At 48.4% G+C, this 70,248-nt stretch overlaps 3 protein-coding genes across 17 annotated transcripts in view; all 3 read left to right on the top strand.

Annotated features, from left to right (window-relative positions):
• Positions 1-7,896, top strand: part of STIL (STIL centriolar assembly protein) — a 59,781-nt gene extending 51,885 nt beyond the window's left edge. For 2 of the 3 annotated variants that reach the window (XM_032247510.1, XM_032247512.1), the window contains one exon: positions 6,083-7,896. In XM_032247510.1, the coding sequence (XP_032103401.1) occupies positions 6,083-6,869 (787 nt within the window). In that variant the 3' untranslated portion in view covers positions 6,870-7,896. The remainder of the gene's footprint in view (positions 1-6,082) is intronic. The other variant, XM_032247511.1, reaches the window with a different exon arrangement.
• Positions 7,897-25,487: 17,591 nt separating this feature from the next.
• TAL1 (TAL bHLH transcription factor 1, erythroid differentiation factor) lies at positions 25,488-41,744 on the top strand. Of its 12 annotated transcripts, none has more exons than XM_032247503.1 (5): positions 25,488-25,663; positions 28,468-28,623; positions 32,044-32,490; positions 33,869-33,963; positions 37,901-41,744. In XM_032247503.1, the coding sequence occupies exons 3-5, from the start codon at positions 32,045-32,047 to the stop codon at positions 38,353-38,355; spliced, it is 996 nt and encodes a 331-aa protein (XP_032103394.1). In that variant the 5' UTR covers positions 25,488-25,663; positions 28,468-28,623; position 32,044; the 3' UTR covers positions 38,356-41,744. The 12 variants fall into 12 exon arrangements, with proteins under 12 accessions (XP_032103394.1, XP_032103399.1, XP_032103396.1 ...); XM_032247504.1 differs by lacking the exon at positions 25,488-25,663 and adding an exon at positions 25,684-26,064; XM_032247502.1 differs by lacking the exon at positions 25,488-25,663 and adding an exon at positions 25,684-26,426.
• A 25,477-nt stretch (positions 41,745-67,221) lies between these two features.
• PDZK1IP1 (PDZK1 interacting protein 1) overlaps positions 67,222-70,248 on the top strand; it is a 7,885-nt gene continuing 4,858 nt past the window's right edge. Inside the window, exons 1-2 of one of the 2 annotated variants that reach the window (XM_032247497.1) lie at positions 67,222-67,359; positions 68,004-68,192. In XM_032247497.1, the coding sequence (XP_032103388.1) occupies positions 68,126-68,192 (67 nt within the window). In that variant the 5' untranslated portion in view covers positions 67,222-67,359; positions 68,004-68,125. Of the gene's footprint in view, positions 67,360-67,917; positions 68,193-70,248 lie in introns of those variants that run through there. The other variant, XM_032247496.1, reaches the window with a different exon arrangement.

The following is a 70,248-nucleotide window of genomic DNA, read 5'->3' as shown; positions in this document are numbered from 1 at the left end:
GGTGGGCAGATCACCTGAAGTTGGGAGTTCGAGACCAGCCTGACCAACATGGAGAAACCCTGTCTCTACTAAAAATAAAAAAATTAGCTGGGCATGGTGGTGCATGCCTGTAATCCCAGCAACTCTGGAGGCTGAGGCAGGAGAATCACTTGAACCCGGAAGGTGGAGGTTGCAGTAAGCCGGGATTGCACCATTGCACTCCAGCCTGGACAACAAGAGTGAAACTCCATCTCAGGAAAAAAAAAAAAAAAAAAGCACATAACTTACTAAAAAGAAAAGTCTCAAGATTATATTATTAAGGCCAGCATATTTTCTGTTAATTATTTTTTGTTTTCTAATTTAAAAAATAATTTTAAAAAGTTCATGATTTTAAAAAACAATCAATACACAAGACAGTGTAAGATTAAAACGCAAAAGCTACTACTCCCCACATTTCTGTCTGACTCTTCCAAAGTTACTTCTCTTAACCATTTCTTTTGTATTCTAGAAATGTTCCATGAATGTTTAAGTATATATGTATATGATAAGCTTTATGATTTGATTTTTTGTTACTATTTTGAGACAGTTTTGCTCTGTCACCCAGGCTGGAGTGCAGTGGCATGATCACGGCTGACTGCAGCCTCAACCTTTTGGACTCAGTTGATCCTCCCATCTCAGCCTCTTGAGTAGCTGGGACTACAGTCATGCACCACTACTTGGCTAATTTTTTATTTTTTGTAGAGATTGGGTCTTGCTATGTTGCCTAGCCTGGTCTCAAACTCTTAGACTCAAGCAATCTTTTCACCTTGGCCTCCCAAAGTACTAGGTAGGATTATAGCCGTGCTAGGTAGGAATATAGCCATGAGCCATTGCGCCTGGCCTGTTTGTGTGTGTGTGTGTGTGTTTTAATTAAGACGAAGTCTTGCTCTATCGCCAGGCTGGAGTGCAGTGTCACGATTTTGGCTTACCACAACCTCCGCCTCCCCAGTTCAAGCTATTCTTCTGCCTCAGCCTCCCAAGTAGCTGGGACTACAGGCGTGTGCCACCATGCTCAGCCAAATTTTGTATTTTTAGTAGAGACAGGGCTTCACCATGTTGGCCTGTATGGTCTTGATCTCTTGACCTCGTGATCTGCCCATCTCAGCCTCCCAAAGTGCTGGGAGTACAGGTGTGAGCCACAGTGCCTGGCCTTTTTTTTTTTTTTTTAACTTAATATTATAATATCTTGGATACTTTCACTTATAGTTATATACAGTTTTCTCATGTATTTAAACAGCTGCATAACATTTTTTTGTACCCTTGTACTAGAATATATTGAACTCCAGTGCTCTATTATGGCCCTTTAGGCCAAATCTCTTGTTATTTCAAACAATGCTAAGTGAACATCATTCTACAGGTACAAGTATCTTTGTAGGATAAGTTCCTAGGTAGGCAGGATCAAAGAGTATGTGCATTCAAAGTCTTAGTAGATACTACCATTGCTCACCAAATAGTTGTATCAGTTTATATTCCTACCAATAGTGCAGAAGAGTGAGCTAGCATTTTTGAGGTTTTTATCCACGTTGTAAGATAGAGGCTATGTGTCCTAACCCTTTCCCTCTTGTTAGAGCTGCCACATGTATACATGTATGCCAGCTATCATTTCACAAATACATTCACTTCAACAAATACATATTGAGTTTCTACTATGAGCAAGCTTATATGAGATAGCATGATACACAAGATAGCCTGGTAAAGAAAGACATCTTTGTTCTCATAGTTTACAGTTCAGTGGGGAAGACACAGATAGTCAATATCTTTTATGCCTGCTATGAAATGGAAGGATATAGAATGTGATGGAATCACATAGGAAAGGTAGCTAACTTTAGGAGTATTTTCATACTGTGTCATACTCTACATTAAAATGGCCCCGTTTAAAGATTTGTGCCAATTCAGACCAAATATATCTTAAAGTTATAAAAGTTATATTATTGATGCATTTTCTGTATATTTTTAAATTTTTTAGTTTTTAAAGATAGGATCTTGCTCTGTTGCCCAGGCCTGTCACCCAGGCTGGAGTACAATGGTACAATCATAATTTACTATAATCTCAAAGTCCTAGGCTCAAACTGTCCTCCTGCCTCAGCTTCTTGAGTAGCTAGGACCACAGACAGGTGCCGTCATCTCTGTGTCATTTGATTAAATATGAAACTGTACTGCAATAGTTGCTCTTATAAGAGTCAAATTTTGTTTGCCAGTTATCTTACACTTACGTCTGGAATGTCCTATTCCAGATTAATTTGCGTTGTTTCAGTTTGACTTAAACTTAGTTTTTTAATATGATGTCCTACCACTCCCTACCAATTTCCAGCCTATTTACCATTGGCATTTGCAGGATTCCTTGATGCTACTTTTATCTAAGATGCTCTTTTTTTTTTTTTTGAGATGGAGTTTCACTCATGTTGCCCAGGCTGGAGTACAATAGCGTGATCTCGGCTCACTGCAACCTCCGCCTCCCAGGTTAAAGTGATTCTCCTGCCTTAGCCTCCTGAGTAGCTGGGATTACAGGCATGCGCCACTATGCCCGGCTAATTTTGTATTTTTACTAGAGATGGGGTTTCTCCATGTTGGTCAGGCTGACCTCAAACTCCCAATCTCAGGTGATCCACCTGCCTTTCCAAAGTGCTAGGATTACAGTCATGAGCCACTGTGCCTGGTTTCGTGCCTGGTTTCGTGCCTGGTTTCGTGCCTGGTTTGAGACATTCTTTTTTACCTTTCTGCTTGCCAGAATCCTTCTTATCCTTCAAAGCTGAACTCAAATGTCACTTCTTTGGTCAAAGTTTCCTGGACCTCTCAGAGAGTGTTGATGTTTTATCCTTTTAAAATACCTTGTTCTCAGTAAATTGAAGCATGTATTGTGACAGCATTTTCAGCAAGATTTTAAATAGTTCTAAATCCTCATTGCCTCTACCACTAACTTAGTGGGCCTTCAGTGAGTCATTTGGCTGAATGAATGGCATTCCTTCTACTCAGGTGATCGCTGAAGCTTACAATGAAGGTTCATTTTTAGTGTTTCTGTAGTATTTACTATTAGTATGACCTTATATTGTTATCTTTTTAACATGTGTAGGTATAACATAGCTGATACACTAAAAGTTTATGAGGCAGTTGTTTAGAATTTAAGACAAATTTTTCTGTAGACCCAGTGTTACAAATTACAGGTCAAATATTCTAGGAAACTAATTCTTATAATCCATATTGCTCCTCTAGCTCTGTAAACTAGCCATCTTTCATCATTGTATCTGTGTGAAAACTCATTTCATGTTGCAATTCTGGATTCCAGGAGCACATCCTCCCACCAGAAGAGTGGCTAAGGCAGGGGAAGGAATACTTGCTTTCTACTTTCCTGTTAATAGAATGCCACAGAGATTAAGAGAATCTAGAGGCAGGAAGGCAGGGAAAGAGGGTGCCAGACATATTTAGAAATGGTGCAGGAAATGTAGATAGTGGGTTCGAGGTCTGGAAGCAGCTTCTACACGTAGGTTCCCAATTGGAGTGACCTTTTAAATTCAAAACCTGTCTCAAGCAGTCTCTCTAGTTGCTTCTTTACCCTGCTTCCTGGCTATCTGCTTAGTATTTGAAAAACTCTGTGTAGGATAAGTAGTAGATAACTAATCTGGATTCAAACAGCGTAATGAATCAAAGTTGATTTTTTTTTTTTTTTTTTTTTTTTTGAGAGACGGGGTCTTGTTCTGTTGCCCAGGCTGGAATACAGTGACAGTCATTGGAGCCTCAATCTCCTGGGCTCAAGTGATCCTCCCACCTCAGCTTCCTAGGTGGGTAGCTGGGACTACAGATGTGCAGCACCACACCCAGCTTATTTTTATTTGTAGAGATGGGGGTCTTGATTTTCATCTGAGTTGGAATAATTTTAGAGCTTTGCTTAAATTGTTGGCATGTGGCTGGTTCTCTTAGTCGAATTTATTCATGGACTTTCATCATTCCTTTGTGACTGCTCATCTAATGAGATTTTAACATAGGTATAATTTGTGCTCAGGCTTTTAGGATTTGATTAGTGGCCGGGCACAGTGGCTCACGCCTGTAATCCCAGCACTTTGGGAGGCTGAGGTGGGCGGATCACCTGAGGTCAGAAGTTCAAGACCAGCCTGACCAATATGGTGAAACCCCATCTTTAAAAAAAAAAAAAAAAAAAAAAAAAAAAGAATTTGCTTAGTGGAGTGGCTTCCTTTTTGCTTTTTATCTTAATTACCCTAAGTGTTTATATGCTTTGGTTCTGAGTACAATCCTTTTTTTTTTTTTTTTTTTTTTTTAAAGGGATGTGGTCTCTATTTTGCCTAGGCTGGCCCCTTGAACTCCTGGGCTCAAGCAATCCTCCTGCCTCAGGCTCCTGAGAAGCTAGGACTACAGGTGTGCATACCATTGTGCCTGTCTTGATTTATTTTGCTATTAAAGTAACTGTCTCATTGCCCCTGCCCTGCCCTCCAAGTTGAAATTGGCTAGCTTGTGTTAGGCACTGAAACTTGAATAGCCGTCTAAACGGATATTGACCAACTTATGGATCTTTTAACCATTCTGCAAAAGAAGATCTAGTTAAAATTAGAGGCTGGGCATGGTGGCTCACACCTATAATCTCCGCACTTTGGGAGTTTGAGATGAGAGAATCACTGGAGCCCAGGAGTTCAAGACTAGCCTGAACAACATAGTGAGACCCCATCTTTGCAAAAAGAAAAAATTTTGGTTAGCTGGGCATGGTGGCATACACCTGTAGTCCCAGCTACTTTGGAGGCTGAGGTAGGAGAGTCACTTGAGTCTGGGAGGTCGATGCCATAGTGAGCCATGATTGTGCCACTGCACTCCAGCCTTAGTGGCAGGGTGAAACCTTGTCTTAAAAAACATAAATTAGACCTGTTTTCTTTAAATATTTAACATTTTTAATTAGAAGTTTTTATTCTTATCAAATTATTTACGTTAATATTATCTATAGACTGAGGAAGTAGGCAAAGTAGAAAAATACTTCAAAAAATATTGTCACTATTAATAAAAGAATAATGTCTGGATAAATTAATAGTATCTCTTTCATCTTATTAAAATAGTCTTCAAAGTATTAAGTACCAAGAAGGTTAAGGGAGAATTTCAAGGTTACAAAGACCAGCATTATTGAGCACACTGATCCATTGTTTGGTGATGACATCACTGGTTTCAGGGAATATTAATGATTGGAAATAGTTTCTTCCAAATTTCACGTGCTTGTAAGAATGAAAATATATAATGGTAATTTGATTTTTGTGGGTCTGTGAATGCAAGCAGTGGCTAGCACGTATAAGACAGCTAAAGTTCTTTATGGCATGATGTAGAAAGCCATAGCATATTCTTTGACTAGAATATAATGTTCACCACAACAAAAATAGTGCACAAAGGACTCTGATAGAAAAACTCCAAGCTACTGAATATAGTACAGTAAACCGGTGGTTATGGAGCCCCAGAGAGTAAGACAGGCATAGATTTTCTCAGCTTGCTGTGTACTAGCTGATCCGCCTGCCTTAGCCTCCTAAAGTGCTGGGATTACAGGGGTGAGCCACTGTGCCTGGCCTAGGCTATTATTTTTATCCCCCCTACCCTTTTGTTTTCTTTTTTTTTTTTTTTTATTTTTAAAAAAGACAGGGTCTTCTTTGGTTGTCCAGGCTGGAGTGCAGTGGCACGATCATGGCTCACTATAACTTTGAACCCTTGAGCGCAAGTGATCCTTCTGCCTCAGCCTCTCAAGTAGCTGGGACTAAAAATGTGTACCACCCAAATTTTTTAATTTTTTGTGGAGACAAGATCTTGCTATGTTACCTAGGCTGATCAACTCCTGGCTTCAAGCAATCCTCCTACCTCAGTGACCCCATCTGCTGGGATTGCAGCACACTGCTGGGTACAGTGCTTGGACCACTGTATCCTTTGTGTATCTAGATCATCAAGACTTAATGTCTGAATACTTACATAAAAGGACCATGAACTTAAAGCTAAAGATCTTTTGTTGCTTTTATAGAATGGAACACATTGAGAACTATTTATTTCTCAGAGTATGATAAGTGATGACTTACTACTTTGTGTCTTTCAGTGTGTTGGCATGCATCAGCCCAGAAGCAGTGATCTCTGGATTAAACTACATGTCATTTGCTAATGTTGGCATGAGTGGCTTAAGCCCCAATGGTGTGGATTTGAGCATGGAGGCAAATGCTATAGCTCTGAAATATTTAAATGAAAATCAGCTCTCACAACTGTCTGTCACTCGATCAAACCAAAATAATTGTGACCCATTCAGCCTTCTCCATATTAATACAGACAGAAGCACAGTGGGGCTTAGTTTAATTTCACCAAACAACATGTCATTTGCAACCAAAAAGTATATGAGGAGATATGGACTACTACAAAGCAGTGACAATAGTGAAGATGAAGAGGAGCCTCCCGACAATGCAGATAGCAAGAGTGAACATTTATTGAATCAGAACCTTACTTCCACACCTGAACAGCTTGGTGGTCAGAAAGAGCCTTCTAAGAATGACTGTGAAATAATTAATTGTCCTAACTGTGAATCTGTGGACACCAACACAGATATGCCAGTATTGAGAAATATTACAAATGAAGTTTTACAGTCAAAAGCCAAACAGCAGCTGACTGAAAAGCCAGCTTTCTTATTAAAGAACCTTAAACCAAGTCCTGCAGTGAACCTTCGAACTGGGAAAGCAGAGTTCACTCAACATCCTGAAAAAGAAAATGAAGGGGACGTTGCAATTTTTCCTGAAAGTTTGCAACCTTCTGAAACTCTAAAGCAAATGAATAGCATGAATTCAGTAGGCACCTTCTTAGATATAAAACGTCTCAGACAGTTACCAAAATTATTTTAGTCTTTTAACTCCCTGCCCATTTAATACAGGATCAGTGTCTCCTGAAGATACTTAGGGAAGCCAGAGAGCCTTGTGGTAGTTTGGGATTTCCTAATCATTCTGGAGTCAGTCTGTTTCTTGGTAAAAGCAACCAATTGCAAAGAGTGACTTTTTCTATGAAATGGCTGGCTAGTGATAGGACTAAGTTCTCATTCCTCAAATAGAGCTGTTCAACATCAATGAAATAGTTAAAAACGAGCCCTGAGATCAGTTATTCTAAAAAATTTAAGTAGACAGATACTATCCAGCTCTGAATCTCAATTGCTCTTTTATACTGGACTTTTTTTTTTTTTTTTTTTTTTTTTTTGAGATGGAGTTTTACTCTTGTTGCCCAGGCTGGAATGCAATGGTGCAATCTCGGCTCACAGCAACATCTGCCTCCTGGGTTCAAGTGATTCTCCTGCCTCAGCCTCCTGAGTAGCTGGGATTGCAGGCATTTGCCACCGCAGCTGGCTAATTTTGCATTTTTAGTAGAAATGAGGTTTCTTCATGTCGATCAGGCTGGTGTTGGACTCCCGACCTCGGGTGGTCTGCCCACCTTGGTCTCCCAAAGTGCTGGGATTACAGAAGTGAGCCACCATGCCCAACTATACTGTACATTTTAAGAAGTTCTATCATGTTGTGTCTTTGCATTTATCCCATATCACTAAAAGAACATAAGTTATCATGCTGTTGGGTAAATTAGCAAAATCAGCCCTTCCTGAGTTTAAGGGAAAAGTTATTTTTAAAAATAACTTAATAAAAATAACGTACATTCTTTTATACAAGAGTATATTTCCTCTTAATTAGGATGCATGTTTATTAAACTCTGAAGATACAACTTCTTGCAGTGTGGTGGGTTGGCTTTAGTGTAACGTCTTCAACATGTAGTACTGGCTATCAAAGAATAAGAAAATTACTGAGTATGAGTGTGTTTTATAAACTTTCTGAGTTTTCAAATGTCTTAATATTTTTTAATATAACAATAAAAATGCCTAGATTGACTGTTTTCCTTTGTTCTCTGTTACAGTTTATTCCCTGCTTTTTAAAAAAAGCTCTTAGACTGCCCCCAATTTACAAAAATAATAGAGTGAGTTCACGTATAACCCTCTTCCAGCGTCCTCGAGTGATAATAGCTTACGTAAGCATAGTAAATGAGCAAAACCAAGCAATTGACATTGGATATAATGCTAATAACTGAACCACAGACCTCAGGTTTCACAAGTGTTTACGTGCACTCATTTATTTACTTTTTGGTGTATAGTTGTATGAAATTTTATCTCTTTTTTTTTCTTGGAGATAGGATCCACTCCTGACCTCAAGTAATCCACCTGCCTCAGCCTCCCAAAGTGCTGGGATTGCAGGCGTAAACCGCTGCTCCTGGCCATGAAATTTCATACAACTATATACCAAAAATTTTTTTTTTTTCGAGATGGAATCTCCCTCTGTCACCCAGGCTGGAGTGAAGTGGCGGGATCTCGGCTCACTGCAACCTCCGCCTCCTGGATTCCAGTGATTCTGCCTCAGCCTCCCAAGTAGCTGGGATTACAGCCACGTGCCACCACGCCTGGCTGATTTTTGTATTTTTAGTAGAGATGAGGTTTCACCATGTTGGCCAGGCTGCTCTCAAACTCCTGACCTCATGATTTGCCCACCGTGGCCTCCCAAAGTGCTGAGATTACAGGCTTCAGCCACCTCACCTGCCTGAAATTTTATCTTTTATAGAATCACGTAACTACTACCATAGTCAGCATACAGAACTATGCCAACAGGACAAACTCCCTAGTGCTACCCTTTTAAAACACACTATCTCTCCAACCCTAACCCTAATAGCTAGTGATCTCTCCACTACGTACTAGAATTTTGGCATTTTGAGAATCTTATATATAAATGGAATCATATAGTTTGTACCTTTGAAATCAGCTGTTTTCACTTGGCATGATGTCCTAAGGTATATCCAAGTCGTTGAATGTATCAGTTCTTTCTTGGCATACCCCCCTAACCTTTTTAAAAGTTAGGTCTTACATTGTTACTTTTGAATATAAATGAAAAAGTCCTCATAGACTTGAAAGGTAAAGCTTTTCTGTTGAAGTTAAATTGAGATATCATTGTTTCATATCAAAGTTGATATGTAAACTGGAAATAAATGGACTTTGGATCCATTTCCAACCCAACTGTGGCTTTCCGAGACAACCTGAAAAAACTTCATAGTAGCAACCCCAAGTGTAGTAACATGGTGGCTCCCTACTGTTCCCCATTGGAACCATGGACCAGTTAGTGCATCTTTCCCTACATCATTGCTCTTTCAAGTTAAAATTAAGACATGTAAATGGCAATGGTGGTGTCTTGCCCTGTGTTTCCATGCACATTGTTTGGGGCTTTAGTTATTTTAATAAATAGCATAAAAATTCACTTACATGTTTTATTGGAATAAGTAATGGAATTGTCAATACCACATCAAGTGTGTTCTCTTTAGCCCTCAGTTTCACTCAACAAGTGAGTGTAAATACAATTTATATTGCACACTATTGAAAAAACAAAGTGAATTGACTGACAGCCTCATCATGTACCTTTATCACTGGGAGCCTTGTAATGTTTATACCAAATAAGAAGCTATCTTAATAGTAAAAACAGAACCTAAGCTTTTTGGGCAAAGTCTAATTTGATCACTTATTATCACATCCAATTTAAGGCCACATCTAATTTTTTTTTTTGAGACAGACTCATTCTGTTGCACAGGCTGAAGTGCAGTGGCGCAATCACAGCTCACTGCAACCACATTCCGGGTTCAAGCAATTTTCCTGCCTCAGCCTCCCGAGTAGCCGGTAATTTTTGTGTTTTTAGTAGAGATGGGGTTCCACCATGTTGGCCAGGCTGGTCTCAATCTCCTGACCTCAGGTGATCCACCCACCTCGGCCTCCCAAAGTGCTAGGATTACAGGCATGAGCCACCATACCTGGCCAAGTCCACATCTAATTAAAGATAAAATGTCTAAGCAGTTTTGGAGCTTGAATTTAGACTGCAGATTAATTCAACAACACAATGTCTTTTTACTAAATATGTGCCAAGAGAGGAGGAACCATTACCGAAGCCTACTCTAGAAGGTTCTTATAGTGTTTCACTACAAGAAGGTTGATACAGTTTGAATGTTTGTTCCCACCCAAATCTCATGTTGAATTGTAATCCCTAATGCTGGGTCATAGGGGCAGGTCCCTCATGGTTTGGTGTTATCTTCAAGATGTGAGTGATTTCAGGTGTGATCTAGTCGTTTAAAAGCTTACAAAGTATATGGCATCTACCCACCTCCCTGTCAGCCCAAACCTCTTTTCTTTATAAATTACCCAGTCTCAGATGTTTCTTTAGAGCAATGCAAAAATGGCCAGCACAAGTTATTTGGGAATTATTTGCTCTGATAGCTTTTAGGCATCTTTAGAGAAAGCATTAGTACTAGGAAAATTGGATTTTAAAATTTTAGGCCAAGTGCCATGGCGCATGCCTGTAATCCCAACAATTTGGGAGGCCGAGGCAGGTGGATTGCCTAAGGTAAGGAGTTCAAGACCAGTCTGGCCAACATGATGAAAACCTGTCTCTACTAAAAGTACAAAAAAAATTAGCTGGTGTAACTAAAAATACAAAAAATATTAGCCGGGCATGGTGGTGTGCGCCTGTAATCCTAGCTTCTTGGTAGGCTGAGGCAGGGGAATTGCTTGAACTAGGGAGGTGGAGGTTGCAGTGAGCTGACATCAAGCCACTGCACTCCCGCCTGGGTGACAGAGTGAGACTCTATCTCAAAAACAAAAACGAAAAAAGACAACTCTTAAGTGACATATCTCTGAATTTCTTTCCTCCAGTCCCAGAGCATGCTGTTTATAAGATAACATGGATGCTACTTCAAATGGAATAGGAAAATGATGGAGCTTATATTACCTAACTTCTGGGAAACAAACCTGTTGGTCCAAGTCCTGGCCAATCGGCAACCCACCCTTACCCCACTTCACCAAAAATCTCCTCACTCAACCTCTAAGCTTCTTGCTGGTGAATTTAAATCAATAATTACTCCATGCTCCACTTTTGTCCCCTGCCTTATACTAACATGTGCTAAGCCCACCCCACAGAAGTGGATGCAGACATGTTAAACAGTATCCTTGCCTTTGCCAGCTATAAAGATTCTATGGAAAACAGATATACACAGGAAATAGTCACAACAGTTAAGAGAGTATGATGAAAAGCCAACGTGAGTGATCTAGACTCTAAGGAGCCACAACAATGTAACGGTGATCACTTCCATCTTGGTAAGTCTTACTGTGTGCTCACAGGGCATTGTGCAGAGCTCTTCACATACATTAGTTCATTTAAGCCTCCTGGCTGACCCTGGTTGGTGATAGCTAAGGTTTGAGTGTTTGTCTCCTCCATGAAGATTCAGTTTCATGTTGAAACTTAATCTTCAGTGTGGGAGTATTGAGAGGTGGGGCTTTTAAGAGGTGATTGGATCATAAGGATCCTGCCCTCTTAAATGAGTTAATCCATTCACAGATTCATGGATTAATGGTTTATCTTAGGAATGAGACTGGTGGCTTTATAAGAAAAGGGAGAGAGACCTGAGGTAGCATGCTTAGCCCCCTCAACCTTGGATGCCTTGTGCCACCTTGGGATTCTGCAGAGTCTCCACCAGCAAGAAGGCCCTCATCAGATGCAGCCCCTCAACCTTGAACTTCTCAGCCTCCATAACTGTAAGAATACATTCCTTTTCATAAATTACTCAGTTTCAGATAATCTGTCGTAGGCAATGAAAACAGACTAAGACAGTGATTGTTATCCTCATAGTTGAGGGAAGGCCTCAGGGAAGTAACTTGCTACCAGAGATTCAAGCTTAAGTATAACCCTAGCACTCAAGTTCTTACTAAGCCGTTGAGAAATCACTCTCAGGCCTAAGGAATTCAGGGAGAGCTTTCTGCAAGAAATAGATCTTGAGCTGAATAAATTATTTCAAATACTCCAGCCAATGCTGTCTTTAAATACTGTGCTAGGGTCCTCCAAGCTCCTTCACTTTCCTTTTCTTCAGAGAGTCTCTTGCCCTTTAGCCAAGACCAGAAGCAATTATTTTTTACTCATGTGTTCTGAAATAGGCAACCCCAGCTCTGTTAATGTTAAAGGTTCACTTCCAATGATTTTACAATGTGATAAACTAGTAGTGAGTGAGTCTATAGTATAAGGGCTCTAGGAAATTCAAGGAATGAAAAGTTCCTTCTGTGCCCTTGTTTTCTAAGCATTGCTCATGAAGGCAGAACCTTTCCTAGCCTCCTAGATTAACTAAGAGGCCCTTATATACAGGCAATATAAATTTCCTTATAATGTCTGACGTTTGCAGATTCCTTCACACTTTTCAAAGTGCTTTTTCCACATATATTTCACATGGAATTCTCACAACAAAACCCCACCGAAATACGTATGGCAGGCAAAATTAATCCCTTTTTACCAATGACCAGACAGATACGAAGTATAACTGGGCTAAAATCACACACTTAGAGTTAACAACCAGGACACCAGCCTAGTGTCCTTCCACAGCATCTAGCCCAGTGCAGCCACTCCCTCCACCTTTCTTCACACCAGTATTTTTTTTGCACCTAGTCATTCAACAGATAAATAATGACCCTTCGGGACACCGAGCTAGAAGCTGAGCCTATGACGATGAACAAAACATGCCCTATAGGAACTCAGTCTAATGAGGGAGAGACACGCACACATCAGCAATCCCATTAGGCAAGTGCTTATAATGAAACTACACAACATATGAGAATGTAAGAGAAGCTGGAGGTTATTTTGAGAATATTCTAGAGGAGTGATGACATTTTTCCAGAATCAAAAGCAGCAGGAAAGAAAAGAGGAGCAGGGGATATTTTCTGATGGACGGAACCACTTGTGCAAAAGCAAGGAGCTATGAATAGGTATAGCATTTGGAAGAGGGGGTTTGAGGAAGGGAACCAAAGATAGGAAAGAAAAGACACACAAGTAGACAGAGCACCAAATTAGGAGTCAGCAACAATTGGCTTCCTGTTGTTGCTCTGCCCCAAACTCTGACATTGGACAAGTCATTGGGTTTTAGTTTCCCAATTTTTGAGGTGAAGGGGTTAGCCCTGAGTGTCTTTGATAGGCTGTGATTGTATGAAATGATGGTGCTGAAATCATATGTGAGCAGTTGTTTGAAAATCCAGAAGAGAGAAAGGCTTTTCCTGCAAGAAAGAGCACTGGAGTTGCACGTTGAAAGATTTTGAAGGATTTCCACAGGCAGAAGTGAGATTTCCTTATTTTTTATTTAATATAATGTTTAATATATTTCACAATTTAAAAGGAAAAAGGGAATTCTGTCTTCCTCACAACAATGTTGAGTAATATCTGTTCAAAGTACCGACATATCTTCCTTCAGTGCTGAATTACACATTCTATTTCTAAGGAACTCAAAACATAAAATCCATGAAAAGGTGCTTTAAGCTTTGAAAGCCTGGATGATGCTCCCTATCTCTTCCTCCCTACTCCCCAAAGCGGAACTGTCTGGGTCACAGAATATCCTCAGAGGAAATCCTGTTTTCCCACTTCCTGGTCAGAGGCTGAACTCCAGGAAAAGGATGGATTTGGGGAGAGCTCTGTGTCCTGCCTCTTCACAGGAGGTCTGGGGCCACAGAGGGGAGGGGAAGGGGGGTAATCACAAACACAATGGAAAAGATGATATCAGGTAATCCAAGAGTATAAGAGCTGCAGGGCCTTCCACAATCACTTAGTCCTACGCATGAGGACCCTCGGGTCCAAAGAAGAGATGGGACCTGCTCAAGTTCACACCGTGTCCTAAGCAAGAGCTGGGGCTAGAATTCAGGACTCTAGCCTTCCAGATTTTACTATATGCCATGACGTGTGACTCAGTAAGTTAGGTGCTAAGCAATCAAGCCCAGGCCTCTCTGTTCCCCTGGAGATACCATAAAGGACAGAAAAGAAAGGCAGGCCCCTACACACACACAGACGCTCTCCGGCCTTCTTACCTTTGCTTACATTGCTCCCTTTGCCTCCAGACTCTCTACAGGTTCAAAGTCCTGTGGACCCTTCAAAACCTCTGCCTCCCCTCCCAGCCTAAAAGGAATCTTCCTGGAATCCTCATGTGGAAGTGATACTATCCTTCTTTGAGATTTCATAGCAGGCCGGGCACGGTGGCTCATGCCTATAATCCCAACATTTTGAGAGGGAGGATCACTTGAGCCCAGGAATTTGAGACCATCCTGGGCAACACAGGGAGGCTCTGTCTCCACAAAACATAAACAAATAAGATAATTAGCTGAGTATGATGTCAGCTACTTGGGAGACTGAAGCACTTGAGTCCAGGAGATCAAGGTTGCAGGAAAAAAAAAAAAAAAGAAAATTCCGTAATATAAGAATTTATATTTATACTACAACCAGCTTGGGAGCCCCTCAAGCACAGGGACTGTGTGCGATCCCCTTGTCCAAGGAAGAGCTACATGGAAAAGATCTGCTGAATGCTCCTGCTATGTCAGGGGCCTCCTGCTAGACTCTGGGGAGCATAATGAAGAAAGAGAAGGCGCTGTTAGGTCCTACTGTAGGTGTGCATGTATGCATGCCCGGACACGTAGGTGCAGAATCATATTCATCTAACACTGATCAAAGCCCTACTCAGTATCTCATTTAGACGTCACAATAGCCCTTCCCGGTAAGTGGAAGCAAACATGCAGCTTCACATGCAGACACTCAGAAGTACTCAGAGTTACCAGGTGTGACAGATCAGAAGAAAAGACCTGCAACCAGTGACAAACTCCTGGTTGAGGATGGTAGAATAAGATTGAGGGAAGGAAAATGAAAGTTTTCTTAGAGATCTTTTTAAAGACCAGAAACTACCTGTCACGGAAACAATGCTATTTGCTTGGGGCACTGGGAATCATTAGGGTCTAAAAGGAAGCATTCATTATTACAGATATTCCTTCACCTAATAATCACAACAACTCGGTGCAGTGATAACAATACTTAACCTTTACTGAACACACCTGCTATGTTCCAAGTCTGTTACATTTGTTAACTCATTTATTTCTCACAATTGTATATTTATTTATTTTTTAGTAGAGACTGGGTTTCGCCATGTTGCCCGGGTTGGTCTTGAACTTCTGGGCTCAAGTGATCTGCCCACCTTGGACTCCCAAACTGCTAGAATTACAGGCATGTGTTCCATCACTCCTGATGAGTGACTTGCTCCAAACCCCTAAAACCACCATGGAGGGGGGCCTGTGCTGTGACTCTCCAAGACCTCTGCTCGTCCTACTTCCCCACCCAGCACAGAGACCTTCTGTGGAGATAGGGAGAGTCTACCCATCCCCAAATACCCATTAAGGCCTGTATTTCCTGGGCTGTCCCAGGAAGGGGCTGGGACTCAGCTCATGCAATCATGGAAATATTTATCTCTCCTCACAAGGACATACGGAATGTACTTTCACATTTCCCTGTGGCTGGTTTCTAGGACCAGGAGGGCTAGCCAGTTCCCTTCAAGTTCATGGCCCAGGCACCGGTGGGGTGATTTCCCTTTCCCTCAATTTCTTTCTCCAATTCTGTCTCTGTTCCTCTTATTATTATTATAATTATTATTTTGAGACGGAGTTTCACTCTTGTTGACCAGTCTGAAGTGCAGTGGCGCGATCTCAGCTCACCACAACCTCCGCCTCTCAGATTCAAGTGATTCTCCTGCCTCAGCCTCCCAAGTAGCTGGGATTACAGGCATGTGCCACCACGCCTGGCTAATTTTTGTATTTTTAGTAGAGATGGGGTTTCTCCATGTTAGTCAGGAACTTCTGACCTCAGGTGATCTGCCCACCTCGGCCTCCTTTGTAGCGCGTGAGCCACAGTGCCTGGCCTTGTTCCTCTCCCTATTTTTAAAACATACATATATTTGCTCCTACACTGCATCCATGATATGCTGGGTCATAGACAAACCATAGACATGGTCCCAGTTTTTGAGGGTCTTGGTGAGCTATACAGACACCTAAGTGTGGTTGGCACCATGTTGTGGGCATAGTTTTTTTTTTTTTGAGATGGAGTCTCTCTCTGTTGCCAGGTTGGAGTGCAGTGGCGTGATCCCTGCTCACTGTGGCCTCCACCTCCCAGGTTCAAGCGATTCTCCTGTAGCTGGGACTACAGATGCACACCACCATGCCCAGCGAATTTTTGTATTTTTCATAGAAACAGGGCAACCAAACTCCTTGGCTCTCTCTGCTTTGAGGAGGTTCACTTGGTGTTCACCCTTCCGCCTCCTCCTGCCACCCAGTTCAGCAAGGCCCAACTCCCCAAGGGCACAGGAACACAAGACAATGTGGGAAGAACCTGGGAGAAGCAAGATGCCCACCTGTGTGCCACCAAAGGCCTGAGCTTATGTACGTTATTTCATTCTATTCTTTTCAATTTTCCTAAGGCTGTAATAGGCACACACCTCGGTTTCCTGAAGCAGCACACATGGATTCTTGGGGCCGCTTACATCCGCAGCAGCCAGCACAGGGTCCAGCACCACTGCTCAAAAACTGTTCATTTAAAATAAAGAAGCAAGGGCTGTGCCCACTGTACAGACTGGGAAACCGAGTTCCAGAGAGGGTGAATGACTGCCCTCCCCACAGCTTTTAGTTTCAGAGTTGGGAAAGAACCTAGATTTTCTAACCTGGTGCAGAGCATGCGATCCATGAAAGGGTGTTGTGTCTTACTCATCTCTGTCATCCAGGCACCTGGGATATTGTCTGGCACACATTAGATACTAGGGCTGGGCACAGTGGCTCACACCTGTAATCTCAGCACTTTGAGAGGCTGAGGCAGGCGGATCTTCTGAGGTCAGGAGCTCGAGACCAGCCTGGTCATCCTGGTGAAGCTCTGTTTCTACGAAAAATACAAGAATTAGCCGGGTGTGGTGGTACACGCCTATAATCCCAGCTACTTGGGAGGCTGAGGCAGAAGAATCGCTTGAACCTGGGAGATGAAGGTTGTGGTGAGTCGAGATTGTGCCACTGCACTCCAGCTGGGGCGACAGAGCGAGACTCTGTCTCAAAAAAAAAAAAAAAAAAAAAAAATTAGATACTTAGTAAATGCGGAATAAAATGAATGAATGAGGCTAGCCACAGTGGCTCACGCCTACAATCCCAACACTTTGGGAGGCTGAGGCAGGCGGATCATTTGAAGTTAGAGGTTCAAGACCAGCCTGGCCAACATGGTGAGACCCTGTCTACTAAAAATAGAAAAATTAGCCTGGTATGGTGGCAAGTGCCTGTAATCTCAGCTACTCAGAAGGCTGGGGCAGGAGAACCGCTTGAACCTGTGAGATGGTATTCAAGGGATTCTCCTTATTGCAACCTCTGCCTCTTGGGTTCAAGAGATTCTCCTGCCTCAGCCTCCTGAGTAGCTGGGATTACAGGTGCATACCACCATGCCCAGCTTATGTTTTTATTTTTAGTAGAGATGGGGTTTCACCGTGTTGGTCAGGCTTGTCTCAAACACCCCACCTCAGGTGATCGACCCGCCTCGGCCTCCCAAAGCGCTGGGATTACAGGCATGAGCCACCATGCCCTGCCTCATTTGTTATTTTTATCTCTATTTTAGAGATGAGGCAGCTGAGGCACAGAGAAGAGATGTAACTTGTTTAGGGTCATCAGCTGCTAAGTAGTTGAGGAGGCATTCTAGTCCAGGGTGGCCTGAGAGTCAACTGTGTGCTCTTGGTCAGCTACAGGCTGTGTCCTGTGGCATGGGTTCTGGGCTGGGCACACAGGTGGGACCGTGTGGAGGAGAAGGCCTACTGCCACAGCTTTTCTTGGGAACTCAGAGCTTCTGCCAGAGTCCAGCAGGCCTAATCCCCTGCCTCCAGTGTGCCAAGCCTGCGTATCTTCTGAATGATGCCTTTCCACAAGTCTCCCCTTCCCTTTCCACCTTCCTTTTCATTTCCCCTTTTCCCAATCCCATATAGCTAACAGACCAGCTTATGACTTTCTAACAGGTCCAGTTTGTCAGGAATGTGACAAGAGAATCAGCATGTTTTGCTTCTGTGCGGGTCTTGTGCATGGCTGGAGTTCTTATTGAGAGCCTGAGCAGAGACCAAAAAAGAGGAAGGAGGCAATAATGAGAGGCAGATTAAAGACAGAGATGGAGAGACAGGGTCAGGGTAGGAAAGAGGAGCAGGCTTAGAGACAGAGAGCACATGTGCCTAAAATAGAGATGGCACAGATGAGAAGCAGAGTGAAAGAGATGATAAGAGATAAGCGGAGAGAGAGATCCTGTGGTTGCCCCACCCCATTCCTATTACAGATAGGGAAACTGGGGGTCACAGGAAGACATAACCCTACTTCCTGGCAGATGTCTCTGTCACTTTTTCAAATACCATTAATTCAATTCCACCCTGTCCCTAGATCCTTTTTTGTTCCCCACATCCCTGGCTTTGAGCAGCATGAGTTGGACTGTAAGGGAGGGCCCCAGGGTATGCTAATCAGGACAGCAAGTGGGGAGGGGAGGAGATAGCAATGCAGCCGAGGACAGTATTGATCAGAAAAGGTTTCCTGTACAATGTAAGATTGATGTGGGGCCACAAAGAATGTTTAAAGTCAATTTTTTGAGGCATAATTTACATACATTCAGATGTACTCATTTTAGTGTACAGTTTGTTGAGTTTTGACAAATGCATACACTCATATAACCACCACCACAATCAAGATATAAAATATTTCCTTTACGCAGAAAGTTCCCTCTGCCTCTTTGCAGGCATATGACCTCTTCCATCACCCCTGATCTGAGCTTTGCCATTACAAATTATCTTTACCGGCTGGACACGGTGGCTCATGCCTGTAATCCCAGCACTTTGGGACTCTGAGGTGGGTGGATCATCTGAGGTCAGGAGTTCCAGACCAGCCTGGCCAACATGGTGAAACTCTGTCTCTGGTAAAAATACAAAATTAGCTGGGCATGGTGGCAGGCGCCTTTAATCCCAGCTACTCGGGAGGCTGAGGCAGGAGAATTGCTTGAACCCAGGAGGCAGAGGTTGGAGTGAGTTGAAATCATGCCACTACACTCCAGCCTGGGTGACAAGAGTGAAACTCTGTCTCAAAAAAAGTAGCACTGGGCACGATGGCTCATGTCTGTAATCCAGGACTTTGGGAGACTGAGGTGTGTGGATCATGAGGTCAGGAGATCGAGACCATCCTGGCCAATATGGTGAAACCTCATCTCTATTAAAAATAAAATTAGCTGGGTGTGGGGTGCACGCCTGTAGTCCCAGCTACTTGGGAGGCTGAGGCAGGGGAACTACTTGAACCCAGGAGGTGGAGATTGCAGTGAGCCAAGATCGCACCACTGCACTATAGCCTGGGCGACAGTGTGAGACTCTGTCTCAAAAAATAATAAATAAATAAATAAATAAATGAAAAGTAGCTTTGCTTTCTCTAGAGTTTCATATAAATGAATCGTATGCTAAATACTCTGGCCTCTTTCACTGCGCATGTTGTTAGAGTAGTCTATATTCTTGCACGTGTCTATAATTTGTTTCTTTTTTATTGCTGAGTAGTATTCTATTACATGAATGTATCACAATTTGGTTACCATTCACCTTTTGATGGATATTTGAATTGTTTGTTGTTTTTTGCTTCACAAATAAAGATTCTATGAATACTAATTTACAGGTGTTCTTGTGGATATGTATTTTTCAGCTTATCTACATATATGTGTGTGTTTATACACTGTACATTCACAGGAACTGCAAAAGAGTTCTCTGAAGTGGTTGAGTAATTTTTGCATTTCCTTCAGCAATGTTGCTGGAGAACTCTGGTTGCTCCTTCACATCCTCAGCAATACTTGGTATTGTCAGTCTTTTAAATTTTCATTTCTATTTCCTTAATACAAGTTGAAGAATCTTCTCATGAGAGTTTTGGCTATTTATCTTCTTTAGGGTCAAAGGATTTAAACCAGGGCATATCACAATGTTATTCAAAGTGTTCAAGATTTTAAGCCAGCTGTGGTGGCTCACACCTGTAATCCCAGAACTTTGGGAGGCTGAGGCGGGTGAATCACAAAGTCAGGAGTTCGAGACCAGCCTGGCCAACATGGTGAAACCCTGTCTCTACTAAAAATACAAAAATTAGCTGGGTGTGGTGGCGGGCATCTGTAATCCCAGCTACTCGGGAGGCTGAGGCAGGAGAATTGCTTGAACCGGGGAGATGGAGGTTGCAGTGAGCTGAGATCCGGTCACTGCACTCCAGCCTGGGTGACAGAGCAAGACTCTGTCTCCAAAAAAAAAAAAAAAAGATTTTGAAATAGTTCTCCCAAAGTAACACATAGTTCACTCTAAACAGCGGGAATGGAGAGGACATTGGGGCTAAGCTGACCTAGATGTATACCAAGTGAGTGACTGTATACCAAGATGAGCCTGTTTGCTCATTTTTAAAGTGGGGATCACATTAGCAGCCCGGCAAGTTATAGTGGAGGATAAAGGACAGAACAGAGGCAGAAGCAGGGAGCAGTGCAGGCACACACGGCAGTGCCCAGGACATACCATCCCCTTCAGGGGCCCTAGGGTCTTGTCCACATGTATTAATGTGTATTCTTGGGCCAGGGCTCTGTCTCAGTGAGCATCAACAACTATTTGGTAGACAGAGAACTGGTGGCTGTGTACACGTTCTGTTCTTTCCTAACAGCTCTGGGAATAAAATAATTGATGGCAGAGCTATTGGGGTTCTCTGCTCATAAGAACAGTTAAGCTTGGACACGATCTCTTCTGTAAGTCTGGAAAGCAGCTTTGGTCTTCTGTATGCTTCTGCATGCTTTGGTCTTCTGCATGGGTAAGGGAAAGGGAAATAAATGGCTTTGAAACATTAAAAACACAAGCCAGGTGCAGTGGCTCATGCCTATAATCCCCGCCTTTGGGAGGCCGAGATGGGCAGATCACCTGAGGTCAGGAGTTCGAGACCAGCCTGGCCAACATGGCGACACCCTGTCTCTACTAAAAATATAAATAATTAGCCGGGCATGGTGGGTGCCTATAGTCCCGGCTACTCGGGAAGCTGAGGCATGAGAATTGCTTGAATTCAGGAGTCGGAGATTGTGGTGAGCCAAAATTGTGCCATTGCACTCCAGCCTGGGCGACAGAGCGAGACTCTGTCTCAATAAAACCAAAAAACAAAAAATTAGCTGCACATGGTGGTGTGCACCTGTAGTCCCAGCTACTTGGGAGGCCGAGGCAGGAGAATCACTTGAACCTGGGAGGCAGAGGTTGCAGTGAACCAAGATCATGCCACTGCACTCCAGCCTGGGAGACAGAATGGAACTCTGTCTCAAAAGGAAAAATACGCATGGTGTTTTCTTACCACATTCAATTTTACTTTGGCCTTTGCTACAGATGGGGGTTCTAAACTAGAGAAGTGGTTCTCAAATTTGGTGTGTGTGTGCCAGAGATCACCAGGAAGGCTTGTGGAAACAGACTGCTGGGTCTCACCCTCAGAGTACTAGTAATAGGCCTGGGGTGAGGCCTGAGACTTTGCTTTTCTAACAAGTTCCTAGGTGATGCTGACCATCCAATTTGAGAGCCACTGTGAGTGAAGTCCCTTCGATCCCTGAGAATTCTGACAGCAGTGCTGGGTTTGGAAGCACAGACACGACTCAAGCTAGGAATTCTTGAGGGCTGCTTACTGAAGGGCTAGGGGTTCTTCCAGGGCAAGGACAGGGGCAAAAATGGAGAGAAAAGTCCTTTGGAAGTTGAAGGGGAAATAACGACATTTCCTCAAGTTGAAATTTTCCTCATTAAAATATGAGGAAATATATAAAAGTATATACACTTTTCCTGGGAACTCAGAGCTTCTGCCAGAGTCCGGCAGGCCTGGTCCCCTGCATCCGGTGTGCCAAGCCTGTGTATCTTCTGAACAGTGCCTTTCCAATAGTCTTTATAAATAAAATGTCTTTATAAATATATAAAATTATATAAAAGTATCATGTATGGAAAATGATCACCTCTCTTCTACAGATGAGGAAAGTGAAACTCAGAGATTGAGGAATTTGCCTGTATCATACAGCTGGCAACAGGGGAGCAGGGACAGGAGCTCTGGTCTGCCTGACCATTGTGCTTGCCTTGCTGCCTTTGGAGCCCTGTGGCCCAAAGCCAGGCTGCCCTGCATGTGAATTTTGCCTCCACCACTTACCTGCTGGGTGTTCTCTGCAAGTTGCTCAACCTCTCTGTGCTACCTACAAAATGGAGTCGTCCCAACCTCATTGGGTTCTTGTAGGGATTAACTGAATTAAGATTTATAAAGTGCCTAGGACAGTACCTGTTACACAGTAACTGCAATGTAAATTTGTGAAAAATAAACTCAGCTGCTCACCAGAGTGCATACACGGCATCTCTCCAGAGAACAAGCTCAGGAGAGAGGCTCAGAGATGGTCCAGTACCCAGAGAGGGCAAGCAGAAACACTTGAAAAATGGTGAGAGGCTCGGCTTTGGGGTTTAGAGAGAACCCAAACTTTGGTGGTGGGAGGGAAAACGCCCTCAGGCCCGGAGCCTAGTAAGGCGGTTCTTGTCCCTTGCTCTTGCCGCCCCAGTTCCAGACTCCAGACTTACCAGTTTGGGTCTCAACCTCCCCTCCCTCCTCGCCACCCCCACCCCAGGCGCTCCGGGTTTCCTGCCCGACTGGGGCCTCCGTTTGGGGCGGGTGGAGGAGGGGTGGCATTTCCTGGCTGGGCCCGGCCTGTCTCTCTCTTATGGACTCTCGGACAACTCGCTGACCGACAGGCACCAGATGCTATTTCGGGCAGCGCCCCGCTTAGCGCACTGTTTCCGTTTTTCCACTGACCGTCGGAAACAGGGGAGGGTGAGGGTGTAAATGTCTTGAGCCCCCAGCCCCGGGCAGGGGTTTGGGGGATGAGGTCGGGAGTGGCTGCCTGACTGTCAGAATTTGGAGCTTGGCGGAGAACAAATGTGTCGAATTGGGGGGTTAACGTCACCTCCTCGACCCACAGAGGCCTGGACACACCCTTTGCCATAGGGCCAACAAACGCCTTTCCACCTGTCCATATTCCTTCACCACAGAAAAGGATACCTTCCTTGGAGGTGCTGGCTGGGGACATTTAATGCCCTGTAAAATAATCCAACAGTCTGCAGGTGCCTCAAAGGCATCTAAACTCAAGGAGTTGGAAACCTTGATGAGTGTATAAGCCCTCCCCACGTCTCTTGGCCTCCAGGTTCCCCATCTCTAGGAATAACCACGGGTAGCTCTGCAGGAGCCTTCCTCTCTCTCATCCCCCTAAATCCGATTCTCATAAACCCCAAATACATGTCATCTTCACCTGCCTCTTATCATCTCTTTTGCCAGCACAGTGGCCCAAGGTCTAGTCCCCTTCCCCTAACCACTGCATTGGCTCCAGAACTGGCCTCCCAGAATCCTTCCCCCTCCACACTTCAGCCAAAGAGCTTTCTAGAAATGCAAATCTGATTCTATACAGGGTACCAACCACACCTTCAAACCAAACCAAAAAAAATGCCAAAAAATGCTTTAACTTGTCCGCAAGTGTGCTCCAGCCATACTGGACACTTTTCTGTTCCCTTCACAAATCTACTGCTCTTTTGTTCCAGCCCTTGGTCCAGCTGTTTCCTCCACACACCTGGAAGGTTCTGGATGCTCATCCTTCTCCCCACCCCCCTTCTCCAAATCCCCAAATTTCACTCTTAGTTCTCAGTCCAGGCCTCATTCTCTCAGAGAAGCAGTCCCCACCTGGGCTCTCCTACATGGGAATGGCTAGCCTCTTTTTGCAGTGGCTCAGAGACATGAAATCACTTGCCCAAGGGTCCCAAAGCCCAAGAATGGCAGAGTTGTGTTTCAGACTCAGAATTATATGACTCTGATTTTCTATTAAGTGATGGAGCCAAGCAAAGGCAAAGACCTTATGGCAAGGGGGAATAGACTTTTTCTTAGGACGTGGGCTTCAGTGAGAGTCATCTGTATCCCCATGGCAGCCTGACTTCCTTCAGAGAGCATAAGAGGAACAGAGGGGACAGGTGGCACTGAATTAACCATATCTTCTCACAGGGTCATCCTGATGACCAAGGAGAAGCCAGATCCCAGACTGAGGCCATGCTCTCGGCTCAATCTTTGACTGGGACTTAGTTTGTCATCAGAGTAGGGGCTTTTCCCCAGTTCTCAGGTCCAAAAAAAAGCTCAAAAGCAGAGATACTAGAAGGACAAATCAACCTGGCATGGAGGGTATAGTTGTGGACTGGGAATTGGACACCAAAGTCTGGATCCTGGCTTTTCCTTTGGGTTACTCTAAGTTTTGGCGAAGTCACATCTCTCTGTGTCTTAACTTCTTTCTCTGTGATGATAACCAGAACTTCCATGCAAGTGCATAGGATGTCTTCCTGGGCCATGGACTGAGTAATGTTCCATACATTATTATCCTCACCACTACCTTTTAAAGGTCATATAAGTTAATTCTCACAACTTTGTGATGTCGGCATTATCTCCTTATTTTACAAATGAGAAAACCAACGTTCAGAGCTAAGTGACTAAAATTCAAACTTGTGTTCTTTCCACTCCACCATAAAGAATGAACCCAGAGGCACTCGTGGGCTGAGCCCATCATCCAGCTGGCATTGAACTCAGATTCCTGCTCCACGGTATAGACCTTGGTCCTTGCAATGAGTTGAGCCCAGATCCCTATCCCTGTCTAGGTTTTGGCTGCCCCTCTTCATCAGCTGAGATGCAGAGAAGGCTCCGTGCTAAATTTCCTTCCAAGGCAGACTCCACCACGACTAGCTATGTAACAGTCAAAAAGTTACTTTGACTTTCTGTGCCTCAGTTTTGTCAACTGTAAATGGAGGATCCAACTTCTTAGGATTATAAAGTGTAAATGAGTTAGTATTTGTAGAATGCCTAGAACAGTGTTTCAGTCACTAGATTAAACTTTTTTTTTTTTTTTTTTTTTTTTTTTTTTTTTTAAATACCATGTGGGGAGCAGTGTTCCTGGGCTCTGGGCTCAGCCTGAAGCCTAGCAGAATGGACATTTTAATCTCCCTATTGACAGGGGTTCTGCCAGGCCGCCATAGAGCCCATGGATTTGAGCTACCGGCTCTATTTCAGAAGGGGTGAAGGGCTAGGGAGGAGCTGAGGAGCTTTCTGGGATAGGGAGACTGCCCGTTGAAATCTGGGTGTGTGGGACACTGGAGAAAGGATAAAGGAAGAAGGGCTGGGAGGTGACGACTTTGGTGTAATGGTGTTCTTCAGAGGTAGAGACAGTGTTGGGGTAAAAGTCGCTGAAGAAAGGTGCCTAAAAGACCGGCTACTGAGGTTGTGGGGAGCTGGGGTTCCCTAGAAGCCTTGGGATCCGAAATGGGGGCTGGATCCGCTGGGTCCTAGACAGCGCGTCCAACGCTCTCCTCAGATCGTTCCGTTCCGGAGCCGGTCCTAGCGCCGCTCAACCAGTCTCCACTCCCTCCGGTGAAATTGCCAAATTAAAATGAATCATTTGGCCCATAATGGCCGAGGCGCTTATCGGGGGCGGGCGGACCCGCGGCAGTGCCTTATCTCCGCGGCGCACACGGCCCCGGCGCGCCTCGGCCCATGCTAACGAGGCCTGGAACGTGAGTGGGATTAGAGCGCGTCGGTGGAGGAGCCGGGCGGGCGCAGCGCGGGGGGGTGACGGGGGAGCGGGGACCGCGGGAGGGGCCTGGCCGCCGCCGCTCAAGACCTGGCCTCAAAATGGCCACACACGCACCCCCGTAGCAGAAAAACGTGAGCATTCTCGCCTTTTTCTAGGGGAAGAGCAACCCGCGGCCTCCCACCGAATTCCTCATCAATGCCCTCCTCTTTTCCCCCAGGTCCGCAGAGAGGTCTTCGCTCCCTTTCATTCGGTTTCTTTCGATGGGGGGGCATTTTCCATGGACGGCCTCGCCCCGGCTGCCGCCGCCCCTCCCGCCAAGAGACTCTCTTCCTTCCTTCCCCCTTTTCCTTACGCAATATACAGAAATGCGCGAGGCGGTGGTTGGTTTTCATTTCTTCTTCGTGGTTGTGTGCATGCGGTGGGATTGTGCGAGTGCGTTCGTGAGAGCTGTGGGCGGCGTTGGCTGCTTCCGAGTGTGGTCTTCTTGGCGGAAGGCTGTGTGTCCGAGTGTGGTGGTGCCTGCGCGATTGGGGTGTGTAGATGTGGACCCTTCGAGGCCCTTCTGCGTTTTCCTCGTCGCGTACGATTGTGTTCGGTTGGCGTTCTCGGCAGGGCTCTGGTTCTGTGTGTGGGGTGTGTGGCCTCTGCGACTGGGTTTGGGTGGTGTCGTCGTTATGTCGGGCGTGTGTGATCTCGGCTGTGCTGGGTTGTGTGTCCGTGAGCCGTTGCATTTGACTGATTTCGTTGTGTCCTGTTGGGCAGTGTGCGGGGCTGACCATGTCGGCTTCTGGGGCAGTGCTGGGTGGTGCTTGTTTGCTACCCTTCTGTGGGGCTGGACCCTGTGTGGTCCTGTCCGCGCTGAGTTGTGTGCCTGTGTGCCTGTGTCCTTTAGAGGTGCGTTTGCAAATCGCTGGGGGCGGGAGTGGGGGAGGGCGAGCGAGAGATCGAGGCGCTGGTGGGGGAGGCGGCATGGGGGCGGGGAGCGGGATTTCACATTTTATTCCAAATTATGATGTATTCGGGAGCCAGTCATTGGCTTGGATGGGCGGACAGCGCTGGGTCGGTGGCTGCTCTGCCGGGAGGCCCGCCTGTGCCTCGTTGTTTTGAAGGGGTCGTTGGTGAGTGGGAGGCTCCTCCAGGCTTGAAGCTGAGCAGCGCTCGCCGAGGCCGGCGCCTTCGAGCCTGTGGCTGCGGGCTTCGGTTCCCGCCGCACTCCGGCTTCGTCCATTTCTGGTCAGTTTCGTGGGTGCGGCTGCCGGGGTCCGAGGGAGAGGCCCCGAAAGGACAATGGGCACATTCACCAGGCCTCGCGCCTCGGGTGGGGGCATTCAGGATCACCTCCAGGGAAGATTTTCCCGCCCCGTCTTCGGGGGAGCGACGTTGCCGCTGGGGTCTGGTACCCGTCGCATCCGAAACCGCTGCCGAGTCTCGGCTCTGGGAGGGACTGCGTTGGTCGGGCCCTAGCTTGGGTTTAAAGAATTTTGTTTTGTCAATTACTGTGATTGCTAATGCCATCATCATCACAATCGTCATCATTAAATCCTATTTTAATTAAAATAATCATCCCAGAGAGCGGCAGTTTGTCCCTTTTGGCTTTTTCGGCAGAACAAAGCAGCGGGGTTTTCCCCGCTAGCGCCGTTTTCTAAGTTGCTGGGTTTGAGGTAGGAAGAGAAAATGGAGAGGGGGACGGACACAGAGACTTGGTCACACAGAAGGCAAACATTAACCCCCAGCGAACACTCAAACGTTCACCCCCAGCGAACACACCGGGAATGGATGGATTCCCCCTTTCTTTCCTCTCCTCCCCTCTTTTAGATTAGAAGAGGAGGAAGAAAATCTTCCTCATTGTATTGCAATCCAGGGAAGAATTATTCCTATATTTCCATCAAAGCCAGGGCAAATAGGAGGCCTTCGCAGTTGATCCAAGACTTCGATGTGTGATTATAAGCCTGACGATTTAGGCAAAACGAATTAAACAAAATCCACTAGGAAAAAATAAAAGAAAACTAAACCCTGCAACATCCTTGAAAGTAGTATTGGGTTTGTTTCTACCTTCCTTTCCTTTTAGCTTGTTTATTGCTGTAACAAATCATTAGAATTCTCTTTTACTCTGTCTAAACCCCGAAAAATCGAAAATCGTTTTGTTCGGGTGATGAAGGGGAAGGCGGGGAGGGGGGTGCGGGAGGGTGCGGGGGGGGGGACTTTTCCCCTTTCTTTCTCCTTTTCTTGGTCTTTATTTCGTTTTCTTTTTCAGTCTCTCTTTTCCGCTCTTTCTTTTTCTTAATTAGTAGGGAGACTAGAAAGGACCTGAATAGATCAGATATCTTTCCCCAATCCCCCTTTCCAACTCCATTTCTATATGAAAGTATAGCCCCTGGAATTGAGTTCTGGTTTCGCTTTGGGTTGGAGGTGGGTGAATGGGAGTCAGGTAGAAAATGAGGTTGGGGGGACTCCAGGGTTCTGTCCCACCGACCTGGGTCTAAGGACTATTCGCCTTTCCTTTCCCGACACAGACCTCCACCCATCCAGGCCCGGGACTACCCCTTCGCGGTGTAGCGGCAGCCGGAGACCTGGCTGGGGACCCAACTGCATAGACACCTCCCTGCTTAGAAAACAAACACAGAACCAGACCGCTCTCAGTTGGAGGGTTCGAAAATGTTCCAGGCAGCCTGTGGGGAGGGGTTGTTGTTGTTGTTGGACTAAATAGCTATTCCTGATTGGTTATGTATAGGGTTTTTTAAGGAGGGAGGAGAGGGAAGGCTCCAAACACCTGCAGGTTGGGGGCGGAAAGCTGTTTGCGATTCCCTGGACTGGTTGGTCGGGGACAGGAGGTAATTCCCAGCCATTGACCCCTATTTCTTTCTCTCCCTCCCTCTTGCCCTGCCTCTTTCTCTCCACCCCTATCTTTCCTGGAAACTCGCTTTGGGCGCGGCAGATCGCCCAGGACCACACCGCAGCGTAACTGCAGGCCTCTCAGCGAAAAAGGGGGAAAGCAAAGACTGGGGTCCGCATCCTCCACCTCGGCTTCCGCCCCTCTCCGGCGGAGTGGAGATCCTATTCAGAGGGGCCAGTCTCTCTAAATATGCCCCAGGTGAGTTTTCAAGGGGATGGTGCCAGTGGAAAGTGTCCAGGAAGGCCTTGGGTTCCGGCCCTGGGTGAGGAAGGCTCCGGACACAGGAGAGCCCAGTCTCAGATTAGGGGTGGGGGGAGGGGAGGACCAGCCGGAGCTTGGAATCGGGATCTGACTGCTGTTAGCGCTGCTTCTGTGGCCTCCAGCGGCTCTTTCCTTTTTCCGCCCTGGGTAAAACCAGCTAGTTGGACTTAGTCGTCCAAGCCGTTCCCATTGGTCTCGGTTCTGTGGACGTTTCGCAAGGCCGGTAACTTCAGGGCGGCTGTATCCGGGTGGTGCAGACTGTGCCTGGAGCTCCAGCAGGAAGAAGGCGGCAGCCTTCCTGGCTAGTGCAGTCCCAGCTCCAGCGGGCCCTGACCCCGGGCCTGAGGCCTAGGGCGGGGCGGCAGGAACACCCCTCTACTCTGGTAGAGGTGAGGATGGCGGTGCTGTTCACTGGAGGGTTTGGTACTTGTGGAGGCTTGGGGCTTCTCCAGGGTGTTGTGCTGGTGTGGGCCCAGTAGAGAGAGCAGAGGCTGGGTGTAAGGGCAGAGACTGGGTGTAAGGGCAGAGGCTGGGTGTAAGGGCTGAGGCTGTTTTCATCTAAGAAATTCTCTCTATGGGGAATTGGGTCTGCTTGAGACCTGCCCCCAGGAGGAATCTCCTCGGTGCTCCTGTCTTGTCCTGGCATAGGTGGAAATATTCTGGCTGTCTGGCAGGCAGCTGCAGATGAGGATTTCATGTTGGGGGCTATACACGGGGTCTCTGCAGCACAAAGAGAGAGGAGCTGTGGTGATCAAATATTCTAGAATGATTCAATCTATAAAATCTCCTTCCTCCTTCATTCTCCCCATATAAAAACAAACAAAATCACTCAGGCTTTCTTTTCTGTAATCCAAACCAAGTGATGCAGTTTAGTTGCCAACAACCATCGGTGTTTGTGAGTGGCTCCTTTAGGGCATGGACCTCTGGTTGGTGATCCTGGTTGCAGAAGAATGGGCAGGATTTTCCTAAAATGTGGGGAGGAGCTGGGAGATGTCCTCCACAGACCCTGGGAGCCAGTCATATGTTGCTTACAAGGAGCCTTGAAGATGAGATATTTATAGGCGTCTAGAGAGGACACTTGGGGCTAGGGTCAATTCATCTGGAATACGTACTCCCATTGCCTCTCAGGAATACGTACTCCCATTGCCTCTCGGGAACTCAACGCTACAGCAGGAGCCGAGCAGACAAATTAATTGGAGGGTAAAAGTGTGTCTTAACAGAGCTTGAGCTCAGTCTGCAACTGCAGTGCACACTGTCACTTAGAAGCTGGAGCTTAAGCACAGGTTACTGGGCTCACACTGGTGTGTCAGAACAGTGAGCAGTGAGGTAGGGAACCAACACCTTGAAGCTTGTATGTTTCCCAGGGGTTGATATGTTTCTGGCACACTTCGCTGCTGCTGGGAGCAGGAGGACCTGGCTGATATACTTTCTGGTGCATTTCCAGTGGCCTTGGTGTTTTGGTGGTTGCATTCTATAGATAAAGACCTATTGTCTCCACCATAATCATAAACTCACTTTCAATGAAGCATCAGGGACCTACTGCTTTTACAGCTTGTATACACCAGGTCTTAGGGAATTTTGCAGTTTCTGTGCCAGGCCCTGGAGGCTGGCATTCCAAGAGCAGGTGCATAGCAGTCTGAATCTTGATTCTCTGTCGTGCTGGGTGTCTGTTGGCAATTGAGCTAAGCTCCAGAGGAGGCTGCAGAAGGTCCGTTCTCCCTTCTAGGGTGAGGAGCGATGGTTCCCAGAATGACTGTTGTTCAGAGCATTGCAGTGGCAGTATGGGAGGTCAATGGCTGCTGTGTATAATTAGATGGACTCTGCATGGGGCTAAATTGATTTTTTGTATTTGTTTTCTTTTAAATAACCAATTATATAATCCAGAGAGCAGAAAGCTTATTTTAAACAACTTATGTGGAGTTGATCATATATATACAACTCACAAGCATCCCCAAACTCTGGCCTTCGAGTCTCCCAATTTTTCTGTTTTCCTCCTTGCTGGGGCTGGCTCTATCTGGATGAAGCCAGGTGATGGAAGAACCCCAGCACATTTGTGGGAAGCAGAGTGGCTGTGGTCATCTTGGAGTATGCTTGTGGGAGCACAAGGTGGTTTTGCTGCTCTGGGAATATGGGAGGGTAGAGCAAAGTGAGATTATTGTTCTGGTCTGGCTGTCTCACGGGTAGGCTGCGAGGGACTTTGAGCCAGACAGTTTTCTCACTGGGGCATTCTCCTTGTTAATAATGATTACTTGAGCATTTGCACAATACTTTCAACTGCATAAAGGAGGTATTCCTCTCATTTCCCAAAGAACACCAAGGCAGGAGATGGTGGTGAGGGAGGCTGGAAGGGTTCAAGGGCCTCATGGCAGCCTGTCCTGCCCTTGGATGGGAGTCCAGACCCCACTGGCCTCAGAAAACCCTTCAAATGCTGGGCTCCATTCCACCGGAGCCAGGCCTCTCTTTGAGACTCGACCTCACTTCCGAGTCCAGCTGAGTGGAATGGAGTGGAGTGTGCAGAGACGCGTGGCCAGCACCATCTTCTTCCCTTGGTGACCTCTCATCTGGGGCTGAGTAGGAGTGAAGGCCCACTGGCGGGGGCACAAGACTCACAGTACATTTGCTCAGTGTAGACAGACCCTCACTCCCCAGCGGGGCAAGTGTGTGTGTGTGTGTGTGTGTGTGTGTGTGTGTGTATGTGTGTGTGTGTGTATGTAGGGATCTGCTTCCTTGGGATTATTCTCTGCCACTTCTAGCAGAGCGGACCCCAGTCCCTGTAGCCTCGCTGTCCAATTCCCTACTTTTACCCGCACCGGGTTTCTGGGTGCGCTCCTAGGTGGTCTGAGGGTATTTCTGAGAGGCCAAGGGAGGTTCCCAAAGCAACGAACCTATGCCTGACAGAATCCCCGCTAAAACTAAAGAGCACGGTCGGGAATTTGTTCCCTCCTCTTCCCTTTCTGCCTGAGAAGGGGGACGGGATAATCTCTTTCTCGCCTCCTTGTACATTTCCTTCCTCCTGATTTCCCCTTCTGTGTTTCTTTCGCTGACTGTATTCCTTTTCTTCCAATGTCTCCGTCGTCTTCCCCTATCTCTTCCCCTATCTCTGTCCTTTTGGCCCCCAGTCTCTGTGTCTCTCAGTCACCCCTCCCTTCTCCCAATCCAGAGACCCCCTTTCCCGCCCGCCCTAGCCCCGCCCGGCCTCCTGCCCTAGCCCCACGTGGCGCTTAACTTTGTCTGCCTCTTTTCACATCTCGGTGCGTGAGTTCCTCTCTGCCCTTCACCCCTTTGCCCCAGCCCACGTCAGTGGGTCGGGGGCGGTCGTCAGAGCGGGCGTCCGCTTGTCTGTCTGTCTGCCCGCAGGATGACCGAGCGGCCGCCGAGCGAGGCGGCTCGCAGTGACCCCCAGCTAGAGGGACGGGACGCGGCCGAGGCCCGCATGGCCCCCCCGCACCTGGTCCTGCTGAACGGCGTCGCCAAGGAGACAAGCCGCGCGGCCCCCGCGGAGCCCCCAGTCATCGAGCTGGGCGCGCGCGGAGGCCCGGGGGGCTGCCCTGCCGGTGGGGGCGGCGCCGCCAGAGACTTAAAGGGCCGCGACGCGGCGGCGGCCGAAGCGCGCCATCGGGTGCCCACCACCGAGCTGTGCAGACCTCCCGGGCCCGCCCCGGCCCCCGCGCCCGCCTCGGCCCCCGGGGAGCTGCCCGGCGACGGCCGCATGGTGCAGCTGAGTCCTCCCGCGCTGGCCGCCCCAGCCGCTCCCGGCCGCGCGCTGCTCTACAGCCTCAGCCAGCCGCTGGCCTCGCTCGGCAGGTCAGGGGCCAGGGGCCAGGGGCTGGGCGGGAGGGGCGGGTGGGCAAGGCGACCACCGGCACCCGGGCTTCCCTTCGGCACCTCGGAGGCGGCCTGCCCTCCAGTCCGCGGGGCCGAGCGGGTGGAGCGCCGGGAGAGGAGGTCATTTTACACCCAAGGGCTCCAGAGCCTCAAGCTGGAGCCCCCGAGTGAGTGCAAGTGAGGGAGGAGCCTTCTGTGCGAGAGTGTGTGCGCTTGGCTGCAGGGTGCAAGGCTGTGTGGAAGCCAAGAGGAGGGCGTGGACATCTTCGGGGTTGCAGGCGTGTGGCTGGTGTGCTGTGTGGTGGTGTCGTGGGGAACTGATAGGATGGAGTCACCTGAGCGTGGGTACCAGGAGTGTGCCTGCATGTGCTTTGCTGTGAGCAGAGGTAGATGTTTGCGGCTGAGAGTGTGAAATTCATTCGGAAGCGTAGTGCTAAGTGGACAGGCAAAAGATAAGGATCCGAGGGTGGTGGCAGGGGCACCCTCCCCTGAATCTCCGCTGGAGGGCCGGCCGGAGGACTGATCTGTCCCTCCACTCTCAGCCTCTCTGCTCCTAGCCATGGTCTCTGGCCCCAGCCCATATTCCAGGGGTTGTAAGAGCATCCCTTTTCCTGCTGGGGCCACTATGATGATGAGACGACACGGTAGGCTTGGAATAGGGGCCAGAAGATGGGGCAGGGATAGAGTGTGGGACAGTCCATGAGTCTGGCCGTACAGAGACAGAGCTATGGAGAGCCCAGAGTGGGTGAGGGTGGAGGGCTAGAGGGTGCATTTCAGCAGAGGGGAGTCAGGGTTTCTTGTATGTTCTGTCTCCACAGCCCCTTATGGGTGGGGTGAGGTGGGGGGGAGGGGACAGTATGCCCCTTTGTGGTGACAGAGATGTGCACCATCAGCTATGAAGGTCACGTCTGCCTGAGTGGGCATGTGTTTGAGAGTGGAGGTGTGTGTGGATTGTGTGCTTGTTTCCGGGACGGGAGAATGGAGAGTGTTTCTGTCTGTGGAGTAGCTCTCTCTCTCTCTCTTTCTCTCTCTCTTTCTGTGTGTGCGTGTGTGTTCATTTTTGGTTTGTTCCATGTGTTATTCACCTCTGCTTCTGTATGTGTGCCTGTGTGTTTGTGTGGAGGGATGCCAGGTTACGTGGTCCTTCCTCCCTTTGCTTGTTTCATGACAGAGTGAGGGCATTCTGTGTGTGTGTGTGTGTGTGTGTGTGTGTGTGTGTGTGTGTGTTTCCAGCTCAGTGTGAAGGGAGCAGGGTTGTGGGGGGGGGCCTCAAGACATGTGGGGAGGATCCCTAAGGAGCCTCTTTCTCCTCTCCCCCCAACATGGGATCTTGTGCTCTGCCCGTTCCCTCCCACAGTGGGTTCTTTGGGGAGCCGGATGCCTTTCCTATGTTCACTACCAACAACCGAGTGAAGAGAAGACCTTCCCCCTATGAGATGGAGATTACTGATGGTGAGTCTGCCCCACACCACCCTTGTACTTGCCCCTCACGCTGGTTAGAGCACTTTGCTGGAGGGAACATCTGGGTCTACTCCGTAGGTGTCTCACAAAGATGGGTGGGCCACTTTGGAAGCCCAAACTGCCTGCAGCTGAGCTGGGGCTAGGTAAAGTCCTGCTGGGGCTAGCAGGGCCACACTCATAGTCCTGAGAAGAGGAGACATGGGAGAGAGACACATAGTGGCGCTTAGCCCAAACCTCTGGAATTCATTTCAGTCCCCACTCCAGGCTCCATTCCTACCCTTTGGTAAGGATCCCAAGTGAGCGCAGAAACACACAATTTCCCCCAGCCCCCATTCTAGGCACTGACCCTCAGGTATTCCCTGCACTTCCTCTCAAGTCTTCCTTAGAGTCTGGAGTCTGCTTCCTCTCTGCAATGCTGTCATCAAGGGTCTCCTCCAAGGTCCCTACTCAGTAGGCTCCCCTTGTCTCCCAGAATGGGAGACTGGGCTGAGACCTGGGGTTCCCTTCCTGACATCATGGATTTCTATCCTGCTCCCTGGATTCCCTGAGAAGGGCCTTGGCACTGCTCCTTTGAGCTACTTGGATATTCCTTGAATTTGTAGGGATGGTTTGGATAAATGGGAGATTTGGAAGACCCTCACCATCTTCCCAAGGTTGACCTTGTATAGTAGATGGGTCCCAGCACCAGGGGCAGGAGAGCAGGCACTTCAGAGCTGAGGGACTTTGAGCCAGACCCTGATGCCCCCAGAACTTCAGCTTGGCTGTGGCCTGGGGCTTCTGTAGGAAGGTTGCCCAGGGCCTCAGAGCCAGGCTGAGATCTGTGTTCCAAACTGGTGGGAGGGGTGAGAGTATGGAGCTGGAGCCTCTGGAGTTGGAACCCTCTGTGGTGTTCTGGAGAGGAGCTGGGCTGGGGTCTGGACATCAGAAAAGACTTCAAAAGACCCAGCCAGCCTGGGGCACATGTGTGCAGGGCTGAGAGGCAGGGGTGCCTTGCTGCTAGATTAGGGAGGGGTTCTGTAGTCTAGGAGAGGCAGGTGTACCAAACAGGAAGTAGACAGGACCAGCTCTGAAGTTTCCCAGGGACTAGGCATTTCTCCAATAGGCAGAAGAGGCAGAGCATAGGGGCGAGTGTTTGTGGGGTCTGCAGGAGTATAGGGCAGTCATCACCCATAAGGGTTGGCAATATTTACAGAGCACCTACTCAGTGCTGGCCAGAGAGAGACAGAGGATGCTAGGAGGGGTAGACAGACTCAGGAAAGAGGAAGGTGAAGGAAGGGGTGGTTCTTTGGATGAAAACCAGAGAGGAGTAGTCAGACATGTAAGCAAGGGTAGGGTCTGGGCGTGCAAGATGTGTCTAGGGGACACTGAAATTAGACACTGAACCCAGAAGAGTCCATAGAATTAGAACTAATGCAAGATCTAGAGTTAGGATTTGATGTGGATTCCTGTTGTTGAACTGCCACTACCATTTATTGAACCACCTACTATGTGCCATGGACTTTGTGTGCTTGATTTCTGTTTAATCCTTACCAGAAGCTCATGAGGGCAGTATTATGGTTTTTATCTCACAGGTAAGGAAATTGAGGCTGAGAAAGTTTAAGCAGCTTGCTCAACGTCACATAGCTAAGTCCTGGACACCCTCATAACACTGGTCTCAAGCTTTGGAATAAGTCCTGACCACCTCCCCACCATCTCCTCCTCTGGATGTAGTCTAGTGCCAGCAGTGATGGCAGTTATAACTACCTCCTCCCCAGCTAGACGCTCCCTCAAGATCACCAGCATTAGTCATGGTGGAGGGACTGTCCTCCCTACATCACCACTGAGGGACACTCTCGGAGGCCTGAAAGCAGCAAGTAATTTCCTTAGAGGCAGCCCAGGGTAGCACTGCCCTGCAGGTGTGCTGTGTTTTTCCCGTGCTGGGTCTGGCCTTTGGTAAAGATTCAGCTGGGCTGGGGCCTGCTAGGGTTTGGAAAGGCAGCTTCAAGGTACCATGGGAAGGGGATGATCCTTCCCAGGAAAATTGTGTGTGTGTGTGTGTGTGTGTGTGCGCGTGTGTGTGTGTGTGTGTTTCCCCGCGCATGTGCATGCCTGCGTGCATGTAGGAGAGAGAAAGATGATCAAGCAGTGAGTGCGGCATGGATGAGCTAATTCACAGACTGACCGCTGAGGTGAGGTCTGCTTCCACTCCAGCCTCAGTGTCTGTAGCTATAAAATGCAGTGGGTCTCAGGTGAGGTCTGAGCCCTGCTCCTCCCCAGTTTTCACACTCTGAGGTCTGGTTCCAGGGGTGACTAGAAGAGGGCAAATAAATATCTCAGGACTGGCAGTTCCTTCAGTGCACAGAGCTTCCGGGACTATGTGACCCTGGCCCTGTGCCTTGGTGTTAGGGAGAGAAGCAGTCTCCTCAGCTCAGAAGTTCAAGAGCACTAGCAGGACCCTTCTCTGTCTTCTCCTGGCTTTGCAAATCCCAGGTCAGACTTGGACACAGCACAGTGCTTTGCATACCATAGGCACCCTAGACATGTGTGCTGATGTCCACCACTACTCTGTCTTTATACATGGAATCTTAGTGACTACTGGCCCAAGCCATAATCAGTGTATTGTAGACGTGGGGAGACTGAGGCAGCCTTCAGAAACCTGCTTAGAGCTACGGGCCATGGCTGTGCATAGCTGTGTCTTCACTTCTCTCCTTAGTGTGAGACCCTTGCTGCACCGATCTCTGCTCTCCCCTCCATTCCCCACCTGCCACCGTGATGGGTCAGTCAGCAGACATTTCTAAGCCCCCACTCTGTGTTTTCCAACACCCTTAGGATAAAGTCCCTATGCCTTACTGCAGGGCCCTGTGGGATCTGGACCCTGCCTACTCTGATCCTGTGCACAGGACTCCAGCCAGCCTGGCTTCAGGCCTTGTCTAGTGCAGGGCTTGTGTGCCAGTTTCTGCTTGGATACTCTTCTTCCTCTCTCCATCCTGTGCCTAGCTGGTTCTTCACAGCCTCAGAAAAGTCTTCCCAGCCATGGGAGCTAAACATAGAGCTTCTTTTCATTAGGATTCATCCCTTATTTGTTTGACTTTTAAAATTTGTTTCCCCGTTAAAATGTAAGCTCCATGGGGACAGCCACTCTATTTAGTTCACCATTATTCCTCAGTACCTAGCACAGTGCCTGGTTGCTAGCAAAAACTGGATACCTGGATAATAATAGCTAATATTTATTGACTGCTTAAGTGGAGTCAGACGTTGTCTTAGGTCCTTTACCTGTGTTAGATATTAGACCCATGTAACAACTCATGACTTAGTAGCATTACCTCCATGTTATAGGTGATGAAGCCAAGGCACTTCACCAGTTTTTATGCCACTTGTCCAGAGTCATTCATCTAGGCAGGGATAATCAAATAGAAATAGTCTGTTCGCCAGGCGCGGTGGTTCATGCCTGTAATCGTAGCACTTTGGGAGGCCGAGGTGGGTGGATCACCTGAGGTCAGGAGTTCAAGACCAGCCTGGCCATCATGGTGAAACCCCATCTTTAAAAAAAAGAATCAAAAAAAAAGAAAAAGAAAAGGAATGGAGTCTGTCTCCCTAGACACAGCTGTAAGGTCTCTTGGCACAAGTGAATGAATGAATAGCATAAAGCCCCTGTCCTCAAATATCTCACAGTCCAGAGAGAGAGACGAGCACAGAAACATAAGTAATGATCAAGAGTGATGGAGCTCTAGGGATTGCGGGATGGTGGTGGTTGGTTAGATCTGTCTGGAGGGGTTGAGGAAGTTCCCATAGATGAGGAAGCACAGGAACTTGAATTTGAAGGGTGGATGTTTTCTAAGTAAGAGGAAAGTAGGCATTCTAGGCTTCCCAAGTTTCCCAATGGGTGGAGATTCCTTTGGGGAAGGAATCTCAAGCCCATTCTCCTAACCCTTGTCCTCCTAATATCCAGGTCCCCACACCAAAGTTGTGCGGCGTATCTTCACCAATAGCCGGGAGCGATGGCGGCAGCAGAATGTGAATGGGGCCTTTGCTGAGCTTCGCAAGCTGATCCCCACACATCCCCCGGACAAGAAGCTCAGCAAGAATGAGATCCTCCGCCTGGCCATGAAGTACATCAACTTCTTGGCCAAGCTGCTCAATGACCAGGAGGAGGAAGGCACCCAGCGGGCCAAGCCTGGCAAGGACCCTGTGGTGGGGGCTGGTGGGGGTGGGGGTGGGGGAGGGGGCAGTGCGCCCCCGGATGACCTCCTGCAGGATGTGCTTTCCCCCAACTCCAGCTGTGGCAGCTCCCTGGATGGGGCAGCCAGCCCGGACAGCTACACAGAGGAGCCGGCGCCTAAACACACGGCCCGCAGCCTCCATCCTGCCATGCTGCCTGCCGCCGATGGAGCCGGCCCTCGGTGATGGGTCTGGGCTACCAGGATCAGCCAGGAGGGTGCCCTTAGGCTGCTGGGATGGTGGGCTTCAGGGCAGATAGGATGAGAATTGGGCAGCTCTGAAGCAAGGCAGTGGACTTGATGAACTTTCCTGGATGTCTGAAGTTTAGGAAGCCTTTACTGACCCTGGGGCTGGCTTTTCTGTTTCCTGTACCAGTAGGGATCAGAAAAATGGAGCAAAGTGGTAGGTACTTTTTGTGAAGACGGCACGGTCTTCCCCCTTCCCTCAGTCCCTAATCCTTCCCAAGTAAGAGGCTGGCGTGTCACTGCTTTTGGCCTGGAGTTTGGGAGCCCTGTCTTTCCTGAGACCCGGAGTTGTCAGTTCTCATCTGAGGCATCCAACAGCCTCTGCCTTGCCTTTAACCCCTCCCAAACTGTCTGGGGTGGCCTGTGTGGCCACTTCTGTCCGTATTTATAGGTACCCAACAGCTGCCCATTTCGTGAGCCCCATCTTCACCCAGGCCTATGTTGATCCATCCAGCTTGCCAGATGCTGCAGAGTCACAAGCCTCGAGGTGCCTTCTTCAGGGCCTGGTTGAAGAAGATGGTCAGTGGACAGTCTGCTCTAGATGAGCTGGGCCAGAGGAGTAGGACACCCAGTCGCCCTTACTTGCCCTGGGGATCAAAGTTTTGCTTTCTCCCCACTGAGACTTGCCTTCCTAAGCCTGTGGCTGTGGAAACCGCATCTGCAGCCCGAGAGAGCGAAGGCAGAGAAAGGGACAATGATGTTAGAGTGAAATGGAGTAAGACATATTTTGGGCATGTGGGCTTCAACTCCTCCACATCACTGTTCATGCTGGCATGAATGCCAGTGTGCTGGTGGGCGTATGCTGGTGCTGAGAGTAGATGCGCAGCCCCATCTGTGCATTCTAGATGCTTAGAGGGATTTCTTTGCTGTAAGATGTCTGTTTGCTGATGGTCTGGTATGTGTTCTGAATTGAGCACAAACGCTATCCTATGAATGCTTTGCATTTGGAACTTTTGCTTGACTTCAGTTATTGGTGGAATTGTTAGTTCTCAATAGTACGAGGATCCAGCCTCACTTCTAGGGCATGGGAAATCCAATCAGAGACCAGGCCCTGGCTAAGACCCAAACATATGCACATTCACTTAGGAGAACCATAAACACCCCTCAATTGTGCAGCTTTTGGTCATCAAGGGTGTGTCTGGGAGGTTGGTTTAATGCAACAGAAGTGCTCCCCTCTGAAAGTTGTACATGCAGTTTTTGTAAATCACATCCTCATCCTTCATCTTTTAAAGAAATAACTGCTGCAAGTCCTTTTGTAAAGTGAAAACTCCTTTTGTAGAGTGAACCACTGCCCCTTCATTGATTTCCTGTTTCAATCCAGATGGTGGGATGTGGCTTTCTTAAGGTGAGGCCTGTCTGTGACCTGCATCTAAGCCCATGGGACAAACTGCACAAAAGTCCTGTATGTCTGTCATTGTGCCCTTAAGTCACCCTCTCCATCTAGGCTCTGCCTTTGACGTCAGAGGGAAGATAGCTTGTGACCCTGCGCTGTCGTGTAAGAACTCGTCACTCGTGTCTGGAAAGCCCACCTTATAGTTTGGGCTTCAGCCCGGTGACTTGCCCTCACCATAATGGGGTCCCAGTTCAGTCATGTACAGACAGAGAATGTGTCCGCTCCCCTGCCCTTCCTTTTAAGGAAGGTCCAATTCTTGAGCTTGGGGCAACGTGGTTCACCTTTGTAGCACTCTGACTCTCCATCCAATTTCAGACTCCCCAGATCATGTTTTGGTGAACATTAGGGTTGGTTCCTTTCCAATGTTTGGAATATCCTATGATGGAGGAGTCCCATCTGTCTAACGATAAAGTCATGCTGTAGGATCCAAGGCTGTTTGCTTCACACTGGATTCACTTGACTTGGGAATGGGAAGTGGCCACAGTGTGGATGGGTGGATGGGTTTCATGAGATGGATCACACATTTTATCAATAACTCAAACTTCTGGCTCCCTCTTCTTTCAGGCTTGCCATGCGACTATGGCTTGGCCTATCTCTTAGGGCTATGATGTGGACTGAAGGGGGTCATGAAAAGTAGACTGTTTTGAGAACATAGAGAGCTCTGTTTCCCTCAATCTCAATCCTGTAGTGGGGTTTACAGCCTGAGTCCACGACCTAGGCAGTGGGCCAGTGTGCCTGACTGCCCCGCATTTGGATAATTTAGATTATAAACCACTTTGGCCTAAGTTATGGAGATTGTCCTCATTTCTCCAGATTGTCTATTTTTTTTTTTTGAGGCAGTATCTTGTTCTGTCACTCAGGCTGGAGTACAGTGGTGCCATCATTGCTCTCTGCAGCCTTGAACTCTGGGCTCAAGCAATCCTTCCACCTTAGCCTCCTGAGTAGGGAGGACCACAGGTGTGAGCCACCACACCTGGTTAATTTTTTGCTTTTTTTTTTTTTTTTTTTGGTAGAGATGGAGTCTCACTATATTGCCCAGGCTGGTCTTGAACTCCTGGCTTTAAACGATGCTCCTGCCTTTGCCTCCAGAAGCACTGAGATCACAGGTCTGAGCCATTGCACCCAGCCCAGATTGTCTTAGTTTCTGTCTTGTTCTAAGGCCAGGGACAGTAAAGAGAATGGAAAAGGAGATATGGGAACACAGGCAGATTGTGTAAAATGTAATGTGACTACCCAAAACAAGCCTGGTAGGAAAGGGCAAGGCTTTAGGTCTTTGTAAGAACTGAAGAAGATCTGTAATTTTTATTTTCACCCTCTGTATCCCATGACCTTATCCTTCCTCTCCTTCCTTGTTACCCATGAAAAAATGGCAACATTCCAAGAATCGTATCTGTACAAAGGGAAAAGAACATAAAGGCAAAACAAAACAAAACACAACATTTTGAGAACAAAGATGACCGTAACTACTGGAGGGAGTCACATCTTTTAAGACAAATTCCTATGCTTTTATTTGTTACGGCAAATGGCAAGATGGTACAACCTTTATTCTTTTCTAAAATAAAACAAAGGACACAGCATCTACAGTCAGCCGACAACTATCTCGGCCTGTTGGGGGTGGGTCTGGCCGTACTTGTGATTTTGATGGTACGTGACCCTCTGCTGAAGACTTGCCCCCTGCCCATGTACATAGTGCATTGTTTCTGTGGGCGGGCCCAGCACTTTCCGTCAATGTTGTACTGTATGTGATGAATTGCGTTGGTCTCTGCATTTTCTGCAGAAGAGGAGTAACCGCTCCAGGTACCTTGACCTTTGTACAGCCCAGAGGCCAACACTGTGGGTGTGTGACTCTTTAGCAAAAAAACCCATATGGTGATGATGTGTGTATATATATAAGGATATATCGGGAAGATTTCTAAATAAAAGTTTTACAAAGGGGCCCTAGGACTCTGTGCTTGCATTGCACTCCTAGGCCTGAGACTCAGAACATTGAAGGAAAAGGCATGGCAAGAACCTGCTTCTCCTGACGTGGGGAGCTTCCAGGACTCAGCTGCAGTCTTAGGAAGTGGGATTCTGCCCCTGACCCTGAAGGCAGGCCTGGAGGGGAGGAGAGAACCTTCCTCCATAGGGTTTCCATTCTTTCCCTCTGCAGACCCCATAGAGGGGGCCTGTCTCCTCAGGTTCGTGCACCCATGCTTGTAGCTCGGGCAGCCTCTGCAGACATCCCCGCTTTGTGTTGGGATCAGTTTCCATGGCTGGGACAGCTGTATGTATCCTAGGTTCGGAACAGATTAAAGCCATACCATCAGAGGGCCCTAGGTTCCCTGATGACTCAATGGTGGCTGCTGCAGCAATTACATTTGGCTCTTGAGGACTGGGGACTCAGAGACGAAGGCTGAAGGCATTGGAAGTCGAGAGTGGAGGCTCTGTGGAGGCTTCATATCATCTGGAAGGACTTCCCTGGAGGCTCAGGAATGGGAATGTGGTTTAGATGCTACAACCTTTATTCTTTTACAAAAATAAAACAAAGGGCACAGCATCTGCGTCTAGAGGAAGCCATTACATATGGACCATTTGATCCTCAGGGATTTCAGTAGGTCACGCAGGCACTTCTAACGAAATATCATGCTTTGCTTTCTTTCTTTCATTTAACTTTTGACTTTTTTTCAAGACATGGGATCTTGCTGCTTCTAGCCCTTTGCCCAGGCTGATCTTGAACTCCTGAGCTCAGAAGTTCAAGGGTCATCAAGGTGAGAAAGAAACAAAAGGTACAAAAACCAGAAGGTTTTTGTCTCAGCCCCTTGAGTACTTGGGACTACAGCATGTGCCACGGGCACCCTGCTTCATTTAAATATTTATTGAGCATCTGGTATGGGCCTGGTATTGTTCTAGGTACTGGGGATCCAACATTGAATAAAACAAAGATCTCTGTTCTTGTTCTGGTGGAGCTTAACTTCTAGTAGGGGAGACAGTAAACACACAGACACACACAACAGTAATAAAGACATTGATTCAATAGTAAGTTACAAAGTGATGAGTATTAAGAAAAAAGGTTATGCCAAGAGGTGAATTCAAGGACCTCACAGATAATTCTGGCTCCTTTGGGGTGAGCCTTGTTCAGGCTCTGACTTGGCTGCTCTTGTCCTCAGGGTGCTTCCAACCACAGCAAGGAGGACAGAAGCAGGGCAGTGCTTGGGGACCATGCTCTGGCCTGCAGAGAAGCTTCTGGTTTTTGGAAGCTTCCAGGTGTGCCTCTCCCTGGCATAGGGCAAGGAGGTACCTGGGATGATAGGACGGTGAGACTTAGCCGCGGGGTGAGCCTGCTGTGGATCTCAGCAGTGATGTGGTGGCCTGGTTTGTGCCCACAGGCGAGAGGAACAGTGTGAGGAGGGACCTGCTGTTAAGGGCTTGAGGGAGAGAAATGAGAAGGAGTGATCAGAGAGGCAGGAGAAAAACAGAGAGTGCTGTTTTAGAGACTGTGGTGTCCCAGAGCAAAGGGTGTTTAGGGTGAAGGGAGTGATTAGCCAAGTCCAATGTGGCTGAGCCATCAGTGAGAAAAGCCTGAAAGTGTTGATTGGATTTAACAACATGGAGGTCACTGGTGACCTGGATGACAGTGACACCACGGGAGGAATAGAGCCAGCAGCCTCACTGTCCTGGACTAAAGAATGGGAAGAGAAGCGCATCGTTTCCAGGACTTTTCCCGGGAAAGAGCAAGGCATTTCACGCTGGAGGTCTGGAAGTGCCCATGAACTCTGCGGCCAGCAAGGCAGAAACAATGAAGTGATAGAATGTCCAGGCTGGGCTGACCCTGGTGGGCCACCTGGGCTTATGTCCATGTCTCCAGATGAGGAGACAGGCCCAGAGAGGAAAAGAGTCTTTCCAGGACCACACATCCCATAGTGATCAGCAGGGCAGGACCAGGCTTCCAGCCTGGACAGCTCAGTCCTTGAGGCACTGGGGACCCGTCTGTCTTCCAAGGGAAAGGGTGACAACTGAGGCCTTGGCTGAAACAGCCCTGCTGACCTGGTTAGCCTTAGCCCTCACCACTTTTTTATTCTCTTTGCTCCGATTGTACCAGCCTTTCTATTCCAGATCACATTTAAAAAAATTTTTTTATGACCTTCTGGTTTTTGCACCTTTAGTTTCTTTTTCCCACGACAATCTACCCATCCTCTCTTTCTGCCCTTCTTTCATTTGGTTAACTTGTCCTCAACATCCAGGAAACAACTCGATGGGGTCAGCTGCTTCCCTGGTGCCCCACAAGCCTTCCTTTCCTTGCCTGCTTTCTCACTAATGCATGAGCCCTTGAGGCAATACCACGTGTGAGGTATCTCTTTGCCTCCAGCACCCTGTGATAGACGGGGCACAGGTTCCTTTCAGCATTTGCTGAATGAGGAGGTTCCCATGTATGGAATCTGCTAGCTCAGTTTTGAGGCCGGCGTGGAATGAAAGAGTGGAGACGGGTGGGAGGCAGAATCATTGCTACAGAGATGCAGCTCCAGTGCCTTCTGCTGAAACCGTGGTCCCGAGCTAGTCAGGGGCAGAGGTACCAGCTCCGCTCCTTGTGCCACTTTTGTAGCTGTGGCAGAGGGAGGACGGGTGTTGGCTTTCTTGGGCTGGGCCGCAGCTGCCTGGTTATCATACTGGACCTGGGTGGGGTGAGGTGGGGACATAGGAAGATTGGGAGGCTGCTGATCTGGTCTGCCCACAGCAGCCCAGCCTCCTCATGCCTGCCCGCTACCTCCTTCCCTCTGTGCAAGACAACTAACTGGCCCCTGGAAGCCAGTGTTCCCCCTCTGGCCCCACTTCTCTTGTGAACCAGTAAAATACCACTGACCAGCCCATGGGGACACAGGCCGTGGTGCTGGGCACGGTGTCCAGCAACAGAGGCCCTGCAATTGTGAGTAAGGAAGGGGGTAAGTCTGGATCACACAAGCTATCCTCTCCTTTGACCGGTGGAGGAAGTGAGGCCTAGAGGGGAATCAGCTTGACCAAGGTTACCTAGGGTTGGAGTCAGGTCTGAGTCCAGAGCCAGGGCTCACTACCTCTCAGGAAAGGAAGATGAAAGAGTTGATAGGTAGTTGGTGTCCTTAAAGCAAATAGGCCTGGTCTGTACAGGGACGCAGCAGCTCAGCCTGCCCTAGCCATCTGCTAGGACTGTGAGCAGCAGTGTGGGGGCTGGACAGCTTGCCTCAAGCAGCAGACAGTCAGGGCAGTCAGTCTGGTATCAGTTCAAGAAGGGAGAGGCCAGGGCACAGAAGGGAGTGAGTGGGAAGGGTAATTGGGCCAACAGAAAGAGGCTGATCTTTGGAGTCAGACCACTGGGTTTAAGTCCCAGCTGTGTGACTTTAGATAAATCACTTTACCTCTCTGAGCTTCAGTTTCTTCATCTGTTAAATGAAGATATTAACACTCATCTTACAGAGCTTCCATGGGATTTCAAAATAATGCATGGGAAGTGCTTATGTTTTATAGCATTATTATTCGTGGAAATGGAATTGGGATAGGCGATACGCTTGGGAATGGCAGAGAGAGAAAGAAGAGGAAGATGTGGGAATATTAATCACTCACAGCAACAGGAATTCCTGGCCTGCCCCCTGCTGAGCAGTGCCAGGGAGCCAGCAAGGGACCTACCTGGTCCTGTCTGCAGGGGCTCACAGGCTGGGTGGAAGTGGGGTGGAGGGAATGGATACAGAGTGCTTCCACCCTGGAGGCAGTGCTGTGTGAGGAGGCATGGCGGCCATGGGAGACCCAGCTCTGGTAGTAGAGACCTAGAGTAAACATTAGCTAAATTGAAGGAGCCCGAGGAGGAGGCTTAGTGAAGGCCTCCTGGAGGGGTTGTCATTTTCTTTCCCAGGCCCCAGCATCTGTCAATGGTGGATGCAGGCCACTCCAGGATGCTCATCCTCCCTTCTGGGTCCCATACTCCTGCCCAGGCCACCTGGCTCAGGGCTGGGCTATGGAGCTTCCCACTGCCCACTGTCCTGTTCCTCCGGCTCCTCCTTTGTCTCTCTGTCTCTCCCCACTTGCTAGGTCCGAGCCCTGCCTCCCTCCCCAGCTCCCCGCCTTCTCTGTCCACACAATAACAGGATGTGATCCGTTCGAAGAGAGGAAGTGGGGAGGACGGGCAGTGCTGATAGCGCCTTTCTGACTCTCCACTCTCCACTCCTCCCCTCCCCTTTGGGCCAGCCCTTGTGTCTGCCTCCTCCCCTAGGCCCTGCCTGGGCCTCCCTCTGGGTTCGGGAGGGATGAGTTTGGGATCCTCAGGCCCACTCTGACCTGTTCAGGCCTATGGAGAGATGCACACTGGCCATGCTCTCTACAGAGCCTGCCTTCCCCCGGTTATTCTGAGCTGCTGGGGCCTGAGGGTGGCAGGTGGATCCCTCACCTCTAGGCAGCAGGGTGCCACCTGTCCATCTGCTTCCCCAAGTCCACGTGTGCCTGATCCAAAGCAGTGGGACTATGGAATCAGTGGACTGTCCTTGCCAAGTACTGTCTATGCTTGGCCTTGCGCAGAATGTGACATAGGCTGCACAGATGAGGAAACTGAGTCTCAGAGAGGCAAAGCATGAACTAGGAACTAAGTTGGAGCTAGAGCCTAGATCTCCTGGTGTTCTGTCACCCCTCTTAGGTCAGCGCTGTCCAATAGAACTTTCTGTGATGATGGAAATAGCCGGTATCTGTCCTGCCCAATATTATAGCCACTAACCACATGTGGCTTTTGAGCACTTGCAGTGCAGCCACTTGTGTTTTTATTCATTTAACACAACAAATTATTTATTTATTTATTTTTGAGATGAAGTTTTGCTCTTTTGCCCAGGCTGCAGTGCAGTGGTATGATCTTGGCTCACTGCAACCTCCACTTTCTGGTTTCAAGCAATTCTCCTCCCTCAACCTCCCAAGTCACTGGGATTACAGATGCCTGTCACTATGCCTGGCTAGTTTTTGTATTTTTAGTAGAAACAGGGTTTAACCATGTTGATTAGGCTGGTGTAGAACTCCCGACCTCATGATCCATCTGCCTCAGCCTCCCAAAGTCCTGGGATTACAGGCGTGAGCCACTGCACCTGGCCAGCAACATGAGTTTTAAGTTGAATTATCATAAATGTAAAGGGCCGTATGTGGTTAGTGTCTGCCAGGCTGGACAACGCAGTTTTAGCCTCTATAATCCATTAAGTCCTTGTACACTTCCCATCGTCTTTGCTGAACTGGGCAGTTCTAGGAATGTAGGCCAATCAGGTAGTTGCAGCCATGTGTGGAGTGCTGCCCTAGAGGTCAGCTGGGGCAGGAGTCTGACTCACCTGGGGGTCAAGCAAGGCTTCCAGAAGAAGTTGGTTCTTGAAGGATGAGTAGGAATTTGTCAGGTGTGCAAAATGAGGAATGGCATTCAGGGTAGCAGGAACAGCAAGATGGAGGTAAAGCCTTGAGAGAGTGGGATGTGCTTTGGCAGCCACGGCCTGGGCAGCTGGTAAAGCAGCTGTGGTGTGGAGTGCTGGGGCTGCGGAGGTCTCAGGGCCTTGAGTGCCATGGAGGCAATGGGAAGTAATAGAGGGTTGTGAGCAGGTAGGATGATATCAGATCTGTGTTTTAGGGACTCTCAGGTTAATCAGATCCTCTGTGAAGAGCAGGTATCGGTAGAAGGAGGCTGGGGGCCTCCACATCCCAGACCTGGGAAGCTCAGAAAGAGGATGTGAGTCACCGAAGTTTAGCGCCACCTGCTCTAAGTGCTGTGCAGTTTATGTCCAAGGGCGGTGCTTCCACTTCTGTTGTCCTGCTGATCCCTCCCAAGAATCCAATGTAGAGGGGACAGTTATTCCCATATTACAGATAAGGAATACTGAGGTCACAGAAGTGATTTGCCCAAGGTCAACTGACTAAGAGAGAAGCCTAACTGGGATTCCATCCTGGGCTGTTTGGAGAGCCAGTCCGCATACCCTGTATCAGGTGAGCCCTTGAATACTGCCATGATCACTACAGACAGGCACTGCGCAGTTCCAGACTATTAGGACAGGACTCCTCTGAGGGGAAATCAGAGGATGGCTCTGTATACAGGGGGAGGGGTAGTCTGGCTCTGAGTTATTTCATGAGTTCCTTGATTTAGGAGAGACGCAATGTCTCCTGACTCAGTGTCACTTATGCAGATGGTGATCTGATGATAACATCACCTGCCCCTGCCTGGATCCCACACTCTTGCCATCTGATGACAAGAGTCCCCCAAGACCCCTGCCTTCCCAAGACCTGGTAGAGCTACGGGACCAAGTTGGAAAACCCTTTCCCACCCTATGCCTGGTGACAGCTCAGCCAGCTGAGCCCCAGGAGCCCAGGGTCCTCAGCCCTTCCCAGCTCACCCTCTTCGGCTTGGGACCTGTGGTGTTGCCATGTCCCAGGCTTTTCGGGATCTCGAAGGGGGCTGGGCCTTCTGCCCTCTGGCAGTTCCCACACGGGCTGGCAGAGGCTCCTAGTCTCTGCGCTCCGCCCCTCTCTCCAGCAATCCCCTGGGAGCCACTGTGTTCAATGGGCTATCAGGCTTCCCCATCACTCTCATGCCCCCCTCCATTACCCCTGAATAGGTGGGATCCAGACCCACACAAGCACTCCCAGCCCCAAGCCCCCAGCCAATCTTTCCCAGGATCGCCTGGGACCTCACAGTTCTGATGCACTACCTGCCTAGCCATGCTCAAGACTTAAAGTCCTGGGAAGCCAGCATTCCAAGAGGCTGCCATTCTATTGTTTGGCAATAGCATATTCTAAAGCAGCAGTCTACACTTGGTGCCACCACCCTCAGATTGTAAGATTCTGCTCAGCGAGGCTAGTCACAGGTGAAAGCTGGGATCACTAAGATCCTCAGTTTCCATCAGCCTGAGCAATGCTGGTCAGGGATTCTAAGTGTCTCCATCGTCCTTTGGCTTTTTGGCAGCTGCAGCAGCTTCTGGCTACAATACGAGGACAGGCCTACACGGGGTGCAGCAGGCAGGACAGGCGGCGGTTGCCTGGCGTGTTTTTTTGAGGGGAGGTGGGGGCTGTTGGCCATGGCCCCCTTTAGGGTCCACATCTGCTGGGTTGGGGCTCCGCCAAAGCCGGGCTGGCTGATCCAGTTGCCGGGCTGCGGAGGCGAGGCCCGGAGCCTGGCTGGCAGGCTGTGTGATGCTAATGAGTCCGGGAGGCGCGGCTTTTGTCCTGCACTTGTCCTTGTGGAGGGTCCTCAGAGAGAGAGACAGGTCCCTCCTCAGACCCAAGAGGCTGTGATTAGCCTTCCATCACTCACTCTGATGGCTCCCAGTGCCCTGAGGGGCATGGACAGGGACTGGGGAGAGGAGCAAAGCGAGCCTGGTCCTGTGCCCATCCCTGTGCTTTCCAGGGAGTGTCACAAAAATCGCACCGAGTCAAGGCCAGAGTGATAACGCCGTTCCATCCTCTCCTCGCTGAAGGGCCCTTAAGCTCCCCAAGGGATCCAGCACAACCTTTCTGACTTCCCAGCTCTGAGCCTGAGCTGCCCTTTCTGCACACTCCTACACCAGGCACGTGTGATGTGCTCAACAAATATTGATTTTAAAAGTGAGCAGTTTTATAAAACAGGAGCAAAACAGGAGCAGTTTCTATGTCAGACTTGATCTCAGATGCTGCAACTGTTGCTTCCCTCCACCCCGGGAACTGGGCCCCTCCTACTTCTGAATGCACAGAGCCCCTGCTCACCTTGGCCTGCGTTCCAGTCCTGGCCTCATCGCCCTGTGTGTTCATGAGCTGCTCAGTGCTGGGGCCACGTGTCACTGGTCGCTAATGGTCCCACCCTGCCCAGTGTGTGTGGGGCCCACCCACAGGAGGTGCTTAGTGAATATTTACCAAGTGATCTCATCAGACTCCAGGGTGGGTGAGCACAAATGAATCATTACCTTCATTGTATAGATGGGGAGGGATGTGACTTGCACAGGGCCATGCAGGGTGTGAGTGACTTGGCCCCCAGCGTCGGCTCCAGATCTCTTCTAGAGCAGGGCATCTCCAAGGTGAGTCCAGGGACACCCAGGAACTCCGAGGAGAAAATTCAATGGGACATAAACCTGAATGGGAAAAATATTACCGCTTTATTTTCATTGCCTTGTGACTGAAGCTTAGCTTTTCCTTCCATTGTTAACGAAGGCAGCAAATCACAGCACTAGCAAACAGTGTCTTCAACTTTTGTTGCCAACAGAAATTACACCCCAGGTGGTAGGTTACCTTGAAATATTGTTCCCAATAATTATCCTTTTGACATTATGGTTGGGATTAGACCTGTTGCTAGATCTTTTCATTTAGGGAGGCACACATGGTTACATCATAACAATTTAAAATACCTTAACAGTTGTATTTCAGTGCCTTTGATTTTCATTATTCTATGTGTTTTATTTTCTGCATTGAAGGCATTACCTTTTAAGGAGATCATAGACTCCACCACACTGCCCCGGAGGTCCATGGTGCACAGGGCCAAAGGCCTGGACAAAGGAGTGCCCTCTCTGACCCTCCAGCCCAGACCCTGCATCTTTCCGGCTCCATCGCAAGTTGGGAAGGGTTTGTATCATGCACTTGCATCCTGATTTTGCAAGAAAGCTCAGGGAGAGGTAGGCATCTGCTTGTGTGATTGAAGGGGGCTTGAGAAATCCAATGTAGCCACTGGGCTTGTCACTTTTAAAATCAATATTTGTTAAGCACATCACACCTGCCAGGCCCCATTCTTAAAGCAATGACCGGAATAGAGCAATGAAAAAGAAACATTTTCTTTTCTTTTTTCTGTTTTTTTGAGACAGAGTCTCACTCCGTCACCTAGGTTGGAGTGCAGTGGCACCATCTCAGCTCACTGCAAGCTCCGCCTCCCTGGTTCAAGCAATTCTCCCACCTCAGCCTCCCAAGTAGCTAGGACTACAGGCTCACATCATCACCCTTGGCTAATTTGTTTTTTTTTTGTATTTTTTAGTAGAGATGGGGTTTCACCATATTGAACAGGCTGGTCTTGAACTCCTGACCTCATGATCCACCTGCCTTGGCCTCCCAAAGTGCTGGGATTACAGGTGTAATCACTGTGCCCAGCCAAAAGAAACATTTCTTCTGTGAGGCTTATATTCTGAGCGGAGAGACAGATGATAAATAAGAAACGTAAGTTAAACAGGTAGTGGATTAGATGGGGACAAATGCCAAGGAGAAGAATGAAACTGGAAAAGGGAATGGGGAGTGTCTGTGTGTGTGTGTGTGTGTGTTTGTGTGTGTGTGTTTTAGGGGGTTTTCAGTGAAGGGAGGGCCTTTTTTGGAAGGAAGCAGGAGGGTCTCACAGAAGAGGGGTCATTGGAGTCAAGACCTGAAGGAGATGAGGCAGCAAGCCATGCGGTTTTTGGGGAAAGAGTGTAGTGGAGGAGAACAGCTAGTGCAGGGCCCCGAGGCTGCAGTGTGCCTGGCACGGACTAGTCCAGGGCAGCAAGGAAGCAGGATGGCTGGGATGAGGAGGAGAGGAGGGAGAGGTGGGTTAGAGAGGCACCACATGGAGCCTCTGGTCCATGTAGGGACTTTGACTTTGGGTAGGATGCAATACCATTGGAGGGTTTGTGTTTTTTTAATTCTTTATTTTATTTACATTTATTTATTTATAGATTTATATTTGTTTATTTTTGAGACAGGGTGTCTCTCTGTTGCTCACGTTGGAGTGCACTGACACAATTATAGCTCACTGCAGCCTTGATCTCCCAGGCTCAAGCAATCTTCCTACCTCAGCCCACTGAGTAGCTGGGACCACAGGCAGGCGCCACCACGCTTTTGGGTTTTAGTAGAGATGAGGTCTTGCTATGTTGCCCAGGCTGGTCTTGAACTCCAGAGCTCAAGCAGTCCTCCAGCGTCGGCCTCTCAGAGTGCTGGGATTACAGGTGTGAGTGACTGTGTTCGGCCCCATCTGAGGATACTGAATAGGCAAGGTACTAAATTTTCAAAAGAAGGTCTCTGGCTGTCATGGTGAAAACAGACAGAATGCAGCACAGCAAAATTGGGGAGATCAGTTAGGACACAATTGTGATAAGGCTAATGAGAGATAACGGGCTTGGATGTTGTAGCAATGGAGGTGGTAAGAAGTGTTGCTATAGAAATCTAGATATATTTAGAAAGAGCCAAGAGGATCTACTGATGGATCCAGTGTGAGAGCCTCAGAGAGGGAAGTCAAAATCAACTAGGAGATCATCCTCTGAACTGCTGGGAGGCTGGAACACCACATACTAAGAGAGAAGGCTGTGGGAGGAACTGGTTTTCAGTGGGGCGAGCTCAGGAGCTCATCCTACGGCCTGAGTTGGCTGTCGGCAGACTGGTCTGGGCTGGATGGACCTGTAACTCTGGGAGATACCTGCATTTGGATGGTGTATGATGCAGTGAGACAGGGCTGGGTCACCAGCCACCATTCAGTGAGCACTGTGCCAAGATCTTTCTAGCACCTTCTCACCTCACTATCCCAAGAAACCCAAGAGGAGGGTGCTATTATCACCTCCGTTATGTAGATGGATAAACTAAAATCCAAGGCGGCAAGGGACTCACTAAAGCCACACTACCAGGAAAAAGCAGAACCAGCTTCCAACTTATATGTGTGTCATTTCAGAACTCAGGCTCTTTAACCCATGCATACTATTGTAATTTCTTCTTTTTTATTTTATTTTTATTGATACATAATATTTGTACATATTTATGGGGTACATGTGATTTTTGTTACATGCATAGGATGTATAATGATCAAGGCATGCGATTTAGGACATCCATCCCCTCGAGTATTTGCCATTTCTATGTGTTGGGAACATTTCAAATCCCCTTCTCTAGTTTTTTGTTTGTTTGTTTGTTTTTGTTTTTTGAGACAGAGTTTCGCTCTTGTCACCCAGGCTGGAGTACAATGGCATGATCTTGGCTCACTGCAATCTCCACCCCCTAGGTTCAAGCGATTCGTTTCCTCAGCCTCCCAAGTTGCTGGGATCACAGGCACCAGCCACCACATCCAGCTAATTTTTGTATTTTTAGTAGAGACAGGGTTTCACCATGTTGGCCAGGTTGTTTTCAAACTCCTGACCACAGGTGATCACCCTGCCTTGGCCTCCCAAAGGGCTAGGATTACAGTTGTGAGCCACCACACGCAGCCGCTATTCTGAAATATGCAATACATTGTTGTTAGCTGTAGTCACCCTATTCTGCTAGTGAACAGTAGAACTTACTCCTTCCATCTCACTGGACGTTTGTAACCATTAACAAACCTCTCTTCATCCCACACATCTTTCTCAGTCCCTGGTAACTATCATTCTACTTTACCTCCATGAGATCACTGTGTGTGTGTGTGTGTGTGTGTGTGTGTGTGTGTGTGTGTGTGTCTGTGTGTCTGTGTGTTTTGGTTTCCAAATATGAATAAGATAAATGTCTTCCTGTGTCTGGCTTGCTTTACTTAACATAATGACCTCCAGCTCCTGCAAATGACAGGGTTTTACCTTTTTTTAATGGCTGAATAGCATTCCATTGTGTGTGTATCATATTTTCTTTATCCATTCTTTCATTGATGGACACTTGTTCTATATCTTGGCTATTGTGAATAGTGCTGCAATAAACATGAGGATGCATGTATTCCTTTGATATACTGATTTTTTCCCCCTTTGGATAAACACCCAATAGTGGGCTTGCTGAATGATATGGTAGTTCTGTTTTTTAGTTTTTTGAGAAATCTCCATACTGTTTTCCATAAACACTGTTCTAATTTACATTCTCACCAATAGTGTGTAAGAGTTCTTTTTTCTTGGCTGGGCTCGGTGGCTCATGCCTGTAATCCCAGCACTTGGGGAGGCTGAGGCGGGTGGATCGCAAGGTCAGCAGTTTGAGACCAGCCTGACCAACATGGTGAAACTGCATCTCTACTAAAAATACAAAAATTACCTGGGCATGGTGGCACACGCCTATAATCCCAGCTACTTGAGAGGCTGAGGCAGGAGAATCCTTGAACCCAGGAGGTGGATGTTGCAGTGAGCCAAGATTGTTCCACTGCACTCCAGCCTGGGTGACAAAGACTTTGTCTTAAAAAAAAAAAAAAAAGGTTCTCTTTTCTTTGCATCCTTGCCAGCATCTGTTATTTTTCGTCTTTTTGATAGTAGTCATTCTAACTGGGGCAAGATGGTATCTTGTTGTGGTTTTTTATTTGCATTTCCCTGATGATTAGTGATGTTGAAAATGTTTTCATATGCCTGTTGGCCGTTAGCACATCTTCTTTTGGGAAATGTCTATTCAGATCCTTTGCCCACTTTTTAATGGGATTGTTTGTTGTTATGCTCCTGAGTTTCTTGTACATTCTGGATATAGTTTCTTGTTAAATGAATAGTTTACAAATATTTTCTCCCATTCTGTAGGTTGTCTCTTCACTCTGTTTTTTTCCCTGTGCATAAGCTTTCAAATTTCATATAGTCCCATTTACCTATTTTTGTTTTAGTTGTCTGTTCTTTTGGGGTCTTAGCCATAGAGCCTTTGCCTAGATCAGATATCCTGAAGTGTTTCTTCTGTGTTTTCTTCCAGTAGTTTTGCAGTTCTAGGCCTTACATTTCAGTCTTTAATCCACCTTGAGTTGATCTTTGTATATGGTGAGAGATAGGGATATAATCTTTCTTCGGAATATGGATGTTTAATATTCCCAGCACCATTTATTGAAGAGGGTCTCCTTTCTCCAGTGTAGGTTCCTGGCATCTTTATTAAAAAGCAGGTGACTGTAAATATATGAATTTATTTCTGGGTTCTCTGTTCTCTTCCATTGGCCTATGTATGTATTTTTATAAAATACCATACTGTTTTGGTTGCTATAGCTTTGTAATATATTTTAAAGCCAAGTAGTGTAATGCCTCCAACTTTGTTTTTTTTGCTTAGGATTGCTTTGGCTGTTTGGGCTCTTTTCTGGTTCCATATGAATTTTAGATTTTTTTTTATTTCTGTGAAAAATAGCATTGGTATTTTGATAGGGATTGCATTGAATTTACAAATTACTTTCAGTTAGTATTGTGATCTTAACCATATTAATTCTTTCAATTCATGAGCATAAGATGTCTGTCCATTTGTTTGTGTCATATTCAATTTCTTTCATCAGTATTTTGTAGTTTTCCTTGTAGAGATCTTTTACTTCCTTGGCTAAATTTACTCCTAGGTATTTTATTTTAATTTTTGTAGCTATTATAAATCAGATTGCCTTATTGATGCAATTTCTTCTTTTGTGTTCCTCCCTCCCACCTTGCTCTTTTCCTTCCTCTCTTCCTCCCTTTCTCCCTCCCTTCCTTTTTTTTTTTTTTTCCTCAAGATAACCACCTTTAGCTTTCAAGTATTTTTGGAAGAGGTCAAAGTACAGTTGGAGTGAACACTCAGCATTTAAAATTTTTTAATTTTATTATTTATTTATTTATTTATTGAGACAGAGTCTCCCTCTGTTGCCTAGGCTTGAGTGCAGTGGTGTGATCTTGGCTCACTGCAACCTTTGCCTCCCAGGTTAAAGTCATTCTCCTGCCTCAGCACCCCCTAGTAGCTGGGGTTACACATACATGTCACCATGCCTGGTTAATTTTTGCATTTTTAGCAGAGACGAGGTTTCACTGTGGTGGCCAGGCTGGTCTAGAATTCCTGACCTCAGGTGATCCACCTGCCTCAGCCTCCCAGAGTGCTGGGATTACAGGTGTGAGCCACTGCGCCCAGCCAACGCTCAGCATCTTTTAAAATTTTCTTAAATTTTTTATTATGGACATTTTCAAACATATATGAAAATAAAGAATAATAAATGGCATGAATCCAATTTCAGCAATTGTCAACATGTGAGTAATCTCGTTTCATCTGTACTCCTATCTGTCCCCATGCTCCCTGTCCCTACAATGGCTTATTATGAAGCAAATCTCAAAATTCACGTTATTTCATCTATAAATGTTACTATCTTTATTAGTTGATTTAATTAAAAATTACTGAACATCTGCTCTCTCAGGTTATGTTCTATGTTCTGATAAATTTTTAATCATCTTTCAAATTTCAGTTCAAATGTCACCTCTTCCTGGAAGCTTTCCCTGATTTTCCCTTCTCCCAAAAGAACTCAATGACTCCTTCTCTGGCTCCGGTACTCGCTTCCCACTCCCAAAGGGGGCAAATACGCCATCAACCCCCATCTCACCGAGGATCAGCGCTTCCCCCAGCTATGACTCTCCCGAAAAGCCAGGCAGAAAACCAATGTGTTTGCCCCCGACTACACCGCTGGGATGTCACCCTTCGTAGAGAATGACATCTCTAGCCGCTCAGCCACACTGCAGCTCCGGGACAGCACCTTGGGAGCTGGGCGGAGACGCTTAAATCCCAATGCTTCCAGAAAGAAGTTTGTGAAGAAAAGGTGAAATGCGAGTTCCCATAGACAGACTGGATGGCTGTGGTGGCTGCTGAGGAGTTCCAGTGTCCCATTTCCCCAGGCGGGTGTCACAGTGCAGCCTTGCCTGGCCATGCTCTGCTGGGTCAGCAGGGAACTGGGCCGTCTGTAGCCTGTGAAAATTCAGATTATAAGCTTCCTTCACAGCACTCATTGTTTTATAGCAATTATTTTAAATGTAAGGAGATAGTATAATAATGCTTAAGAGCTTCAGAAACAAATAGACTGTTTTCGATTTCTGCTTTGGAATCAAATAGACTTGGTTTAAAATTCTGCTTTCTGAGTTTAATTCCTCTGAACCTCAGTGTTCTTATCAGTAAAATGGGGAAATAGCACTCACCTTACACTGTGGGGAATAAATGGGTTATGAATCCAAAGTGCCTTGCACAGTGCCTGGCACACTGTGAGCATTCCTTCAGGAAGTGACCTGCTTCTCTCGCCACACTGTGCTGGAGGCGGGACCACAACTGTCTCGTGTGTGCTGGCACCTGGAAGTCTCTGTAGGAGAGTGTGGGGGGGGCAGCCTCCAGTTACTGAAAGCGGGCAGACTGGGCCCTAGCAGCCCTGCTGGCCATGGACAGATTTTCTGGCAGAGAGGGCCTCTGGTTCAACTTGTGGGCTATTTAAGGGCGTTAGTAAAAATCTGACAGAATGACCTGATTTTGTCTTTTAATGCACGCTTATTTTGTTTACTTGAAAACCACAAATTTGTCCCTCCCCTCAACTAAATAGTCTTTATTATAGAAACTCTGGAAAGATCAGAAAGAAAAAAAAAATCACAGACTCAGCCCAGATCACCAATTTATGTATTACTGTATTTCCTTCTTCTTTTTAAAACATGTGTTTTATTTTTCTCTATGAAATTATAATGGCATTTTGTTTAAGTTTTGGTACAGCTCCAACTTTTTAAAGTCATCTTCATTTTGAAGGTTGAAGTCTGACCTTTCAGACAAAAGCTCCAGGTGTGAAAGGGTCAGGGAGTTTGCATGTGGCTTCTAGACTGAGCGAGGCGTCTAATGTGTGGCTGGCAAAACATGCCTGGAACACTTCTCACTGCCCCGCTGGGGCTTCTGTTCTGAAAAAGAGATTGGTTTGGGACAGGGAAGTATGGCCTAAACACTTGACACCCTGTTTAGACCAGGGTGCTTCCAACAGTTTGCAACTAACTATCCATTGCTATAAGGCATTTAGATGCATTATCCTCTGACCAATTCAATGGGGTATTACTGGGATACAGAGGCTCAGAGAAGGAAAGAGACTTGCTCGGGTCTCTAGACAGCTAAAGGTGGGTGAGGATCTCAATCCTCAGCTCACCTTCCTGGGCCTGAGAGACTCCAGCACTGAGTCCATTCATCCCTTTTCTGCCTTTTGCTGTGCTCTACCTCCTTCTGCAAGCTCAGGGTTTCTGCTCGCATATCTCTGGGGATGGGGAGCTCACCACCTTTCAGCGTCATCTCTGTCTTCACTAGACAGCCTTCCCTCACTGAACCAAATCCAGCCTCTGAATGACTCTTCTCATAATCCTCAGCTCCATGCTCAGAGGGCACAGAGCACGTTTCTCTCTCTGAGCTGGTGCAGCCCTGCAGGTATCTGGAGACAGAGGCCTCTGAGGCTGTTACTCTTCAGGCTGGAAATTTCAGCTCCTCCAAGTATTTAACAGACTAAAGGCAAAATTAGTAACAAGGGAAGAAAAAAGGCCAGGCGTGGCCACTGCTTGTAGTCTTATTCTAGTGGTCTAGAAGACAATGTGTACTGCTTCTTGATTTTCTCCTCAGTTCAGATGGATACCCCTCCGCATCCATTTAAGCAGGTGTTGCTTAGGGTGAGGGCTAAGCCCACCAGCTTCTCATCCCTCTATCCTGGACTGTGTCATCCCTGCCAGAGGCCTTAGTCACCATCCATAAGCTCTTGAATTGCAAGCCTCTATTTCCAGCGCAGATCCCTCCCTGGAATGCCAGACCAAAACATGGAGCTGCGTCCTGAGATGTCCTCTGGGTGCTGCAAACAGCCGGTCCGCACTGGGACTCATCTTCATTGGCGCATTGCACTTTGCTCACTGTACCCACTAACCTGTGAGCTCCCTTTGGCAGGGCTGGAGAGCTCTGGGGCTTAGAACAGTGCTTGGCACAAGAAGACACGAAAGGTTTGTTAAATGAATACACGCTCTCTCCTCACTCCCAGCTTGCTGTTCTTCTAGTTTCCTCTAGTTTAAAAAATAGCACCAAGTTCCAAGCACTGTCTGAGTCAGAGGACAAGGTGCTCCCTCGATTCTGCACTTCTGAATACCTCACTCCTGTGTCCACGCGGCTAGTTTATCCTGCCACTTGTACCCCTTAAATTGCTCTTCCATCCTCCAGTTCTCTCCATGCACTGTTTCAACCCCAGGCACCGCCATCCTTCTCCTGGATCGCTTCCACAGCCTGCTTTCTGCCCACTGCCCTGTTCGGCCCAGTCTTCCAGCTGCGGTTGGAGGGAGCTTGCCGAAATGCAAGACTGCCCATGTCGCATCGTTGCCTAAAACCCTATGTTGGTGAAGACCACACCTCTTAGCTCCTGCCAGGCTCTCGAGACCTCTTTCCTGGCCACCGTTTGCTCTCCAGCCAGGCCCGTCTCCCATCAGGTACCGTGCGGCCTGACTTTCCCTCCATGCTCCTCCCAACCTGGAGGTGCTCTCTTCCCCACCACGCCCCAACCCCAGTTGTTGGAGATCTTGTCTCTCTAGGTCCCACAGGAGTGCCTCCACGGCTGCACCCACATGTCCCAACTGTCCGTCTCCAGCCTGGGCGTCAGTTCTGACCTCCAGATCACATTCCTGTCTCCAAATCACACTACTGAATCCTGCCCCTCCTTCAGACAAAAAGCCTCCTCCTCCTGCAGTCTTCCCCAGCTCAGTCTGCTCTAGCTGAGGAGACTAAAAACCTCAGAGCCATTCTTGGCTTCTTTCTTCCTCTCACATCCCAGATCAGCTTGGCTTCACCCTCAAAACACACCTAGACTCAGGGCCTGGGTCCTCAGCTCCACGGCTGCTCCGGATCCCGGCTGCCCTGAGTTGCCCTCGCCTCTCTGTGGAGCACTGCAGAAGCCTCTTCACCAGCCTCTGTGTTCTCTCCTCTCCACATGGCAGTCAATCATGTCTCTTGTGCGCAGATCCCTCCAGTAGCTCCCTGATCTCATTGGAGTAAAAGCCAAAGTCCTTACAACCCCTCACAACACCCCAGATGAGCCCCCACCCCCAACCTGCTTTCCAACGTCCTCTCCTCCACTCTCCCTGCATTCACTTCTCTCAGCCACGCTGACTCCCTCCAGGCTCCTTCCTCAGGGCTTTGCACTTGCCTGTTACTTGCCTGGGATCCTCTCCCAACCAAGGCTGAACATCGTCCTCATTTTCAACCCTTGGTTCAAATGTCACTTCTTAGAGGCACCTTCCCTGAGAATCTGTACAAAATATCACACCCTCTTCTTGTGGCTCCCCACCATTCTCCTGACCCTGGACTTTCCCATATTGCCGTGGGACCTACTTTATCTGCCTGTCTGTTTCCTGGCCGACCCCTCTGGAATGTCATCTCCATAAGGGCAGGGGCTTTGTTTTGCTCATTCGTGTATCCTAGCGTCTTGAACAGTGCCTGTTCCACAGGAGGCGCTCTAGAATTCTTTGCTCCGTGAATGAATCTGAGGTTTCACACTACACTTTCCTGACTTCCTACACGGCGAATCCACTTACGTACTTTTAGCACCTGCACTTTCGCTTTGAAACATGTGCTGCGACTGTAATTACAGAACTGTATGATGTCATCTCTATCTTCTTCTCTACAAATTGGGCATCCCCAGTCCAAAAATCTGAAATCTGAAATGCTTCTCAGTCTGAAATTTTTTGAGCGCCAGCATGAGGCCACCAGTGGAAAATTTCACATCTGATCTCGTGTGAAGGGCCATAGTCAAAACTCAGTCAGAACTCTGTTTCATACACAAAATTATTTAAAATATCCTAAAAATTACCTTCGGGCTATATGTGTAAGGTGCATAGGAAACAAATGAATTTCATGCTCAGACTTGGGCCTCATCACCAAGATATTCCACTATGTATATATAAATATTCCAAAATCAGAACAAAACCCAAATCTGAAACGCTTCTGATCTCAAGCATTTCAGATAAGGGCTACTGTATTTCCAGTCCCATAGTAGGCGCCAAACATGTGTTGAGTGAATGAATGAAAGCAAGCTAGGATGTTATTTGAGAAACTGAGCAATAGCAGGTGCTTGACAGAGGGACTGAGCCCTGGGCTGGACATAGAGACCCCTTGGATTTAGCCCCATCTCTCCCATTGACTTGCTCTGTGACTTTTAGTTGGTGACTGTCCATTTCTGGGTTACAAATTCCCCAACTGAAAAACAAGGAGCAAGATTACATCATGTAGGATGAGCTTTCAGGCTTGAAGAGACTGTGATTCTAGAACACAGTACTCCCAGCTTGCTTCCACTGCTGGCCTGGAGCCCTGGGTAGGGAAAGGCTGTGCTTGGAACCAGTAGGCTAAGATTTGGCTCTGGGACCTCTGCTGGCAGGCTGGGCTTCTGGCAGGGGGCCAGCCCTTGAATTTCTTGGCTGGAAGAGTGGACAGCAGGAGGGGTTGATTTATCTTCCCCCGTTGTGGGGTCCTGGCCATAAATCTCCCCAGCGCAGTGGAGTCGCCTAGGACCCAGGAGTCACAGCCAGTACATTCCTTGGCTCGGCTGGCTCTGAGCTGGTGCTTTCTGCCCCTTCCAGCACCCAGACACTGGAGCACCTGTGGGAGTGAGCACCCATTCAACCTGATCATAGCGCCTAGCTCTGTGCTCCAGAAAGCCTCTGTCCAGAGAGCTGCCAATCTTTCTCCAGGTCTGACCTTAAGATCACATAGCGTTGTTTTAAGCAGATATGCCCTAGGCTCTTGGTGAGCCAAGACTTGACCCTCTCTGTGCCACAGAACCCTTGGGCAGTCTGATGAAGCCTACGGACCCCTTCTCACAGTAATGTTTTTATTTATTTATTTATTTAAATTGATTAATTTATTTTTGAGACTGAGTCTCACTCTGTCTCCCAGGCCAGAGTGCAATGGCATGATCTTGGCTCACTGCAACCTCTGTTTCCTGGGTTCAAGCAATTCTCCTGCCTCAGCCTCCTGAGTAGCTGAGACTATAGGCATGTGCCATCACTCCCGGCTAATTTTTGTTATGTTTAATACAGATGGGGTTTCACCACATTGCCAAGGCTGGTCTCAAATTCCTGATCTCAGATGATCCACCCGCCTCAGCCTTCCAAAGTGCTGTGATTACAGGTGTAAGCCACCGTGCCTGGCCTCTCACAATAATGTTTTTAAGTGCATAAAAGAAAATACATAGCATTGCAAAGGAAACCAGTTATATTAAAATGTAGTTATAAAAATATTAAAAATATAAGTTTGTAAGATAGTAATTTATGTGTCTGCTTATAATGTATTCAACAACAAGATCTTTGAAAGGTCCAATGGCTATTGTACTTCTATAGTGGTGAGCATAAGACATACCCAGATATCTTCAATAATTGTATGGTGATATGAAACTGTCATAAACAGTCTGTGGTTTATTGCCTTCATCCCATGGAAGAAAAAGATAAATTTTATTTACTTTTATTTTTCTTTTGAGATGGAGTTTTGCTCTTGGCGCCCAGGCTGGGGTGCAATAGCGCAATCTCAGCTCACCGCAGCCTCTGCCTCCCGGGTTCAGGCGATTCTCCTGTCTCAGCCTCCTGAGTAGCTGGGATGTCAAGCTACTCAGGAGGCTGAGACAGGAGAAGATAGTGTCCACCACCATGCCCGGCTAATTTTTGTACTTTTAGTAGAGACAGGGTTTCACTATGTATGTTGGCCAGGCTGGTTTCGAACTCCTGACCTCAGGTGATCTGCCCAAGTCAGCCTTCCAAAGTGCTGAGATTACAGGCGGGAGCCACTGCATCTGGCCAAAAATGGTAAATTTAAGTTAGAGGTTAGTGAAATACAGATGTGATGTTTTCCCTGTCTACGTTCATGAGTTAGAGTTCTGTCCATGGTGCTTTGGGGAGGGAGTGCTACATAAAGGGGAGCTAGGGGAATGAAGTCTTAAGTCTGAGAGAGGAGGGGCTCACCACAGTCCTAACCAGCCTGCTTCCTTGGAACCTTATTAAAATATGAAAACTTGTCATAGCCTGTTAACGGAATCACAGGATCGCAGGCTCCAGAAATGGAAGGGCTAGAACCCTGCTATAGTTTCAGTGTATGTCCCTCTAAAATTCGTCTGTTAAAACTTTTACCCCAAGGTGATGTTATTGAGAGCTGGGACCTCTTGGAAAGGGGTTAGGTCAGGAGGGCTTCACCCCTATGAATGGGTTAGTGTTCTCAAAAACGGCATTGAAGGGAGCATCCTTGTCCCTTAACCCTTCCATCCCTCTCACCACATGAAGGCACAGCAAGATGTGTCATCTTGGAAGCAGAGGGAAGCTCTCACCAGATGCCAAATCTGCTGGTGCCTTGATCTGGGACTTCCCTGCCTCCAGAACTGTCAGAAAGTAAATTTCTGTTCTTTGTAAATTGCGCAGTCCGAGGTATTTTATTGCAGTGGTACACATAGACTAAGACAAACCCCTTGTTGGGTGACCCGGTCCATGGCCTCTGCTCTGACACCTCTAGGGATGGAGAGCTCACCCTCCGGGACACCCTCATTTCAGGCTGAACAGCTCCAACTGTCAGAGGAATGGCGACCATGTCTTCTCCTTCACATACAGAGATGAATCAAACACAGTCCTTGCACTCAGAGAGACAGTGGAGAGAGACGAGGACTCAACTACAGCTAAAATGTTTTATTCATTGAACAATCCTTCTCTGAGCTTCTGCTCTTTGTCAGGCCAGTGGCATGCACTGCATATACCGAGATTTAACTTCATAAAATGTGTCAAGTGTGTACTCAAGGACCGTGCTCAGTACTGGATGGTGGGGCAGAGATAGACATGATACCTTCCCTCCATATCAAAGATTAATTTAATATTAAATGAGACAGATATTAAATGAATAAACATACAAATCAGTATGTAATTGCAACTTGTGATCATGGCTGTGAGGAGATGAGCCAAGGAGACTCGTAGAAGGGAGTGACTTCAGATGGGAGAGAAGGGAAGTAAAGAAGTCTTCTTGGAGAAAGGGATGTAAAGGAAGATCAGTTTGCTGGGCAAATTGGAGTGGAAGAGTGTTCCAGGCAGAAAAAAGAGCAAGTGGAGAAGAGGCGCTGATGCGGGAAAGAGCTTGGCTTTTGTTAGGAAGTGACAGGTGGCTCCGGGGCCAGACCAGGCTGGAGAGGTGGGTAAAGGAAGATTGTCTGAGCCCTCAAACCCATGCAAAGAAGTTTGCATATTATTGTAAGGGCCAATGAATGTCATAAAAGGGGTTAAGCAAGGTATGTTTGAAAGAATAAAACAGGTCTCCAGGAGCTCTCTGGCTTACAGCAATGATATTAACGAAATGAAGTATTAAAAGAATGAGTAAAGAGCTGGATGCAGTAGCTCACGCCTGTAATCCCAGCACTTTGGGAGGCCAAGGCAGGAGGATCACGAGGTCAGGAGTTCAAGACCACCTTGGCCCACGTAGCGAAACCCCGTCTCTACTAAAAATACAAAAGTTAGCTGGGCTTGGTGGCGCGCACCTGTGATCAGCTAATTCAGGAGGCTGGGGCAGGAGAATCACTTGAACCTGGGAGGCAGAGGTTGCAGTGAGCCAACACTGCGCCACTGCACTCCAGCCTGGGTGACAGAGTGAAACACCATCTCTAAATAAATAAATAAATAATGAGTAAAGAAAGCTTTTATCTGTGTGTCCTAAAGGCCCTTCTAGAATGTTCTTTGTACTTTTCCTTAGGCTGAGCTCGGCCTGGATTCCTCTCCCCAGGCTGTCTGCCCAGTACAACACTCTGGCTAACTTCTTTGCCAGCATCACCTCCTCCAGGATGCCTTCCTTAATAATGCAGTCCACCACGCTGCCCTACATCAAAGCCCTGAGCACGCCATGTATGCTGTTCCCAGCACCCGTGACTATTTGCATGTAAATGTCCACCGTCCCTTTCTTCAGACTACCCTGGAGTGGGGCAAAAGTAGGGGCTGGAGGGAGGGAAGTTTGCAGAATCTTCAGCGGCAAGCTGGCTCCCTGCCCTCCTCAGTCTGGGATTGGAGCTAGACACTGCCACCTGCTGGCAGCAAGTGGAATGGCTGACAAGATGGGGTTGGGAGGAAGGAGACTCCTGGAAACAGTCCAGGTCCACTTTGGCTTTTCTGAAGGCATAATGGCATAAGGTCTAGCTGGACGGAGTGCTTGTCTTACGGGCCTGATGGTTCTGAGTGACAGCTGGGCTGGAACAGGAAAGAGGAACTGAACGTTGATGGAACAGCAGCTCAGGACACATGGTGCAGCCCTGTGGGATTGCTGAGACCTCAGTTCAGACCCTGGGCTCAAGCCAGACCAGTGGAGGGGCCCACCTTGTTACCATGGGGATCAGGGCTGTGTCCATACAGATGGGGAGATGACCCTCCACCCGTGTGAAGACCTCCAGGGAGGAGGGAGCAGCCTCAAAGCCAAGTGTCCACCCACGTCCCCTTTTTCTGGAACAACTTGTTTTGCTCTAAAGCTTGGGACTTTGACCCAGGAGGTATGTTTTCCTCCTGTTGGTCACCTGATGTCCTTCCTGCTCATCCCCCTCCCCCGCCACTCCCAAAGCACAGCCCGAGCATCCTTTTCTTTCCCCGGGCTTTTCAGGGAAGGGGTGTACTGGGGTGAGGAAGGCAGAACCTGGGACTTGAGGGCTGATGGCACTGGCTGGGGGGGGGTGGCAAAGCTGTGACCCCCCACCCTCCTTTTCTTAAATCTCTCCTCATTTGGCTCCTGGGACACCCCACTTTTCTGGGATTTCTTCCTCCTGCTTCCTCTTGCCCGTCTTCTTTGAAAGACCTATATGTGTTGGGGCTGTGTCCCCTCCTTTCTCTGCTCTCCTCTCGAAACCCCTATCCCCGCCACACACACTGGGGAGACCATGAGATCCCTGGCCTCAGTTACCAGCCCCTGTGCCATAGACGGCTCCCAGATTCTCCACCCCGATTCTGCAGCCTTCCAGATGTGTCCCTCTGGAAAGTCCACAGGCATTGCAAGCATGATACCTCGAAACCTATAGCTCATTAATCCTCCCACCCCAAAACTTGTTCTGGCCCCTTCTGAGGTACCAGCATCTACCCAGCTGCCTACACCAGAAACTTGGGAGCCACCTGCACCCCTGCCTCCTGCCTGCACCCACTCCCAGCTAGGCACTGTGTTCCAGCAGCCACACCCTGGTTTCTCTGCCACCTCAACGGGGCTCAGATCTGTTCCCATGGCCACTCCCTGCCCAGGCCCAGGCACTGGTGTTGTGGCCACTGTATCAGATCCCCCGCCTCCTCGTCTCTAGGAACTGAACGTTGATGGAACAGTTGCTCAGGACACATAGTGCAGCCCTCTGGGGCTGCTGTTACCTCAGTCCAGACCCTGGGCCCAAGCCAGACTAGCAGGGGAGCCCACCTTGTTACCATGGGGATCAGGGCTGTGTCCATACAGCTGGGGAGCTGGGGAGCCATCAATGTTCAATCCCTCCTTCCTGTTCCCAGTTCCACTTCCCTGGAGATGGGGAGCTCCACACTGCATGGAGAAATGTTTTCTCAAATGCAAAACTGATCATGTGACTCCTCTCCTTAAAATTCTTGGAGAAGGCACTAGTATATGTTTGTTAAATTCAGCCCCATTCCTTACATTCCAAACAGTGATTCTCTGGCTGTTCATTAACATGCACGGTGCTTACTCCAGTCTGTGCTAGAAGATTCTGAGGGCACCAAGTTGGGGCAGGGAGGGAGGACAGGATATACAGGTATGGGAGGTGTCACTCAAGCAGAGTTCCCCTAGATCACCTCGAGGCACCATCTTTGAATGGCAATGTGCTTGACTGCACATGCGTGTGAACACACCCACACCCACACACATGCACACATACACACCCATACACATACACATATACACACATACACACCCATACACACACACCCATACACACACATACACACCCCCATACACATACACACACATACACACACCCACACACACATGCACATACACACACATACACATATACACACATACACCCCCATACACATACACACACATACACACACCCACACACACCCATACACACACACATCCACATCCACATACCCACACCCACACATACATTCACATACACACATACACACATACATACACATACACATATACACACATACCCATACACACAACCATACACATACACCCACACCCACACACACACACGCACCCATACACATACACACACATACGCATACAGACACTCACACATGCACACACATGCACACACATACACACATGCACACACATACACACCCCCACACACACACAGGAAGCAGGCCTGAGGCATGATGTCCAAGTGCTCCCGCTGGCAGAATCGGCCTGCCATAGGAAGGGCTGCCCAGGAGGCCTGATGAATAGGGGTTGGTTGGCTTCAGGGCAGAGAGGCTGTGGAGGGGCCTTCTGCTCAGGCGCTGGCTCCTGGGGACCTTCCATCTCTGATGAGACTTTGTTCTAGTTGGCCTGCTCCTTTCTAGGGAGGCAGCGTCTCAGCTTCCCATACTGCTGGGTTGGGGGTGAGGCAAGGAGACCAGCATGACCCTTGGTTGGGGGCCTGCACAGGAACTCTGGCCATTCTCAGTTCCCGAGCTGGAGGCCAGGTGGACACCATGTGATCCTGGGGAGACTTTGGCTCTTTGGAGGGCTCTGGCTCCAGAGTCCCCCTGTCCAGGGGCTGGGGGTGCCTTCCTCAATGCTGCTTTTGGCTATGAAGGTGGCGGGCCCAGGGCTTCCGGGTCCCAGATGGGGCGCCACCTGTAGTGTCCGTCCTTTTCCCCCCACCGCAGGCTGTGTTTGCCTGTTCTCTCCTCTACCGTAGGTGGAGATGGATCTGAAGTTGGGTGTTGAAGCCTTTGACCAAGCTGGGATCTTGTTTTAAAGCCCTGCCTAGTTTCCAGGGACCACATCTGGGGCCAAGAGGAAGAGCTGAACTGGGCCTAGGTCAGCTGGGCTGGGTCGGGGCTTGAGCATGGGATATGAAAGCTGGGAACTGGGACTTTCAGGCCCTCTATTGAGATCTCTGCAGGAGGGGGTGAATTTAGGAAGCTACTGAGCTGGGTTGCGGGTGGAAGGCACTGAAGCTGTGGTGTGTCCCAGCATTAGAGTCCCAGGGTTTGGCTTGGTGGGGCAGGGGCAGGTGAGGGGGAGAACAGGAAATAGGCCAGGCTCTGCAGGGAATCTGGCAGCTTTGAGCCTTCCCTGGGCTTCTGTGGGTTTCCCCGGGCTCCGGAGCCAGCCAGCACATTTCTTAATCCCACTGTCAGCCTTCCAAGAAGCCCTGCCCACTGGGCTCCGTCAAGGCAGGAGCGGCTGTGTGGCACCCCTTTCCCTAGAGCCTGGCTCCACTGCCAGGAAAAGGGAGCTCAGGGCGTGGAGATGAGGCTGGGACTCTCCCATATCTGCTTGGTCCTAATACCCACCTCCTTCGCTGGCCCTGGGAAGATGACCTCGAATGCCAGTGCAAGTGGGCTGGGCACCGGCCAGGGGAGGCCCGGCTTGGCAGCTCATTACCATGGGAGGGAGGGCAGGTTCTTTCTGCCACCTGTCTTCATTTCTCCTCCCGCCCTCGCCTTCCTCCTTCCTAGCTCCTCCCCTCCAGGACAAGACTGAGCCCAGGTTGATTTCGGGCGGACACCAACAGACCCCACAGCAGCTCCAGGAGCCCAGACACCGAAGGCCAGAAGCAAGGCTAGGAGCTGCCGCAGCCATGTCGGCCCTCAGCCTGCTCATTCTGGGCCTGCTCACAGCAGTGCCACCTGCCAGCTGTCAGCAAGGTAGTGCAGGAGGAGAGGGCTGGGCATGGGAGACCCAGGGGTGGATGGGGCGGTGTTCCGGCCTCTCTCCCCAGGACTTGATACTTACAGTTTGGAGGGGAATCAGGGACTGGGCTAGCTGAAAGATCGTCCCAAGGCAGAGACGTCTGAACCAAGTCTCTGCCTGCCACTTGTTTTCAACGAGTGGGAGCGGCAAGGAAATGTTGGTTCTAGGATCTGGGGGAGGAGCAGGAGTTGAGGCCCAAGCCCCAAGAGTAGGCATTGCCCTGGGGATGGCTGGGCCCTGAGTACAGGGTGGCCAGGGATACAAGGAGGGGGAGAGTGGGGCCCAAGCACCCCTCAAGACAAGGTTGCTCCAGGGGAGGAGCAGCTCTGCCAGGGCTTTGTCCATGGCTTTGACCCAAGTCCTAATTGTCTTGGCTTTTTGGACTTGGGTAGGGAACAGTGCCCAGTGTGACTGCCCCAAATATCTGAGCTCTTCATCCTGCTCTGCCTGAATTGATGTGTGACCTTGAGCAAATCACTGCCCCTTTCTGAGACTCAGCTTTCTCACCCATAAAATGAAAACAATAGGCCCCACCTGCCCACCTCCTGGGGCTGCTGCCAGATCAGAGCTGTGGGAGGGCTTTGCACCTGGCGAAGCAGCACACGCAAGCTGTGGCTTTCACTCTACACGCTCTGCGTCTGCAGCCAAAGTCTGGGGACTCTGCAGGTGGGACTTGGTCCAGAGGGGACTGGCAAAGATGCTTCCAGAGCTCCCCTCCCACCCCACCTTGAGCTCTCATGTGTGTCTGCTTCAACTCTGTCTCCCAGGTCTTGGAAGCCCTCTGGGGAACTGCAGACCAGAGAGGTTGAGTACCTCACATGAGTTATACAGCAGGGGAGGGAAGGACAGGGCTCAGATCACCTTTCTCCTGCCCCAGGCACTGCCCCTTGCTGTATGTGCTAACCCCACATGGAGGAGGCGCAGGGACTGTGGTCCCTGGGATGACTGGAGGAAATTAGCTGCAGGGTCTAGGAGGAAGCAGGGAGAGGCCTCTAAGGGTTGAGCCCTAACTCCCCAAGCTTGAGCAACCACCGACCTGAGGAAGCAGTCTGAATCCCCAGGGAACCAGGGACTCCCAAACACTGCTGTTTGGCAGGCATGGAACTGAGGGTAACCACACTGTGTGTCTTCTGCTTCCCCTGGAGATAAGTGAGGTCTGACCTTGCTATGGGCCAGAGAGTTCCAGGGCCTCCTTCCTTCTTCCCAGTATCTGCTAGGCTCAGAGAAAAGGTCAGGTCTCCACTGCAGCAGGAGAGATTTTGGTAGACTCAAAGGAGGATTTTTGAGTGGGAGTGAGCCAGAGTAAGGTTTCTGATGCCCAGCCTGGGTCCCTTAAAATATAGGGATGCAAGTATTCTGGCCTGGACGTGGGGCCCCTCTGAAGGCTCCTGCTGACCTGTGTTTTGTGCTGGGACCTCTCCCCAACGAGGGTCTTTTCTCTGCAGGGCTGAGCTCCCTCAGGCTCACGGAGTGCAGTGATGTCAGGGAAGAGGAATGTCCTTTGGGGCAGCAGTGGCCTGAGGGCAGGGACTTCAGGGAAATCTTGGGGGTCTGTGTTGGTGTCAAGGGTCAAAAAGCAGAGAAGGGCCCGGGTGCAGCAGCTCATGCCTGTAATCCCAGCACTTTGGGAGGCTGAGGCAGAAGGACTGCCTGAGCCGAGAAGTGTGAGACCAGCCTGGGCAACATAGTAAGACCCTGTCTCTATTAAAAAATAAAAAAAAGCAGAGAAGGGTGCATGGTTGGGCCTTGACCTAATCTCTGGCCCTAGTCCCTGGGCACCCAGCTGGGGGAACAAAAAGGGGTTCAGGTTTTGAGACTTCTTCCCTGGCCCCCAAGACCCAGAGAAGAGCTTACCCCTCGGTCCTACCCCTCTAAAGATGTCCTGGTCCACTCCTCTCTCTGGGTACCCCAGGCACCCCAGATGCCCCAGCCGAGTAGCCTGCTGTCTCCACTCACACACCCTTCCTACCATCAGAGAAACCTCTTGCTACAGAACAGGATCTTCCGGAC

This window comes from Sapajus apella, unplaced genomic scaffold, assembly GCF_009761245.1.
Source record: "Sapajus apella isolate SASKATOON/1434 unplaced genomic scaffold, GSC_monkey_1.0 scaffold62, whole genome shotgun sequence".
NCBI lineage: Eukaryota > Metazoa > Chordata > Mammalia > Primates > Cebidae > Sapajus > Sapajus apella.
Note: the sequence above shows the minus strand (reverse complement) of the source record. Positions and strands in the feature narration are given on the sequence as shown.

Excerpts from the sequence above, each read along its gene's own strand:
- TAL1 (XM_032247503.1), top strand. The coding sequence starts at position 32,045 with ATGACCGAGCGGCCGCCGAGCGAGGCGGCTCGCAGTGACCCCCAGCTA. Across the intron at positions 32,491-33,868 it reads CCGCTGGCCTCGCTCGGCAG|TGGGTTCTTTGGGGAGCCGG; the intron begins GTCAGGGGCCAG and ends TCCCTCCCACAG. Across the intron at positions 33,964-37,900 it reads TGAGATGGAGATTACTGATG|GTCCCCACACCAAAGTTGTG; the intron begins GTGAGTCTGCCC and ends CCTAATATCCAG.